Source organism: Triticum urartu, chromosome 5 (genome assembly GCF_003073215.2).
Source record: "Triticum urartu cultivar G1812 chromosome 5, Tu2.1, whole genome shotgun sequence".
NCBI lineage: Eukaryota > Viridiplantae > Streptophyta > Magnoliopsida > Poales > Poaceae > Triticum > Triticum urartu.
The window spans coordinates 202,330,194-202,402,282 of NC_053026.1; the positions used below are offsets into that span (position 1 = coordinate 202,330,194).

At 45.7% G+C, this 72,089-nt stretch overlaps 2 protein-coding genes across 3 annotated transcripts; one reads left to right on the forward strand and one right to left on the reverse strand.

The window, feature by feature from the left end:
- Positions 1-16,539: 16,539 nt before the first annotated feature.
- Positions 16,540-19,304, forward strand: LOC125508402 (monothiol glutaredoxin-S4, mitochondrial-like). Its single transcript, XM_048673108.1, has 7 exons — positions 16,540-16,700; positions 16,824-16,898; positions 17,761-17,937; positions 18,086-18,185; positions 18,261-18,327; positions 18,764-18,842; positions 18,936-19,304. Exons 2-7 carry the CDS (start codon positions 16,830-16,832, stop codon positions 18,999-19,001), a joined length of 558 nt encoding a protein of 185 aa, XP_048529065.1. The 5' UTR covers positions 16,540-16,700; positions 16,824-16,829; the 3' UTR covers positions 19,002-19,304.
- Positions 19,305-21,221: 1,917 nt separating this feature from the next.
- Positions 21,222-24,928, reverse strand: LOC125508400 (acyl-protein thioesterase 1 homolog 1-like). 2 transcript variants are annotated; one of them, XM_048673106.1, is made up of 10 exons: positions 24,680-24,928; positions 24,202-24,316; positions 23,984-24,089; positions 23,415-23,451; positions 23,263-23,332; positions 23,032-23,136; positions 22,629-22,779; positions 22,460-22,542; positions 21,656-21,749; positions 21,222-21,584 (listed from the first exon to the last, which is right to left on the reverse strand). In XM_048673106.1, exons 1-10 carry the CDS (start codon positions 24,911-24,913, stop codon positions 21,494-21,496), a joined length of 1,086 nt encoding a protein of 361 aa, XP_048529063.1. In that variant the 5' UTR covers positions 24,914-24,928; the 3' UTR covers positions 21,222-21,493. The 2 variants fall into 2 exon arrangements, with proteins under 2 accessions (XP_048529063.1, XP_048529064.1); XM_048673107.1 differs by lacking the exon at positions 24,680-24,928 and adding an exon at positions 24,467-24,665.
- Positions 24,929-72,089: the final 47,161 nt, after the last annotated feature.

Here is a 72,089-nt window from a genome sequence, read left to right on the forward strand (position 1 = left end):
GAGTGTCCTCACTGCCACACAGAAGGCTTACGTCTTTGATGCACCGCTCAATGTGCAAACCCCTACAACGTCGTCTGTGGATGTTGTGAACACCTGACAGACACATCCTGATGACTACTTGATAGTTCAGTGCACCATACTTTACGGCTTAGAATCAGGATTCCAATGACGTTTTGAACGTCATAAGACATATGAGATGTTCCAAGAGCTGAAATTGGGATTTCAGGCTCATGCCCGTGTTGAGAGGTATGAGACCTCTGACAAGTTCTTTTGCCAACAAGATGGAGGAGAATAGCTCAGCTAGTGGGCATGTGCTCAGAATGTCTGGGTGCTACAATCACTTAAATAAAGTGGGAATTAAACTTCCAGATAAGATAGTGATTGATAGAGTTCTCTAGCCACTATCACTAAGCTACTAGATCTTCGTGATGAACTATGACATGCAAGGGATGGAGTTGATCCCGAAGCTGTTCGCGGTGCTTAAGACCGCAAAAGGTAGAAATCAAGAAGGAGCATCAAGTGTTGATGGTTTAACAAGACCAATGGTTTCAAGAAGGGCAAGGGCTAGAAGGGAAACTTCATGGATGGCAAACCAGTTGCCGCTCCAGTGAAGGAACCCAAGGTTGAACCTAAACCCGAGACTAAGTGCTTCTATTGTAAAGGGAACGGTCACTGGTAGCGGAATTACCCCAAATGCATGGTAGATAAGAAGGCTGGCAACTTCAACAAAGTATATACGTGTTATTAATGTGTACCTCACTAGTACTCCTGGTAGCACCTGGGTATTGGATACCAATTCAGTTGCTATTATTGGTGACTTGAAGCAAAAGCTACGGACTAAACGGAGACTGGCTAAGGGCGAGGTGACGATGTGTGTTGGAAGTGTTTCCAAAGTTGATGAGATCACCATCGCATGCTCCAACTGCCTTCGGGATTAGTATTGAACCTAGATAAATGTTATCAGGTGTCTACGTTGAGCATGAATATGATTAGTTCATGTTCATTGCAATACGGTTATTCATTTAAGTTAGAGAATAATGGTTATTCTGTTTACATGAATAATACCTTTCATGGTCATGGACCCTATGTGAATGGTTCATTTAATCTCGGTCGTGGTAATACACATGTTCACGCCAAAAGATGTAGAGTTAATAATGATAGTACCACTTTCTTGTGGCACTGCCACTTAGGTCATATTGGCGTAAGATGCATGAAGAAACTCCATATCGATGGATGTTTGGAGTCACTTGATTTTGAATCGCTTGACACATGCGAGCCATGCCTCATGGGCAGGATGACTAAGACCCCGTTTTCAGGTACAATGAAACAGGCAAGTGACTTGTTGGAAATCATGCATGCTGATGCGTGTGATCCAATGAGAATTGAAGCGTGCGGTGGATATCGCTATTTTCTCGTCTTCACTGACGATTTGGGTAGATATAGGTATATTTACTTAATGAAGCACAAGTCTGAAACGTTTGAAAAGTTCAAGCGATTTCAGAGTGAAGTTAAGAATCATCATAACAAGAAGATCATGTTCCTACGATCTGATCAAAAGGGATTTTCTGAGTTATGAGTTTCGTAATCACTTAAGACATTGTGGAATTGTTTTGCAGTTGAAGCCACCTGGAACACCACAGCGTAATGGTGTGTCCGGACGTCATAATCGAACCTTATGAGATATGGTGCGATCTATGATGTCTCTTACCGATCTACCGCTATTATTTTGAGGTTATGCATTAGAGACAGCTGCATTCACTTTAGATAGGACACCATATAAGTCCGTTGAGACGATGTCATATGAACATTGGTTTGGCAAGAAACCAAAGTTGTCGTTTCTTAATGTTTGGGGCTGCGATGCTTAAGGCTTCAGCCGGAGAAGCACGAACCCAAAAGCGGACAAACACATCTTCATAGGCTACCCAAAGGTGACAGTTGGGTATACCTTCTATCTCAGATCCGAGGGCAAATTGTTTGTCGCTAAGAACGGGTCCTTTCTCGAGAAGGAGTTTCTCTCGAAAGAATTGAGTGGGAGGAAGATAGAACTTGATGAGGTTGTCGAACCTTTATTTTAACCTGAGAGTGATGCAACACAGAAAGATGTTCTCTGTGGCGCCTACGTTTGTTGAAGAGGAAGTTAATGATAGTGATCATGAAGCTTCCGGTCAAGTTTCTATCAAACCTCGTAGGTCGACAAGGATATGTACTACTCCTGAGTGGTACGGTAATCCTGTCTTAGATATCATGTTGTTAGACAACAATGAACCTACGAGCTATGGAGAAGCGATGGTGGGCCCGTATTCCGACAAATGGTTAGAAGCCATGAAATCCGAGATAGGATCCATGTATCAGAACAAAGTATGGACTTTGGTGGACTTGCCCGATGATCGGCAAGCCATTGAGAACAAATGGATCTTTAAGAAGAAGACGAACGCGGACAGTAATGTCACTGTCTATGAAGCTCGACTTGTGGGAAAGAGTCTTTTCACAAGTTCAAGGAGTTGACTACGATGAGAATTTCTCACCCGTAGCGATGCTTAAGTTCGTCGGAATCATGTTAGCATTAGCTGTATTTTTCGATTATGAAATCTGACAAATGGATGTTAAAACAAGTTTTCTTACCAGTTTTCGTAAGAAAAAGTTGTATGTGATACAATAAAAGGTTTTGTCGATCCTAATGATGCTAAAAGGTATGCTGGCTCTAGCGATCCTTCTATGGACTAGAGCAAGCATCTCGGAGTCAGAATATATGCTTTGATGGAGTGATCAAAGCTTTTAGGTTTATACAATGTTTGCTAGAAACTTATATTTACAAGAAAGTGAGTGGGAGCACTACAACATTTCTGATAAGTATGTGTGGATGACATATTATTGATCCGAAATAATGTAGAATTTTTGGAAAGCATAAACGGTTGTTTGAAGAGTGTTTTTCAAAGGAAGACCTGGATAAAGCTGCTTACATATTGGGCATCAAGATCTATAGAGATAGATCAAGACGCCTGATGATACTTTCAAAGAACGCACACCTTGACATGTTTTTGAAGGAGTTCAAAATAGATCAGTCAAAGAAGGGGTTCTTACCTGAGTTGTAAGGTGTGAAGTTGAGTAAGACTCGAAGATTGACCACTGCAGAAGAAAGAGGAAGGACGAAGGTCGTCCCCTATGCTTTTGTCATAGGCTCTATACGGTATGACATGCTGAGTACCGCACCTGATGTGTGCCTTGCCACGTGTTTGGCAAGAGGGTACAAAGGTGATCTAGGAGTGGATCACCAGATAGCGGTCAAAATTATCCTTAGAGGAATAAGGAAATGTTTCTCGGTTATGGAGGTGATAAAGAGTTCGACGTAAAGAGTTACATCGATGCAAGCTTAACACCTATACGGATAGCTCTGAGTAGAGACACCGAATACGTATAATGGAGCAACAATTTGGAATAGCTCCAAGTGGAACGTGGTAGCAGCATCTACGATATGACATAAAGTTTTGCGAAATACATAGGGATCTGAATATGGCAGACCCGTTGACTACAACCTCTCTCACAAGCATAACATGATCAAACCCAGAACTCATTGAATGTTAATCACATAGTGATGTGAACTAGATTATTGAGTCTAGTAAACTCTTTGGATGTTGGTCACATGGCGATGTGACCTGTGAGTGTTAATCACATGGCGATGTGAACTACATTATTGACTCTAGTGCAAGTGGGAGACTATTGGAAATATGCCCTAGAGGCAATAATAAATTAGTTATTATTATATCATATTTCATTGTTCAAGATAATCGTTTACTATCCATGCTAGAATTGTATTGATAGGAAACTCAGATACATGTGTGGATACATAGACAACACCATGTCCCTAGTAAGCCTCTAGTTGACTAGCTCGTTGATCAATAGATGGTTACGGTTTCCTAACCATGGACATTGGATGTCGTTGATAACGGGATCACATCATTAGGAGAATGATGTGATGGACAAGACCCAATCCTAAGCCTAGCACAAAGATCGTGTAGTTCGTATGCTAAAGCTTTTCTAATGTCAAGTATCATTTCCTTAGACCATGAGATTGTGCAACTCCCGGATACCGTAGGAATACTTTGGGTGTGCCAAACGTCACAACGTAACTGGGTGGCTATAAAGGTACACTACAGGTATCTCCGAAAGTGTCTGTTGGGTTGGCACGAATCGAGACTGGGATTTGTCACTCCGTGTAAACGGAGAGGTATCTCTGGGCCCACTCGGTAGGACATCATCATAATGTGCACAATGTGACCAAGGAGTTGATCACGGGATGATGTGTTACGGAACGAGTAAAGAGACTTGCCGGTAACGAGATTGAACAAGGTATCGGGATACCGACGATCGAATCTCGGGCAAGTATCGTACCGATAGACAAAGGGAATTGTATACGGGATTGATTGAATCCTTGACATCGTGGTTCATCCAATGAGATCATCGTGGAGCATGTGGGAGCCAACATGGGTATCCAGATCCCGTTGTTGGTTATTGACCGGAGAGTTGTCTCGGCCATGTCTGCATGACTCCCGAACCCGTAGGGTCTACACACTTAAGGTTCGATGATGCTAGGGTTATAGGGAAAGTATGTACGCGGTTACCGAATGTTGTTCGGAGTCCCGGATGAGATCCCGGACATCACGAGGAGTTCCATAATGGTCCGGAGGTAAAGATTGATATATAGGAAGTATGGTTTTGGCCACCGGAAGTGTTCCGGGCATCACCGGTAATGTACCGGGACCACCGGAGGGGTTCGGGGGTCCACCGGGAGGGGCCACGGGCCCCGGAGGCATACATGGGCCAAGTGTGAGAAGGGACCAGCCCCTAGGTGGGATGGGGCGCCTCCCCACCAAGGCCCATGCGCCTAGAGAGAAGAGGGGGCAAACCCTAAGGGCAGATGGGCCCTAAGGCCCATGCCTGGTGCGCCTCCCTCTCCCCCCCCCACTTGGCCGCCACCCCAGATGGGGATTGGGGCTGCCGCCACCCCTAGGGTGGAAACCCTAGGTGGGGGCGCAGCCCTCCCTCTCCCTCTATATATAGTGGAGGCAAAGGGGCAGCCCAACACACGAAGTTCTTCCCCTGTTGGCGCAGCCCTACCCCTCTCCCTCCTCGTCTCTCATAGTGCTTGGCGAAGCCCTGCTGGAGTCCCGCGCTCCTCCACCACCACCACGCCATCGTGCGGCTGCTGGACGGAGTCTTCCCCAACCTCTCCTTCTCCCCTTGCTGGATCAAGGCGTAGGAGACGTCACCGAGCTGCACGTGTGTTGAACGCGGAGGCGCCGTTGTTCGGCGCTTAGATCGGAATCAACCGCGATCTGAGTCGCTACGAGTATGACTCCTTCATCCGCGTTCTTTCAATGCTTCCGCTTAGCGATCTAAAAGGGTATGTAGATGCACTCCCCTTCCCCTCGTTGCTAGATTACTCCATAGATTGATCTTGGTGATGCGTAGAAAATTTTAAATTTCTGCTACGATCCCCAACAAAAACCACATCTAAGAAGAGGCTAGATGAATTATTTATTACTAAACAGGAACAGAAAGCAAGGGACAAAAATAAAATTTGGTTGCCTCCCAACAAGCGCTATCGTTTAACGCCCCTAGCTAGGCATGATGATTTCAATGATGCTCACATAAAGGATAAGAATTGAAACATAAGGGGAGCATCATGAAGAATATGACTAGCAAATTTAAGTCTAACCCACTTCCTATGCATAGGAATTTTGTAAGCAAACTACTTGGGGAACAAGAATCAACTTGCATAGGAAGGTAAAACAAGCATAACTTCAAAATTTTAAGCACATAGAGAGGAAACTTGATATTATTACAATTCCTACAAGCATATGTTCCTCCCTCATAATAATTTTCAGTAGCATCATGAATGAATTCAACAATATAACTAGCACCTAAAGCATTCTTTTCATGATCTATAAGCATAGAAATTTTATTACTCTCCACATAAGCAAAATTCTTCTCATTCGGGATAGTGGGAGTATCATAAGAGACTTGGATACTATAAATTGGTTCCACATTAAAAGAGTAATGTTCAGAGAAGGGGTAACCATAATCATGACAAGTTTTATAAATATAATCACTACTTTTTATAGCATAAGTATCATCACAATAATTATCATAAGTAGGAGGCATGTTATTATCATTATAAATTTGCATATCAAAACTTGGGATACTAAAAATATCATCTTCATTAAGCGTAGCATCCCCAAGCTTGGGACAAACATTAATTGCAGCAAATATATTCTCAAAAACATCATCTTCATCAAACATAGCATCCCCAAGCTTGGGCCTTTTCATATTATAAGCATAATCACTCTCATCATTAATAGTATGGATAGCACCAATAGTATAGCAATTATCATATTCTTCCAAGCAAGTGCCAAAAAGATTTTTAAGATCATAAGAAGTATCATTATCTTCCCAATCATAATCATCACAACAAGCAATAGGCATAACGAGATCATCATCAAGTGTATCACATTCATTTTCATGAGGCACAACAATAATAGGAGCAACCTTATTTGGGAGAGATACCTTTTTACCTCTCTTCCTTTTTCTTTTCTTCTTCTTCACCACATCATGTGTGGGTTCAATCCTCTTTTTGGAGCTCCTTATTAATGAGATTGGTTGAATAGGAGGCTCCTCCTCGTTACTTGATTCATCATAAGAAATAATAGGAGGGTATTGGGAAGCCTCTTCCCATTCATTAGTATTATCTTCATCTTCTATTTGTTTTGTTTTCTTTATGTAATTGGCAATATAAGGATTTTCAATGCAATTCACTGCACAATACATATGAATTTCTTCTAGATTAAAATTAAGAACTTTTTCAAGGACAAATTTTGGAATATCCTTAGTTCTATGTTTAATTTCTTCATAACCCAAGAGCAAACTAAGTTCATTATGATGTGCAAGGGAAATCAAGTCATCACAATTTTTGGACACGATACACTCATGAAACAATTTGCATAGAGTACTAAAATGATCACGTTCATTGCAAAGTTCACAAGTAGGGCTAAGAAAAGATAAATTTTCAGCACATTCATCTAGCTCTTCTTGCAACAATTTGGTTTCTAAGTACTTATGCCTCTTACAATATCTATCTTCCCTATTTGGTGTGTACTTGCAAACCCAATCTACTCCACAAAAATTGACATGTTTATAGGAGGCATTTTCATCATAACTAGTGCAATCATCATTAGCATCATGGATATTCAAAGAATTCATACTAACAACATTGCAATCATGCTCATCATTCAAAGATTGAGTGCCAAACATTTTAATGCATTCTTCTTCTAACACTTTGGCACAATTTTCCTTTCCATCATACTCACGAAAGATATTAAAAAGATGAAGCGTATGAGACAAACTCAATTCCATTTTTTGGTAGTTTTCTTTTATAGATTAACTAGTGCTAAAACAAGAAACTAAAAGACTCAATTGCAAGATCTAAAGATATACCTTCAATCACTCACCTCCCCGGCAACGGCGCCAGAAAAGAACTTGATGTCTACTACACAACCTTCTTCTTGTAGACGTTGTTGGGCTTCCAAGTGCAGAGGTTTGTAGGAAAGTAGCAAATTTCCCTCAAGTGGATGACCTAAGGTTTATCAATCCGTAGGAGGTGTAGGATGAAGATGGTCTCTCTCAAGCAACCCTGCAACCAAATAACAAAGAGTCTCTTGTGTCCCCAACACACCAAATACAATGGTAAATTGTATAGGTGCACTAGTTCGGCGAAGATATGGTGATACAAGTGGTATATGGATAGTAGATAAAGGTATTTGTAATATGAAATTATAAAAACAGCAAGGTAACAAGTGATAAAAGTGAGCGTAAACGGTATTGCAATGCTAGGAAACAAGGCCTAGGGTTCATACTTACACTAGTGTAAGTCCTCTCAACAATAATAACATAATTGGATCACATAACTATCCCTCAACATGCAACAAAGAGTCACTCCAAAGTCACTAATAGCGAAGAACAAACGAAGAGATTATGGTAGGGTACGAAACCACCTCAAAGTTATTCTTTCCAATCAATCCGTTGGGCTATTCCTATAAGTGTCACAAACAGCCCTAGAGTTCGTACTAGAATAACACCGCAAGACACAAATCAATCAAAACCCTAATGTCACCTAGATACTCCAATGTCACCTCAAGTATCCGTGGGTATGATTATACGATATGCATCACACAATCTCAGATTCATCTATTCAACCAACACAAAGGACCTCAAAGAGTGCCCCAAAGTTCTACCAGAGAATCATGACGAAAACGTGTGCCAACCCCTATGCATAGGTTCATGGGCGGAACCCGCAAGTTGATCACCAAAACATACATGAAGTGAATCACGTGATATCCCATTGTCACCACAGATACGCACGGCAAGACATACATCAAGTGTTATCAAATCTTTAAAGACTCAATCCGATAAGATTACTTCAAAGGGGAAACTCAATTCATTACAAGAGAGAAGAGGGGGAGGAGAAACATAAGATCTAACTATAATAGCAAAGCTCGCGATACATCAAGATCATGCCAAATCAAGAACACGAGAGAGAGAGAGAGAGATCAAACACATAGCTACTGGTACATACCCTCAGCCCCGAGGGAGAACTACTCCCTCCTCGTCATGGAGAGCACCGGGATGATAAAGATGGCCACCGGAGAGGGATTTCCCCCTCCCGTAGGGTGCCGAAATGGGTCTGGATTGGCTTTCGGTGGCTACGGAGGCTTCTGGCGGCGGAACTCCCGATCTATTGTGCCCTCGAATGTTTTTATGGTATGTGGAGATATATAGGTGGAAGAAGTACGTCAGGGGGGAGGGTGGAGGGCGCGCCTAGGGGGTGGACGCGCCCCCTGCCTCGTGGCCTCCTCGCAGGTCCCCCGACATGCACGCCAAGTCTTCTGGGCTTCTTTCCTTCCAAAAATGAGTTTCGTGAAGTTTCAGGTCAATTGGACCCCGTTTGATTTTCCTTTTCTTCGAAACCCTAAAACAGGGTAAAAACAGAAACTGGCACTGGGCTCTGGGTTAATAGGTTAGTCCCAAAAATGATATAAAAGTGTATAATAAAGCCCATAAACATTCAAAACAGTTGATAATATAGCATGGAGCAATCAAAAATTATAGATACGTTGGAGACGTATCAGCATCCCCAAGCTTAATTCCTGCTCGTCCTCGAGTAGGTAAATGATAAAATAAAGAATTTTTGATGTGGAATGCTAGTTGGCATAATTTCAACGTAATTCTTCTTAATTGTGGCAATCAAAAATTATAGATACGTTGGAGACGTATCACCGCTCTTCTTTCCCTTCCCTGTCTTGTCATCATGAGACTCGGGGTCCTTGGTACTATCGGAGTTGGCATACTTCACCAGAGCCGCCATAAGTGCTCCCATGTCATTACAATGGCGTTTGAGCCGTCCTAATTTCAGCTTCAAAGGTGCAAACCAGCAATTGCCTTCTAATGTTAAAACGGCTGTGTCAGCATTGATTCGGTCTGATGAATGCAAAATCTCCGAAACCCGGCGTACCTAGCGGGTTGTTGATTCTCCTTCCTCCTGGACACAGGCAACTAAATCCACGATTGACATGGGTTGCTTGCACGTATCCTTGAAATTCTGGATAAACCAGGCCCTTAACTCGGCCCACGACCCAATAGAGTTGGCCGGCAGATTTTTCAACCATGTGCGAGTTGTTCCCTCCAACATCATGGTAAAGTATTTGGCAGACGCCGCTTTGTCCACATCCAGCGTTTCCATTGCCATCTCATAGCTTTCCACCCATGACTCGGGGGATAAATCGGCGGTGTAATTCGGCACCTTGCGCGGGCCTTTGAAATCCTTGGGTAGTCGTACATTGCGCAATGCTGGGACGAGACATCGTACCCCCAACGAACTGGAGGTAACCCCTGGTTCCACCGACGTTGTTGGACGAACCGGAGTGAGTTGGCGGGCCTCATGCTGCGCCGCTAACTCGGCCTCTCGACGTGCCCTAGCGCGATCCACTACATCCTGAGCATTGCCACCGCCGCTCGTCGGGTTATGGCCACGGGGCGGATTACAATTCCGCGCGCTGCTTGATACAGCCGGTTCATCGATATGCCTGTTGTAGCTCCGACTCGGGCGGGGAGTACAATGAATCCTTTCGCGGCTATATGAATAAGACTGCTGCTGAGTCAAGGCCGTCTGAAGGAGCTCCCTAGCCCGTCGTGTCTCAACTGCTACCGGGGACTCGCCATCGATCGGGAGGGCCGCCAATCATGAAGCGGCAGCAACGATGTTATCCAACGGGTTAGAGTAATGACCCGGAGGCATTGAGACGTGTCGTGATGGGACATCGTTCTGACGAGGCTGAGGCGGCGGATCCATCACGCGCGGCTGAACCGGTCCCCCGGTCCTAGGTGCCTCCGCCCGGTTTACCACTGGCTGGTTGCTGGTGCCTGCTCCTCGCATGTTAAAGAGATTTCTTGCCTCAAAAACCGACGAAAGGTGCGACCGGTATCTTCTCCTCATGACATCATCTGATGCACTCTAATCCAGCATAAGCCGGTAAGCATGAGCCTCTAACTCGGCACGCTCTGTAGCCATCATGGTGTTCTCCGCCGCCAGGTCCGCTTTAGCCTGAGTTATCTGATCCTTCACCTTTGCAATCTCGGCGTTGTGCTGATCCCGGTTTGCCGCGTCCACCTCTGCTGCCAGCAACATTGCCAAAGCGTCGAACAAATCGGACAAAACCTGAACCGGAGGCGGCGCAGAGCCCCTGCTCCCGCTGGTGTTGCTGCTGTTGAACCGGAGATCATTACTGCGGCGGTAGAAGAGTGCTGCGCTGATTGTGTACCGGCCATGAAGACCGCGACCCGACTCGACGGATCAAGGGGGTCCGGAATACTGTCGCCATCGGAACCACCACTAATCCGGCCATCCTGCAGCTGATACAGTGATTCGGTCTCTCCGGCTGAAGACTCGTCATCAAAATAGACAACGGTTTCGCCACCAGATGCCGATCTATCCTCATATTCCGCTCCATGGATGACACCTACGAAGGCATGCTTTACGGCGGGCTGAACCTGGGCAGACCTTGCACGCTGAGCCGTCTCGATGATGTCGGTGCAGATGTCCGGCTCAGGGCCCGGTTCGCCGATGAAGACGTGAATTCCACCAAAGGGGACCCGGTACCCATACTCAATTGAGCTGGCCTCGGGACTCCATCCAGCATCGTCGATGTAGAGCTTGCCGCGACGACTTTTAGTCATCCGGCCCACAACGTATCCCTTGAGTCCTTCGAAGTTGCCCTTCAAGAACTCGAAACCATCGTGCGATAGCCCCATGATGGGCGCTAACTGGCGTGTTTTTGTCACGGCAGATGTCCTCGTGGAAGGGCTTAGTCGTGCAGCCATCGCGACGGGTTAGCTTAAAGGGGTTAAAGCGGACAAGGGACGCAAGAGTTATACTGGTTCGGCCCCTTTCGATGAAGGTAAAAGCCTACGTCCAGTTGTGATGGAATCGCTTGGGTTTCGATGACCAGGGAGCGAATCCGCTTTGCCTGGCTCTTGAGTTATTATGTGTTGTTCCTAAACCGCCGTCGGGTCGCCCCTTTATATACATAGGTCGACGCCCGTCGGTTTACAGAATCCCGAGGCCGGATCATAAACGTGTCCGGCTCGATCTCTATTCCTTCTATCTTACAGTACAAGTTACATATCAATGTCGGTTTATGTCTACAGGCCTTAACACGCCTTTTAGCCTTGGGCCTTCATGAAGCGCCACCATCTTTTGTCTTCTTGGGCTTCAAATAAAGTAATCATCATAGGGATGACCCGGCCTCTCCTAGCCGGTTTATGTCCAGTAGTAATATCCCCAACAGAGGGAGTATCATATTTTTTTTCATTCAATCTTGCACTTATACTGTTAGAGCCTTGTGGAACACTTAACTCAAGGGAACTAGAGAAAGACACTCCAGACAGGAAAAAGAAAAAGAAATGACATGGCTTAAGGGAACGTTAGGAAAAACAAGGCAGTGGGAGTCACTTATTTAGGTATAGAATATTTTAGTCATCACACACTTTAATATTCATGCGAGATTTAGGGTGTTTATGTGAAATATGCGAGATTTGGTTGTAACTGAGATACCAGGATAAAACACTATTATTGTCTTTCTCTAGATGCATGTGGAACACATAGGAGAATAATGCTTCCCCTACCACTATACATGCCCTAATTTGTTGTGAGAGCAATTTTTTTTTAGGAAAATGGTAATATGTGATGCTAGTTGAAGAAACAATATTATCATAATGCAATGTAATGCCAAATCAGCCTAAAAATTATAGAGTTAGTATTATACATGTCTTGCCAAGCTGGATTATTTCTTTAGTAATAATGAGACCCTTGCCATGATTTCATCGATCTTCAAGCCTAACATATATTGTATTCTATAAAATTGGAGGAGTGCATATGTGTGGTGTTGTGAATTGCTTGCATACATGTTGTAACCGGTGTTTCTAGAAAAATGACACGAGGAAAGAATTCGTGGATAGACCACTTCTTGACAACTCATACAGTCGAGAACTCTCTATCTGAAAGCACCTAAGGAATACAATCGTCCCTTACATATCTCTACGAGGATAGTTACTAAACTCGTAGTCATTAGGATATATCTCTAGTTATTATAAAAGTATGCGCATATGTGCGCACACATAAAGACACACTATCGCATTTCTATTTCACCTGGTTTAATTTGTTGACAATATTGTGGTTCTGGTTTTTTCCATTTCCTTTTCTAAGAAGGGAAGTTTTGAACTTCGAAGATAAACTTGATACTAATACAACGCTCATCCCAAAAATACAACTCTACTCGCATGATTGTAAAACTTGTATTTAAATTATAGATGACAGAATTGTATGATAATATTTAACAACAAATTTGAGAGCAGTTCATAACCGGTTTTAGAAACTCAATGGTAAAGCTAAAGCAAGGTCATAGTACATGGTGTAATATGCACTTATCTTGCACAACTGTACATGACACAAAAGGAATAATAGTTTCTAGAAGAGTTTTCTTTTATTGTGAAAATTCGGACATGAAATCAATTGAATAAATATAGTAAAAAGCTCGTGAAAAATACACCAGGAGTTGGAAATCTGTGTGAGAACCAAAATAAGAAAAATACCTAAACTAAATTGGTAGCCAAGGAAAGTGTATGAAACAACTACTATGTGCTCGGAACTATCGACCAGGGGCTAGTTTGTGTGGTGTGAGATTAGACATAAAGAAGGCATGTCAAAAGGATTGAAATGACGACTAGGGTTTATAATTTTTTCACTGTGAATATCAAAAGGTGGTGGCTTAGCTATTTTTTGATTAGTACTTGGCTATTTTTACTAGTACTAGTGCACATGCAAGACACATCTTTGATTAAATATAATCAATTAAAATTTGTTGCAAGCATAAAAAATGCATATTTTTTTAAAAATACATGTAATGAAAAAATTATTGGAAGACTCTATTTACTCCATGTAGGTGTTGTCAAAGATCTTCTTCACTCCTTTCTTGGTTCTCTTTGACCCACGGTGTTTGGTTTGCGTTTAGTGATGGAGTCAAGTTTTGGTTAGGGGTTGGTCACGTTCATCGATGTATTTTTTGCATGATTGTCCCATAGTTAACCTTGCCACTGCGTGATTTTTGACCTGTTTTTTTATAAATCAGGCCAGCTATCTGTCTATAATGAAATCATAAGAGCAACCTGCCCTCTTGATGAGGTCCCATAAAATAAGCTACCAATGGATTGGGGCAATTCAACATAATTAAGTTATGCCACACATGTAGTTAACACAAATATGAACAAAAACAAGCCCACTACCCAAGTGCAAATCTAGTAGCAAAGAAACAATCCACATCTTTCTAAACCAACGACAACAACCCCTAGATCCCTAATAGTTCAAAAATAAAAAAAAAACCTAACGACTTATTGATATTATAGTAAGCATGAACCATATACTAGAGTCTACCTTTTGGATTTGTTAACTTAACTTCTAGATTTATTTTTGTCCAGGTAGATCAGATTTTTCTGGAGTATTCTTTAATTTGTCGATCACTCGAGTGCATGTGAGCTCGAGAGCAGAATTGCATATTCGAGTCTTTTGATATTCTTATCCGATCGACTGGCAGAAGAGTTGACATATGCTACCCCCACGTTGTTTCATTGAATCGACCTTGGATTTTTTTTATAAATTAACATGCACAACTAGTCAGAACCCCCACAAAAAGAATCCTATATACCTATAAATAAATATTTCACCCCCACTAACTCAATAATTTTGACATGCAATTATGCCAACTCATCATGCCACTATACATGCCCCACTAAATTTAATACTTTATTCATGCAACTATGCGAACTCATCATGCCACCATGCATGAAGAAACCCACCTAACATGCATCATGCATGCTACTTATATTAAATAAATGTTCTGCAAATGTATAATCAAATATAGTATATTATATGTACTTTAATTCCAATTCTGCTATTGCTAATCGGAATACTAAAAGTTCATACCATAAAATCTCATAAAAATAACCACATCCAATTCCAGCTGCAACTTGCGGGGCGTCATCTCTACTTATAACTACAACTTAGGCCCTCTTTGGTTCAAAGGAAAAATGGAGGAAACACATAGGAATAGAAATTTTCTATGGTGACACTATTGAAGCCTTTGGTTCAAAGGAATGTAGCAAAGGAAAAAATGGAAGAAATTTTCTTTTGATGTCAATTTGAGGAAAAAATGTAGGAACTTTACAATATACTTGGATCTCCTTCTCAAATTCCTACGCAAGAATAATGAGATTAAGATCCTTAGTGGCATAATAACATGCTAATTGTGCCTTTCTGAGTGGTTTGAATTTGATTTGAGTTTGTATATTAGAATTTTTGTGTTTTTCTATTCCCGTGAACCAAACATCTAAGTCTATAAAATTCATGCGTTAACTAGTCTTCTATTTTACATATATGAACCAAAGGAAATTATTGGTGTTACTGTAAGTAGAAAGCATATACTACTAAAATGTACTCCCTCTATCTCAAAATGTAAGATCATTTTTGACATTATCATAATGGTCTTACATTTTGAGACGGAGGAAGTATCTTTTAGATTGGTTATCTTATTTTTTGAAATTTTATACGTTGTTGATGGGTAGGTTAATCCAATCACCCTTTTTTACATCTACCAATAGTGATGGAGCAGCATGGCTGATTTGAAATAAAGAAGAAGATATTTCTATGCAATTTCGTTTCTTTTCTTTTTAAGGTTGCACGGCCTGTATAACTGACGTCTTCGTAATCAATGGGAACATCTTCTCTCACTGAATGCACACCGTTGGAAGTCTTCAAATAAAAACTCAAAAAATGCGACCACTAGCGTCATGTTTAGAACTTGACCTTGTTGGGTTGGGTTTCACAAGAATCTAACCATCTGAGCTACTCTCGATTCGCATTTTGTTTTTGAAAACAAATAATGGATCATATATCGGTCGGTTGTACTCCGTTTAATTTGCTTCAGTGCGAGCTTGGCCGGGCCGTGGATCACCAAGTCATCATCCTGATGCGAGCTTGGCCGGGCCGTGGATCACCATGGAGGATAGAGTGCGGATTTTGTACTTCTGGTGGGAGTAGTGGAATGAGAGAAACCGGGTCAAGAAGAACGAAGGCAGAACTCGGCCAGAGGAGATAGTGCACGGGACTAAGCTAGCCACCATGGAATACTGAGAAATTGTGGGGAAGCAAGAGCAACATATTCCAAAGGAGAAGACAAAATGGCAGGCGCGTGAAGCGGACGTACTGAAGTTTAACATTGATGGTGCCCACATGTCAGGAAGCTCTCAATTTGCGTGGGAGTGATTGCACGTGACCTCAATGAAGATGCAGTAGCTTGCATGGCAGGGAGGAATGAGCATGTCCATGATGCTTTCGCAGCAGAACTACGAGCGGCTGAGGGCGAGATGGAGCTGGCCGCCCATCTTGGAGCGATCCGGATCTGCGTCAAGACTGACTCACAGCTTCTCCAGCGGCCCTCACGCGGAAGGAGCCAAACTTCTCAGCAAATGCCTTGGCCCTGGACGTCCTGAAGATTCAAATGAGGCTATGGTTCTCAAAGTGTGATGTTATTGTATGCAGGCGGGAAGCCAACGATGCTGTGCACGAACTCGCTAAGTTAGGATACGAATATAATGTGAATGAACCCACCATATGGGATATCAGTGTTCCGCCATCTGTGGCCGAACTTGTTTTAGGCGACATGCCTAGCCTGGTTGCGTAATAAAGCGTTTTTGCTTTGACCCTAAAAAAAAAGTCATCATCCTGATGTCCCGTTAAAAAAAAAATCACCATCCTGATGAAGAGCTCGCGCGTGGCCGCGTGGCGATCGGACGGCGCGGAGCACGTCGCGCCGTAAGGAGTTGCACCGCACGTTCGTGCGGTATATTCACCGAACAGCACATCCTGGTAGATTGGAGTCGAACCGTCCGAGAAGGCAGTGCCCGCCGCCGCCGCCGCCCCCGCCCCCTCAATCCCCCTGCCCCGCCGCCCAACTCCCTCCGCCTCTCGCGCGCGTCGCCGCCCACCGCGCCCCTGCCGTCTCGACCCCGTCCGCAATCTCTCTCCACTGGGTTTCGAGGTATGAGCTTTCGTTCATCCACCGATTAGTTAAACCCTACCGATCTCCCCAATTTCTGGGCGCATCTAGATCCGTCCCTGTTGCTAAATCGCGGTTGCCTGTCTGTTTTACCCGTCGATGCAGGGGAACATGGCGAGGCTGGTGTCGTCTTCCCTACTCAGGGGGCTCGCGCGGTCGTGCCGCGCGCCCAGCACGGCGGTAAGTGCCGGCACCTTCATCAGTTCATAGTTCTGAGCTTTTCCCGATTTATTTTCGCTCAACTGGTCCGAGCTCTGATCGAGCCCCAAAATCCCCAAATTGCTGTCAGGTTCATTGGGACCTAGTAAGCTAATCGGTTCACTCGTTTACAGTTGCATAAATTTAATGTTACATTCATCTGTACCATCTCTCTATCACGAGATTGTTTGATAAGAGCTATCATGATGACCCTGGTTTTCACCTTTTTTTAAAGCATATCATGTCTAGAGATGAGACTCCGGTGGCCCCATATATTTTAACCAAAAATCCACATGTGTAGAGTTGAGCTCATTTCAGCATTTGCCATGACCATTTGTGCTATAAGGCAGCCATTATTATGTCTGAATGGATGTTATGGATGCTATAGTTCTCTACCAAGTGGTTTCCTGTAAACGTGTTCCATTTAAATGGGATGTTTATGCAACCTGTTTAATGCTGTACGCCTGCATGGAGAGTGCTTCGGTGAGGCTGGAGCCACCTCCCGGCTCTGAGCCTTATAATGCTATAAACTGGTGGTTGTTTGGTTTCATTTTAAATGGAACAGTGTCTATGAGCTTTAAAGAAGGTTACATGGTTAGTTTCAGCTTAGACTTGCAATGTTATCGCAGTTGAGGTTTTCTCGTTAGCTTCTGGGCATCAATTGTCCTTTTTGCTCTGTGCTTACACTATAGTATTTTCAAGCTTTATTTTGCTTCCAGTTTATCAAAGAACCAACCAATGTTGCACTATCAGCTTTTGTCAAGCAAAATCAGATTGTTTCTGTTTTGATTTTGATCTCATGTTTGCACAATGACCTTGTTTTGCATGATAACTGGAAAAGCAGACCGTGTCACGACCAGCTTTCCAACAGTTCATGAACTACTCATCAGGAATCAGTGGTGATTCTAACGTGAATGGCGGCACAAGTGCAACACGAGTAACCGCTGATACTGATACACATCAAGATTTCCAGCCTACAAGCAAAGGTTCTGACATGTCTTTGCAAGACATCGTTGCTCAGGTATTTATATGCACACATGAGCTTCAGAACATTTATATTCAATCTCTTGAAATGTAACAAAAATACGCATGGCATGAAAATTGTAAAGCTTAATGTTGTGTCATATTCTTCTGCTGTTAATTAATTTCCTTGATGAAATCTTTGCCAGGATATCAAGGAGAATCCAGTCGTTATCTTCATGAAGGGTTATCCTGAAGCTCCCAGGTGTGGATTTAGTGCACTGGCAGTTAAGGTCCTCCAGCAATATGGTAAGCTATATCTCAGAACCAGCTCTCAGTCAATTGTGCCCCTGAAATCCCTAAATCATATCTTGTCTATTGCAGGCGTCTCTATCACTGCCAGAGATATTCTGAGTAATATGAAGCTCAAGGAGAGTGTCAAAGCTTACTCGTAAGTTGCTCGTCATAACCTCCCTGATGTTGTACTTTCAGTTTTAGATGGAAGACAATTGTCTCAAAAAGGAAAAAAAAAGGAACTAGCCATGGGAATAGGGTATGGGATGATGTGGTAAAGAAAATATTTTACTATGGGTTAAGATTTAGCTTCAACAACAGATGATAAAACATACAGAATATGATTTTGATTTAGCTGGAGGCTTTACTTGGAACAGATTCGTCGAAAACATGTTGTGTGCCCTTGATTACAACATTGGAGAGTTCTACTTAATGTTCAACTTTCAGAGTTCCAATTTTATTCAGTTTCATTCATATGCATCATGGCGGAAATGACAAATGGATAATTTAACACCTGTTGCTAAGCTGCCGGGGTTTACAAATTATGTATCTCCTGATGGTATCATTATTAAAGCTACTGTTTATTTGTGCAGTAACTGGCCTACCTTTCCGCAAATATTTATCAACGGGGAGTTCGTTGGGGGCTCTGACATCATATTAAGCATGCACCAGGCAAGTGAACGGATCATCACTATTTCATTCAGCATGTGTATCCAGCTGGTATCTTTCACTTGGTGGTTGACTTATTCTCTAAATTTTCTTCAGAAAGGGGAACTTAAGGATTTACTTGGTGATTCCGCACAAAAGGGCGAGCAAGACAGTGCCCAGTGAAACAAGCTACAGTTGTTAGCATTTGCATGGAGATGGATGCTTCCTCTCTGAGTACTCTTTTACTCGACGCTCTTCCTGCGGTGTTCTGTTGTTTTGACGCAGGATTTTCATCGTCGTGTTGCCAGCCATGATGGAAATCTCTCGGTTCCAAGAGCATCCAAGTTTTCGCTTCATGACAAATAAATGCCACTTTTTCAATACTCTGTTTTTTGTACGTTGTAATAGTCAGGTGATTTCGTTTGGATTCTGTACTTTGGGCTCCGTTTGCGTTGCAGTAATAAATGGTTAGGCTGTTACTTTGTACTTTTTTTTTAAACAAGTTACTTTGTACTTTAGGCTGCTTTTCTATTCTGCGAAGTTAATTTTGTTTGTGTAATCACCTGTTTCCACCGCGAGCGCACCATCGATTCAAAGGCTTGTGGGGTAGTTATTTATGCTGCTTTTCTATTCTGCAAAGTTAATTTTGTTTGTATAATCATCCGTTTCCACCGTGAGCGTACCATCGATTCAAGGCTTGTGGTGTTGCATTGTCTGAATACAGAACTTACCTGTGTAATGCATCTTGCTTGTATAAACTTACAGCATAAGGCCCTGCTTGGAATCGATGTATTTTTATACACATGTATTTGTTTTACAAGTGTATTTTACCGGCCGTGTGTAAATCTCACCTGAGAATCAAAACGACGGATGATGGTCTGTATATTTTACAGGTGTAAACGCGCTGGAAACGACAATCCAATTAAGACCTAAGCCTGCCCAAATCGAAGAGCAAGGTAGTGACAACTATGTCAAGGGCGGATTTTGGGTTGTTTGGAATAATCAAAACAGCCAGGTGATAATTTTTAAAAATTCTAAAAGCAATTTAATTTTTGTAAAAAGGCCCCTAGATCCATTATAAAGGATCATCAACAATACAAAGGACCCAAACAAACTAGAAATTATATTCCAGTCCATAGAGCACCAAACAAATTTATCCACCAAAACGAGCCGCCGCCACCGCGTCGCACTTGAAGCCGGCCACTCCGATCTACGGCCCTGAAGGACCAGCGCACAGGTAGAGCCGCCGCCATTGTCGTCGTCGCCGTTGAATAAACCAGGATCACGAACCACGCCTACGCCTAGATCCAGCGATACGAAGACCGGCGCCCACACAACGCCTTGCGCTCCTCAACGTCGATGATAAAACCTCCTCCGGGGAGGGCGAGGTGGACAAGGAGCCAGGGGAAACTTATTCTTCTCGGCACCGCCGTCGTCGTCGCTGTTGAAGAAACCTGCACATGATCACGAACCACTCCTACGCCTAGATCCACCGTTGAAGAAACCTGCACAGGATCACGAACCACTCCTACGCCTAGATCCACCAATCCGAAGACCGGCGACCACACAATGCCTTGCGCTCCTCAGCGCCGACGATGAAACCGCCTTCGGCGAGGTGGACAAGGAGCCAGGGGAAACTTATTCTTCTCAACACCGGCATCGCCATCACCGCGCCGCCGCAAGAATGCTAAACCTAACCCTACGACCCTATCCACATCACCGACACGGCCAACTGAGGAGGAGGGGACACACGAACCTGTCGACGGGGAGCGGGCGGGTTGGAGGAACTACCCTGCCGCCTCTCTTTTCGCGAGAGAAGAAAGGAAAACTGGCAAATGTTAAATCCTGAAAACAATTTATGGGTACATATTGTTGGATCTAGTATAACACTCAAAATCTGTGCCAAAAATATATAAGGTTGTATCATCCACAAAAGAATCTAAATAGACTGTAAGAAAAAGAGAAGCATCTCCAACAACTGAGTCTCAAAAAGATAACGAAACAGCATGTAAATGCAATTTGTTCTGCAAATGTCATCCACAAAATATTTAGAGAAAAAAGTTGAAACTTGAAATGTGAAAACTGAACCAGGACCCTCCTTTTCCAATGGCCCCAAACAACTCCTTATGAAGCTCGAAGGACATAGTAGTGTTTCTTGTTGCACTGTAACTTCGACTCTCTGCTATGTAGCCCTCCTTCTGGGTTTGCTATCAACAATGCAACTTGTCTATCTTATGAATGTTTGTTTTTCTCTAACAACAATGCAAACTGTCATATCTTGTGAATGAAACTTCCCTTTACAATACATATATATGTCTCATTAAGCACGTGTGAGATCTCGGTGCTGTTTTGGTTCGTTCACAAGTAAAATAATCAGTTCAGTAGGAAAAAGGATAGAACACATTGAAACAAAAATATCACTGGTAACCAAAACCAAACTGATCACAATGTCTCCGACTATGGATGGAAACACATACCAAATATATGGAAATCTCAATAGTAAGAAGATTCAGCGAGGCATGTCTGCATATGAAACGCCAAGCTAAGACATAACCGTATACCCAAAGCCCAAGTTGGCAACCCAGCCATTTTATCACTCAATTCGGCACAACCACAGGTACTTATTATTTAGATGCCGCCACACCGAGCCTTTCTCAAGGCATCTCTTCATTCGATCAAGTTGACGAGGAACTGCCGAGTTCCAAGCTTGCCGTAAGCCACTTGACGACTTCGTCCATCTCCTCTGGAACGGTATAGTGCCCGAGTCTTCCAAGGAGAGGAGATCAATCAGCACAAGGAAATCACAACATTCAATGGGAGTAAAGAAGGTAGCAAACCTGCTGTAGGACTTGAATTCCACATTTGCAAACCCGGTTGACTTAAGTGCATCAGCAGATCTCTCTCCATGTTTGTAGAGGACCACATCATCAGCTGCAAAAAGATGATAAAAGTCGCAATTTACAGATGGCCTCTGCATAACTAAACATAAATAGAGGACTCAGAACAAGTAATGCAGTGCTGATGCATCATGAAAGCAGATGACCGTTATCAAGACACCTGGTCCAAAGACCTATATGTTCTGCTAATTCGTGTTCTGTTCATGCCCATAAAAACTTGAGGCATGCATCAATTTATTATATAACAAATTTGCTTATCACAGTTTTCCATCAAAATTTGCAATTAGCATAGCTGATCATCGTAACTAACCTTGTGAGGAATGCCACATGGAAATTACATCAACTTGGTTACTAAGAGCCAGACACTATCAAGCTGAGCTGCTTAGGCAACGAAAAAACAGAGCAAAAATCCTTTCTGGTGAAACTATTGTTTGAATCCAGGTTGAAAGGGGAAAGGAACTGCCCATATACTTGATAAGCAACTCAGTTCTGTTATATATGCTGCGAAGAAGCAACTTCAGGTAATACAAGTGTGTAGCTACAAGCCTACAACCGTTCTAAATGTTTCATAAACATAAGAAAGATGTTTCTGGTTTGAAGCACACAGGTCACTAGCTCCAGAAGAAGGACGGACTGTTACATGCGCATCTTGGGGAAATACAGTGTGCTGAATGCCATCATTAATGATAAGGTGCTTATTTCAGTATTACGCAAAAAACTGAAAATCATGCTAAAGATATGCACCTTTTCCATGACAAAGCATAAGGGGTAATGATGAAGCCTTCTGTGCAGCCTCCTGTGAGCTCTCAATTTTGTTCTTCAATGACCTGAGGTGACCACACAGCACAAAGTGGATCAGCCGCAAGGAAGCAGCTTCAGTGAAACTTGTGCACATAAACATACTAGCACAAACCTGGCACATGGGAGCCAGCCACTGAGACCAACAGCCACACTTAGGTTCACAGGGTATGGATTGCCATTTCCATATTTTCCATGAGCAAAGCAAGTACCAGAGTAAAGCGCAGTAGCAGCACCCATACTAAAGCCACCAACGCCAAGCTTGACTGCGATGATTAATGTAACGAGGTCAAAACTTTTAGTGATGAACAAGACCCAGCGGAGTCCATTCTACTGGATTATCAATATATGAGACCAAAATAGCTTGGTTCTTGGCTAGAAATGTAAAAAATAAAAAATTGCCCGCAACACAATAGAGAAACAGATAATAACAAGGAATGCCATTCCATATCTGTTGTGCGCTTGATAAGAATGGGTTTGAAGAAAGTAGACAAACGGAAACTGGCATGAAATCATACTGTCTGCAGGTTCGGTAGACAATAAATTTGCAACATGTGCAGCTGAGGAATCCAGCCCCTCAACATCATCAGGAGAATCTTCTGAAAGATCAGCAACATCAAACCCTGTGATCCCGGAAAAAGGCAAAACCATATCAGCACACACCTATCAAAACAAATAGCTATTACAAAAGGAGTTAGCACAATACATCCAAGACATAAATAAGAAAATCCACATGTTTCAGAACATACATGCAGTAGATGGGAATCCACCAAAAATTGCCACAGGCCTCGTAGGTGCAGTTGGGCAAATCCATTTTATCTGAAGCAGTAGCAAATCAGAGAATCAGAAAGACTTCTGACAGGACACATACTTGAAAGTTAAAATCTAGTTCCTAACTTACATTAGGAAGGGGAAGAGTTTCCAACAGTTGAGACCAGCTGCAAATATAATATAAAACCCATTATGTCTATCGGTCTCCAAAAATAACTTCTAGTTTTGCATTACGTTGAATAATTTTGAGCATAATGCAATTTCCTTAAAACCATGATAGCACAGAAATACCTTTCTTGCCAATAATAATGCAACGATTTTTTATGTGCAAAGAAGCGTATGTAATGAACGTATTATAGCACGGATCATAAAAAATGTCGCAAAAAATGTCTATTCGCCCAATCAGATGACTCAGGAGGTCGGTATCATCCGCACACATGCTTATTGGGCAGGAAATTAATTTCAACAAAGCGCTATCATATAAACAGTACGAGAGTGAGATGTCTCACGTACAGCGTTCTACAGTACAGTTGGCTGAGAGACATGGAAAATATACAGGAGATCCTACGACTACGATTCATCAAGAATGCAGGACGAACAGACAGGTCGTCCGTCCATCATCGTTGAATCCGTGAACGCATCAATCCCAACAAGCGGAGCTGCGACCCGGAAGGGCCAAAAGAAGGGTTTGTTGCGTACCTGGCTCCATTGTCGCCGAGGCCGTGGAGCCAGACGATGGTGGCCTTGTGCGCGCCCTTGGGCCTCACCACATGCGTCCTCCCGTACTCGAACGGCCGCTTCCCACCTGCAACCCGCCCACCATTCCGTCACATCCCGACAGAAGCACATCAAAGCCGGCGCATCGGCGCCGAATCAAACGAACGAGGGGCACAATCAGTCACAGGCATAGTACGTACCGGCCGCGACGGAGCTGGCGCCGCCGAAGCTCATCCCGCGAACAGTCGCCGCCGCCGCCGCCGCCGCCCCTCCTCTCCTTGCGACCACGCTCGCCAACGCCACGAATCCAATGGCCTGGGCAGCAAAGGGGTTAATAAAGGCGACGGGCGCGCGCGTGCGTGCGTACGAGGGAGAGGGCTGGGGAAGAGAAAGGGGGAAGATTTGGACGGCGGAAAGGGGAGCGCCTTTCTCTTATGGGAGTGAGTGCGGGGGGAAGGAATCTACGGGGGAGATTGGCTGCCGGTGGCAGGGCACCACACGGCCCGCGCTTGTCTCCCAGTCCCAGTGCTCCACCACCACCACTGCGCCAACTGAGCGCGCGTGATGGGTGTGGCAGGCACGCCCACGAATGTAACAGTGGCTTGCTACAGGACCTGCGGGTGGCGGTGGCGGTGGCGGTGGCAGGGAGGAGAGAGGAGGTGGATCGGGGCTGCGAACCTCTCGGCCGGCGGCGATTCGGGAGAGCTGAGGACGAGGGAAGCAGCGGGCGGGTGTCGCCGGGGCGATGCGATGCGATGCGACGGGAGCTGCTGAGCTCGTATCGTCCGGATCTTTCTCCTCGGTTCTCCTTCGCAGCGGCAGCGGTGTGGGGTTTCCGCTTTCTTGTTTCTGTGGTGGGGAACGTGCCTTGTTCGGTTCGCCGATGGACTCGGTGGTGTCTCGACACATCATGGAGCACTTTTTTTCAGGTAACAATTATATCGGTGTTCATAGAGATAGGATATGCCTGTGTGCGTTTATAGGAATGAGTGTATGCGTGTATGTGTGAGCGCTTGTGTCTGTACTGATGTTTAAAAAATTACATCGCGCTCATTTATGGCTAAGAGCATCGGCGCCCAAACCGCCTCAAACGTCCGGCCAGATGGCCAGGTCACCGACCGGTCACGAAAATTCGACCTAAACGGGCTTGTTAAACAAGATTCAAACGCCAGGGCGGACCGACACCCCTCATATCTAACCCAAATATAAGGCGGATATGAGGCTTCTAGATGCGTCCGGACGCGTCCGTCACGTCGGACCAACAACCCTACCCCATCACAATTTGCACCAAATCCATCAAACCCTTCCTCCTCATCCCGCCTTCCTCCTACCTTTCTCGCACCGGAGCCCCTCGCTCCCTTGCTCCCCATCCTCACCATCAGTCCCGATCCGCCGTCGTAGATGTCGTCCAGCCCGCCCCGACCACCACGATGGAGACTGCATCCGCCTCGTCCGTCGGCTCCCCTTCCTCGGCTCAGTCGTGCAAGCCGGAGAATGTCGCCTGGAAGATGCGACAACGCTAGCAGTGAGAGAGGAAAGCGGCGGTGGCGTCGCAGGGAGGTGCGGACATGGATGAGCAGCTGTCTCGCCACCGCGCCCAGAACCCCGCACCCCATCCATCTGTCCGCCGACACGGATTGCGCCGTCGGACCACGTTGGGACAAAGGAGGATCCGACGACCGATTTGGGCATTCTGGAAAGCTTTCCGCCCATGCAAATGTCGGCGATGAACGCATGTCACTTGCCGCGGCTCGTTCGGGCACGAATGAGCACAGGAACCGGTGGCGCCCGGGCTTCCCACGACCTGTTCGACAGAATGACACGACTAGAGTCGATATGTTTTTTTGCTCTAGCCCAATCAAATTAGCACATAGCATGTTCAATGTTATGCATAGACCGCTAATTCATTTCAGACATGATGAATGCTTACAAACCATGCCCATTTAGGAGGTGTGCCTATCGGACATGATCAATGACAATCAAGGCCCGACCCAAAATGGAGTATTAATTGGGGGGGCACTGCATTTGAAGTTGGGACAACATACGATCCCAATCCGAGCAAGAAGAAGATGAAGACGGCGAAGGCAAGAGGTCCGGCATTCTCAACTTTTGAGGACATATTGTTGGTCAAAGCTTGGTTGGCCACAACAATGGATCCAATTTGCGGCACCGAGCAAAAGGGGGAACAAGTGTTGGGAGAAGATTTGGAAGGAGTATCACGAACAAAAGGAATATGCTGAGTCGCACCCTATCGTGACCAACCGTAGTGTGCATCTCTCCAACATCGATGGGGGATCATTCAAGGGGAAGTGAACAAGTATGTCAGCTACTACTCACAAGTGACCAAACACCCTCAAAGTGGGATGGGAGTGGCAACTCACGCAAGCTCAATTGCTTTATCTTGTCATCATTTGCATATGCTTCTTGTGTTTGCATTCACGTGCTCATACATATGTTGTTTGCTAGACGGCGGTGACGTCCACTTTGTATCACGAAACGGAGAAGAAGTCATGTGCTTTTAGCCATTGTTGGATCATATTGAATGGAGTGCTAAAGTGGACATAACTTGTGGCCGATCTCAAGGCCGACAAGAAGAGGAATGATGGCTCAAGCTCCCACCAATCAATTGGGGTTGGACGATGAAGAGGACGATATTGTCGTCGATAATGGAAGAGCCACCGTGCCAAAGGATAACCGCCAAGTCATGGGAAACAAGTGGGAGAAGACAAAGGGTCTCCCGTGATGTCGCGTCTACAAAAATGTCCTCCACATGGACGAGCATTTTTTCGGTGAGGGAAGGTACAAGCTCATGTTAGATGCGCAAAAGGAGAGGATAGATTGGGACCAGAAGAGGGCGGAGAAGAAGCTGGAAAATGAGAGGGAGAAGATCGAGTTGGAGAAGCAATAGGTGGCAATCAAATGGGAGCTTGAGAAGGCCAAGACATTTGGAGAGACTGAGCTTGAGAAGGAGAGGTTGCAACTCGCACGAGACAAGGAGGATGCGAAGATCATGCTGGCGGACGAAACCCTCTTGGGTGAGCATGCAAAGAAGTGGCTTGCGGAGAAGAAGAAGGAGATCAACGAGCGTAGGGAGTACGAGGCGACAAGGGCGGTTGTGGCAGCAGCGGAGCATGCCACAAGGCAGGTGGAGCATGCAGCCCGGATTCAGGCGGAGTAGGACACAAGGATGGCCTCAGAGCAGGCGGCATGGATGGCGTCCGGCGAGTGATCCGGCCAACAAGCGAGGCATCTGCCACGCTCGGACATTGATTTCATTTTGGCATGTACAGATTGTTGAACTATGATTTGCTTTGCTTTGTTTCGAACTATTGAATTCAGACAATTTGTATCATAAGGTCGACGTGCATGGATTTGAGGCTCTGCATTTGAGGTATGTGGATGTGCGGCAGCCCATATGAGGGGCCGGCGGGGGTTGTTCACGGACGCACACGCGGGCGTATGGGGGGGCAGATTTGCCAAGTCTGGCAGTAGATGTTCTAAGTAATAAGGAAGGTTGGGGAGGGGGCTCGTTGACCCGTTACAAGTAGATTTATTCAAATAACTGGTCCTACCAATCTCCTGCGTTGAAAATCCAAGCCCCTTTCCCATCGCCCCTGAGAGGCGACGCGGAGGGCGACTTGGATCTCCGTCGCTACCCCCCTCCTCCTGCCTTGCCACTGTCAGAGGGCATGGCTGGGCGAAGCCGATCGACAACAACGGTAGCGGGGCTCTAGCATTCTCTTGCGTTGTGCGGATGGTGAGGACATGTGCGCAAAGCGCGTGTTGGGCATCGTGGAGTGGCAGGCAGTGTGGTCGGTCGTGCGTGCCTGGGCTACGGCGGCTGGATCTAGCCAGCATGCAACGCGGGCTGCGGCACCACGGATCAGAGCCCACTGCCCTGCTGATATGTCTTCGATGTATCCATATATTTTTATTATTTCATGTTAATTATTATCAATCTTTTATGCTTCATATGCAATTTTATATCATTTTTGGGAACTAGCATATTAACCTAGTTGTCGGTGTCAAAACCGGCGGATCTCGGGTAGGGGATCCCGAACTGTGCGTCTAAGGTCGATGGTAACAGGAGACAGGGGACACGATGTTTACCTAGGTTCGGGCCCTCTTTATGGAGGTAATGCCCTACGTCCTGCTTGATTGATCTTGATGAATATGAGTATTACAAGAGTTGATCTACCACGAGATCGTAATGGCTAAACCCTAGAGGTCTAGCTTGTATGGCTATGGTAATGAATATTCCTCCCTCCGAACTAAGTCCTCCGGTTTATATAGACACCGGGAGGATTTAGGGTTGCATAAGGTCGGTTACAAAGAAAGGAATCTACATATTTGTTCCCCAAGCTTGCCTTCCACGTCAAGGAGAGTCACATCCAGACACGGGTGTAGTCTTCGGTCTTCGTATCTTCATAGCCCATCAGTCCGGCCCATAGTTAACAGGCCGGACGCCTAAGGACCCCTTAGTCCAGGACTCCCTCAGTAGCCCCCGGACCAGTCTTCAATGGCGAGGTGTTCGGCGCATAGATTGTCTTCGGCATTGCAAGGCGGGTTCCTCCACCAATGACCTCCAAGTAGTGTATTCGGCCTTCCATTTAATGTTGTACCCCTCGGCTTATGTGTATCAACAACTTCAGCTTCCACGTGTCAAGTGAATGCGAGAGGCCAGGGCATTTTTGCACACAACATCCCAGCCACGCGAGGGACAGCGTTTATTTAACGAGATTGGATCCCAGGTCCATTCAATCATCTCGTGGAGAAAATCCTCAAAGGTCGCTAGGAAAGAACACTCCAACATATCTAGCATCACCAACCCCTCCTCCCGTCCCTGCGGCCCAGAAAGAGGCGAATGGGAGAAGTGCTCCATATCCCACCGTCAGCTGGTGGAGCTGCAAATGCAGGGGTTTCTCCCCTCTGCGGATCTGGTCCCTTTTCGCGCAGGGTTGGCCTCCTTTGACGGCAAAACCCAGGCAGAGGATTTCCCCAATCCATCCGAGGGGAACGAGTGTGTTTCGTCCCCTATCTGCTAAGGGGCGTAGGATTTCCAATTCATCCATTCCTCCGAGGGCTTCTGGAATATTATGGCCTCCAGCTGCATAACTTTACTCCAACCTCCATCCTGCACATTACGGGTTATGTCGCTTTATGCGAACTATTCCTGGGTTGTGAGGCCCATTTTGAACTGTGGAGAAAGTTATTCTGCCTTGTCCCGCGTAACCATGAAGGATCGATATTTGAAGTGGGCGGAGCCGAAATATGGCGCATTGCCGAGACCGGATACCTATCTGGCACGCCGAAGAAGGCGTCTGAAGAGTGGACTTTCGAGTGGTTCTACATCGAGGACGTCGTACTTCCAGACCCAGCCTGGAGGGGTCTTCCTGAGTTCACAAGTGTTCCCTTGAAGAAACGTCACAGCAGGCGCCCTCGGAGCCTCGAAGAGGAAGATAGTGCGGAGGTTCGCCAACTCTTGAGCAAGATAAGGATGCTCGCCCAGTCCAGATATATGATGGTCGAAGTAATGGTGACCTCCATAGTGCGGGGGGTCCAGCCACTCCAATACAAAGGACTTCCCATGTGGCACTATAATGGGGAAGATGACGCCTCCCGCTACGGCAGGAAGGGTCCAGACACCCCTACCGCCCTGGCCAAAATATTGGCCGAACTGTTCAAAGGGGAGGAAGAGGAGTTCCTGCGCATCAAGCACATGGAAGGATATTCCATGTATAGTCCTCCTAGCTGGGTAAGTTCCCAACTCCTCTGCTCTACTCATTCTACTCCCCGAGCTATGTTCAACGAACATTAACCCATCCATTTACAACAGCACTGGCGAAAAGATTTCCGAGGGGCTTTACAACCCTGCCCCATAGCCGAAGGGCCACAACCGGGACCTCAACCCCGGGTTCGAAGAGGATCCGGATATATTCGTGGTGCTCGTGAATGGGGTGTTTTACCAAACGAACTATGACGGCACAGAAGTGGCCATCATCACCGATTATCCCAGTCTTCTCCCTGCTCCACACGTAAGTAATCCGGAGATATTTCATCCGAAAAAGTTTTCTCATACTGCCTCACCCACCGCACTGTCCTGTGCTCAAAAGGGGAGGTGCTCGGTGCGTCATGCTGCCCAGGGGCATCTTCGAAGAGAGTGGCCCCCACGCCGGGCAAGCCTTCGAAGAGGAAGGCAAACAAAGATACAGCCGAGCCTTCATCAAAGAGGTATGGATTTGCAAATATGCACCTTGGCAGTCACATCCAACTGTGACCTTTATGTTTATCCTGTATTAGGAAAAAAGTGTGCCGGACTATATCTGGGGGTCCGGCTGGTCATACTTCCCACAGCCAGGATCCAGATCCTGCCGTAAAGACGGGGGCTGATGCGGGGGTAACGCCGGACTGTCCTCCAGCCGAGGATTCGGAGGATGTATCCGTCACTAACTCGGAAGTGGAGAGCGCCATGAATCATCGGCGCCGCAGGGCCATTTTACAAGACCCCGGCTTTTCAGAAGAAGCATTTAACACCTTCGGCTCGGCTGATGCATACATCCGAGCTGCTTGAGATGGGCTTAACAGAGCCACAAGCAGCATTTAAAAGATGTGCGGGTAAGTTTACTTTGTCTGACTATGATAACCATATGCCAGTAGCCCCCGAGACTTGAAGCAGTTGATACAACTAATTTAAGTATCGTTGTATAACCAGGTTCTTACGGAGAAGAACAACCTGTTAGCCCAAGAGCTAGAAAAGTGCCAGACGCAGCTAACTACTGCCCGTGCCGAACTGGAGAAATCCAAGAAGGTGTCTCCTAGTAATGTTCCCCTCCATCGATAAAACAGAATGGTATACCGATAATGTTAAACACGATTGCTCACCTCCTATCAGGATCACTAGGTCAACTGCAAGAACAACTGAAAACTGCCCAAGACGGAGAACGAGAAGCCAAGAAGCTGCTAGCTGCGGGCGAGCGTGTGCTCACAAAAGTCATACTGGAGAAGAACAAGCTCCAGGATTTGAATACCCGATTGGGCGAGGATCTGAAAGATGTATGGGCCCAACTGGCCGACTCTGTGAAGGAGAATAAAAGGCTGCGCGGCGGCATGTTCAGTATGTGGCCGAATTTGCCTTACAATAGTTCGGAGATATCAGGAACTAACAAAGTTATATCTGTAGGTATGCTGACCGGCCATCCCGAAGATGAGATGTCCGGATTCTCAGGCGATCTGCTACAAGAGCTGTCGCGTATTCATAAGCAAGCTCGGCAGGCGATGCAAAGCGTTGCCAAAGCCTTGTGGCCAGCTGCCTCCCCTCCAGGAAAGATGGAGGAGCTCCTATAGCTATTCAAGGGGGCGCGGCGGCGCTTTCGATTGTGGAAAATATCGGCCTACCGGGAAGGGGCTCGAGAAGTCTGGGCCATGGTGAAGACACGGTACACCAAGCTTGACCCGAATCATATGGCTCGGGTCGGACCTCTAGGGTCAGACGGGAAGGAAGTTCCTGTTAATTTGGTGTATGACCAAGTAGCAGTAGCTACCAAATATTCCCAGCCGGATTGTAAGTTAGATAGCCTGCTGGAGGGTATAGAGGAGGAAATTTTTGAGTTGAAATGGCTGTGTATTTTTCCGTCTAGCTGAATTGTAAAACGATTGTCATGGCAGACCTTTTCGCTTTGCCCTCTGGACCCGAAGGCGCGGATTGTTTCCGAATACCCGTGCGGCCAAATAGACCGGGGTATGCATGGAAACCAGGCGTGGGGGTCATAGTTGCTTGAACAGACAAGTTGTATCCGGCTAGTTATGTTATATTACATTATGTAAGAAACATCTTCCAGAGAGAATAGTTCCGTTAAGGGTTCCTTTCCCTGGGTTTTGATGCCGCTCATATATAGACCATTGGCTGTTCGACTTGACCGTTTGTCTATGGATGATAGACAGAGGCGTAATCGAGCTTGATGCCCAGATTAGCAGCACCAGGTTTTCACTTCATCGGCTGTGAAGTTGGAGCCATTATCAGTGATGTTGTGTGGAACACCATAACGGTGTACGACGCCGGATATGAATTCTATCACCGGCCCGGACTCGGCCGTTTTAACTGGTTTGGCCTCTATCCACTTAGTGAATTTATCCACCATGACCAGCAGATATTTTTTCTTATGGCTTCCTCCTTTAAGGGGTCCAACCATGTCCAGTCCCCAGACCGCAAAAGGCCAAGTGATGGGGATTGTTTGTAGGGCAGTGGGGGGCATATGGCTTTGGATTGGCGAAGAGTTGGCATCCGACGCAATGTTGGACAAGGTCCTGTGCATCTGCTCGGGCCGTCGGCCAAAACCTGTACGGAAGGCCTTGCTACAAGGGCCCGAGTTGCGGCGTGGTGACCGCCGAGACCGGCATGAATTCAGCAGGAGCTGCCCCTCCTCCTCGGAGATACATCTTTGAAGACTCCGGTAGCGCTTTTCTTGTAGAGTTCTCCGTCGTGACCTTTATAGCGCTTCGAACACCGGACAATGTGGCGGGCCTCATTCTGATCCTCAGGAAGTTCCTTCCTATTAAGGTAGGCCAAGAAGGGTTCGGTCCATGGGGCAATGACTGCCATAATGAGATGGGCCGACGGTGTTATTTCGGTGGCTGAGCCTCCGATGATATCGTGTGTTCGGAATCTGGGTTGTGTTCGGATCCGGACTAGTGTTGCCGTTTCCCCCTGCCACACCACGGATGGCTTGAAAAGCCTTTCCAGAAAGATGTTAGGTGGGACTGGGTCGCGCTTGGCCGATACGAGCAAGAACGTCCGCCTGCCGCTTGATTACTTTCTCGAGCCACGTGATGAACTCGAGTCCCTCGAACGAAGCCGACATTTTTATGACGACATTATGATAAGCGCCATCTTTGGATCTTTGGCATCGAAGTCTCCATTTATTTGAGATATTGCAAGGTTTGAGTCCCCGCCACTTCCAGGCGCTGTATGCCCATGGAGACAGCCATCCGGAGACCATGCAATAAGGCCTCGTATTCGGCTGCATTATTGGAGTCTGTGTATAGTATTTGGAGTAGTACTGACGACGTCTCCATGGGGGACGTCAAAATGACGCCCGCTCCTAGCCCTGCCAGCATTTTGGAGCCATCGAAATACATAACCCAATTGGAATATGTGACGTACTCTTTAGGGAGTTCGGCCTCTGTCCATTCGGCGACGAAGTCAGCCAGTACTTGGGATTTAATAGCTCGACGTGGTTTGTATGTAATATCAAATGGAAGGAGCTCAATGGCCCATTTGGCAATCCGGCCTGGCATCGCGGTTGTTTATTATGTCATTGAGTGGTACTTCGGAAGCCACCGTGATCGAACACTCCTGGAAGTAGTGTAGCTTTCGGGATGCCATGAAGACCGCGTATGCTATCTTTTGATATATGGGGGTACCAGATTTGCATGGTGTAAGGACAGTGGATACGTAGTATACTGGCTTCTGAAGCGGGAATTTGTGTCCGTCCTGTTCTCGTTCAACGACGAGCACGGCACTCACCACTTGATGTGTTGCCGATATGTATAGCAGCATGGGTTCGCCGATGTTTGGTGCGCCAGGATTGGGTTGCTCGCTAGGAGTGTTTTTATTTCTTCCAGTCCGGCTGTTGCCGCGTCCGTCCACTCGAAGTGATCGGTTCGCCGTAGAAGGCGATAGAGTGGCAGTGCCTTTTCTCCCAATCTGGAGATAAAGCGGCTTAGAGCTGCCACGCAACCCGCGAGTTTTTGGACTTGTTTAAGGTCTGTTGGCGTAGCCAACTGTGACAGAGCTCGGATTTTGGCTGGATTTGCTTCAATTCCTCTATTGGAGATGATGAAGCCCAGCAGCTTTCCTGCGGGGATGCCAAAAACACACTTTTCCGGATTGAGCTTAATGTCATATGCGCGGAGGTTGTCAAATGTGAGGCGTAGGTCATCTATTAGTTTCGACGTGCCTTGTCTTGATTACGACGTCGTCCACATAGGCTTCAACTGTCTTTCCGATCTGTTTCTCCAGGCATGTTTGGATCATGCGTTGGTAGGTGGCGCCGGCGTTCTTGAGCCCGAAGGGCATGGTGTTGAAGCAGAATGGCCCATATGGGGTGATGAATGCTGTTGCAGCTTGGTCGGACTCCTTCATTTTGATTTGATGGTATCCGGAATATGCGTCGAAGGAAACACAGTGAGTTCGTGTCTGGTAGCATCAATGATTTGATCAATGCGGGGGAGGGGGAAGGGATCCTTAGGGCAAGCCTTATTGAGGTCTTTAAAATCGACGCACAGGCGCCAGGATTTATCCTTCTTTGGTACCATCACCAGGTTTGCCAGCCAGTCCCGGATGTTTTATTTCTCTAATGAATCCGGCCTCGATTAGCTTGGCTAGCTCCTCTCCCATGGCTTGACGTTTGGGTTCGAAAAGCCGCAGTGTTTGTTTGACCGGTTTGTATCCCTTTAATATGTTGAGGCTGTGTTCGGCCAGCTTGCGTGGGATTCCTGGCATGTCAGAAGGGTGCCAGGCAAATATATCCCAATTTTGCAAGAAATCCTGTAGCGCGGCGTCAACCGTTGGGTCTAGCTGTGCCCCAATAGATGCTGTCTTCTTGGGGTCCGTTGGATGGACCTGGAATTTGACTATTTCTTCCGCTGGCTTGAAGGAGGTGGATTTGGGGTTTGTCTAAGATCACATCGTCCCTGTCCACCGTGGAGCGCAGTGCGGTTAATTCTTCGGCGCGAGGGCTTCAGATAATGCCTCAAGGGCCAGGGATGCGGTTTTATTTTCGGCGCGGAGTGCTATGTCCGGATCACTGGCGAGAGTGATTATGCCTTTGGGCCCGGGCATCTTAAGCTTCATGTACCCGTAATGAGGTACACTTGGAAGCGTGTAAATGCCTCCCGCCCCAAGAGGTGATATCCGCTGTTGAAAGGGGCCACTTGGAAGGTTATTTCTTCGGACCGATAATTCTCCGGCGTGCCGAATACCACGTCGTGTGTTATTTTTCCGCACACCGCGCCTCCCGACTGGGAATAATTCCTCGGAAGGTCGTGCTGCTTTGCTCAATGCGGCTCCTGTCTATTTCCATTTTGTGGAGTGTATCTTCGTAGATGAGGTTTAGTCCGCTGCCGCCGTCCATGAGGACCTTGGTGAGCCGAAAGCCGTCCACGATTGGACTGAGACCAAGGCGGCTGTGCTCGGACTGTCCTGTATTTTGGTTCGTGCGCCATTAAAAGTTATAGCCTGTGTCATTCCAAGGGTTTATTGCTGCTATTTGACAGACTTCGGAAGTCCGCGTAGTGCTCTTTTGCGCCTATTGTTGAGGCGAATGTCTCGAAGACCGTCAGTACTTTGGGGTCGTTGTCTTCTGGGGGTGTTCTGGGTTATTCTTGGTGAGGATATCCTCGCCGCTCTTGGCCACTTGCCGGAGTATCCAACATGCTCTAAGGCTATGTGTTGGTATGTTATCCGGTGTTGCGTGTATTTTGCATGGCCCATCGAGCCATCTTCCAGAACGGTTCCGCCCATACTGGACTTATATTCTTTACTATTGAACCGGGCGTGTTACAAGAGTGCTCCTGATGACCCACAAGTATAGGGGATCTATCGTAGTCCTTTCGATAAGTAAGAGTGTCGAACCCAACGAGGAGCAGAAGGAAATGATAAGCGGTTTTCAGCAAGGTATTCTCTACAAGTAGTGAAATAAGTGGTAACAGATAGTTTTGTGATAAGATAAATTGTAACGAGCAACAAGTAACAAAAGTAAATAAAGTGCAGCAAGGTGGCCCAATCCCTTTGTAGCAAAGGACAAGCCGGAACAAACTCTAATAATAGGAAAAGCGCTCCTGAGGACACATGGGAATATCGTCAAGCTAGTTTTCATCACGTTCATATGATTCGCGTTCGATACTTTGATAATTTGATATGTGGGTGTACCGGTGCTTGGGTGTTGTTCTTACTTGAACAAGCATCCCACTTATGATTAACCTCTATTGCAAGCATTCGCAACTACAACAAAAGTATTAAGGTAAACCTAACCATAGCATGAAACAAGCGGATCCAAATCAGCCCCTTACGAAGCAACGCATAAACTAGGGTTTAACCTTCTGTCACTCTAGCAACCCATCATCTACTTATTACTTCCCAATGCCTTCCTCTAGGCCCAAATAATGGTGAAGTGTTATGTAGTCGACGTTCACATAACACCACTAGAGGCTAGACAACATACATCTTATCAAAATATCAAACGAATACCAAATTCACATGACTACTCATAGCAAGACTTCTCCCTTGTCCTTAGGAACGAACATAATTACTCACAAAGCATATTCATGTTCATAATCATAGGGGTAATAATATGCATATAGGATCTGAACATATGATCTTCCACCAAATAAACCAACTAGCATCAACTACAAGGAGTAATCAACACTACTAGCAACCTACTAGCACCAATCCCGGACTTTGAGACAAGAATTGGATACAAGAGATGAACTAGGGTTTGGAGATGAGATGGTGCTGGTGAAGATGTTGATGGAGATTGCCCTCTCCCGATGAGAGGAGTGTTGGTGATGACGATGGTGATGATTTCCCCCTCCCGGAGGGAAGTATCCCCGGCAGAACAGCTCCGCCGGAGCTCTAGATTGGTTCTGCCAAGTCCGCCTCGTGGCGGCGGAGTCTCGTCCCGAAAAGTTCCTTCTTATTTTTTTCTCATCGGAAGACCTCATATAGGAGAAGATGGACGTCAGAGAGCCACTAGGGGGCCCACGAGGTAGGGGGGCGCGCCCTGGGGGGGGGTGGCGCCCCCACCCTCGTGAGCAGGGTGTGGGCCCCCTGGCCTTCATCTTTGGCGAGGATTTTTCTTTATTTATTTTAGGATGTTCCGTGGAGTTTCAGGACTTTTGGAGTTGCGCAGAATAGGTCTCTAATATTTGCTCCTTTTCCAGCCCAGAATTCCATCTGTCGGCATTCCCCCTCCTTATGTCAACCTTGTAAAATAAGAGAGAATAGCCATAAGTATTGTGACATAAAGTGAAATAACAATCCATAATGCAATAAATATCGATATAAAAGCATGATGCAAAATGGACGTACCAACTCCCCCAAGCTTAGACCTCGCTTGTCCTCAAGCGAAAAGCCGATAACAATAAATATGTCCTCATGTTTAGAGGTAGAGGCGTCGATAAAAATAAAATACGGACATGAAGGCATCATGATTATTCTCATAACAACAAAATATATAGATTTTGTCATATGATTACTTATGTTCAAGTGATGATCTATTCACAATGCAAAAGTATGAATCACAAACCTTATTGGGCTCCGACAAACTATAATCTCAGTCATTGAAGCAATTGCAATTTATCATAACATCGGAAAGAGTCTATGTCAGAGCTAAAAAGCAAGTCCACATACTCAACTATCATTTAGTCCTCCATAATTGCTAACACTCACGCAATACTTGTGGTTACGGAGTTTTAATCTGACACAGAGAAAGATAGGGGCTTATGGTTTTGCCCCACAACCTTTTACCTCATGGGTAATGTCAACAATAATGGTTCATGCTCCCCTACATCCAATTATATATATATCATGTTCTTTCCAACATGCTGAGCTTGCCAAAGGATAAAATGAAAAAGAAAAAGTGAAGATCACCATGACTCTTGCATAAGGTAGAAGATAATAATAAAATATAGGCCCTTCGCAGAGGGAAGCAGAGGTTGCCATGCGCTTTTATGGTTGGATGCACAAAATCTCAATGCGAAAGAACGTCACTTTATATTGCCCCTTGTGATATGAACCTTTATTATGCAGTCCGTCGCTTTTATTACTTCCACATCACAAGATCGTATAAAGCTTATTTCTCCCACACCAATCAATCATACATATTTAGAGCAATTTTTATTGCTTTGCACCGATGACAACTTACTTGAAGGATCTTACTCAATCCATAGGTAGATATGGTGGACTCTCATGGCAAAGCTGGTTTAAGGATTTTGGAAGCACAAGTAGTATTTCTACTTGGTGCTGGGAATTTGGCTAGCATGAGGGGGAAAGGCAAGCTCAACAAGTTAGAGGATCCATGACAACATACTTTATCTCAGATATAAGAAAGACATAACTCATTACGTTGTCTTCCTTGTCCAACATCAACTCTTTAGCATGTCATATTTTAATGAGTGCTCCCAATCATAAAAGATGTCAATGATAATATATCTATATGTGAAAACCTCTCTTTCCTTATTACTTCCTATTAATTGAAACAATGACCAAAGCTATGTCTGCCAACTCCCAACAACTTTTAATCATCATACTCTTTCTATGTGAAGTCATTACTCTCAATAAGATCAATATGAACTTTTTCTTTCTTTTTATTCTTTTTCTCTTTTCTTTTATTCACCCAAGATCATGGAAAAATAATCAAGCCCTTGACTCAACACTAATCTTTATTATATATAGCTCACGGACTCGATTACATAGAGAGATCATAAAGCAAACTCAAAACTAGATCATGCCATAAACTTTATTCTACTAGATCAAGATACTACTAATAGGACCGAACTAAGAAAACAGTAAAGATAGGAGTTGTGATTGTGATACGATATCCGGGCACCTCCCCCAAGTTTGGCAGTTGCCAAGGGGAGTGCCCATACCCATGTGATTATATCTCCTTGGTTGGTGAAGAAGGTGAAGGTGTTGTTGATGATGCGGGCTTGTCATCCATCTTCCAAGGCATAGGTTCACCATTATAGAAGGATGATCGAGTCTCCAGAATCCTCGAATTTGCAGCCAAACTCATTATTTTGAATCTATATTCATACTCATAGTTTTGGTTTTGCAGGTCATAGATTTGGGCTTGGAGGTGCTCGATCTTGTCATATAGCTTGAAGATGGCCTCCTCGGTGTTCTTGGCATCTGGCTTGTAGTTGTTAGTGAACTTTGCGAGCATCGTGTGGCTAGCGTTGATTCCACGCTCCACCATCCCCTGGCACTTGAAAAGTTGTTGCTCCATTGCTTCGAGCCTCGTCTCCACGCATCCGGTTCCCTTTGGTCCCTCAACATCGCGGATGTGCAACAACCCATCACGCATCTCAATGGTTTGAGGGTGTCGCAGCACCTCCGCGAGGTAAGGGTTGATGACCTTCTCGAAGAACTTGTCCTTGGAAGCGCTTGGGGGCGTCATGATAATCTAGATCTGTCAGAAAAACAGCTCGAAACAAGAACAGACAATAATTTGCGTGATACGGGAGTCAAAACCTTCGGGAGGTTATATAATGAATTTTTACCGACCAAAATACGTATGGTGCAAGAAAACAGAGTCCGGAAGGCACACGAGGTGCTCACGAGGTAGGGGGCGCGCCCAGGGGGTAGGGCGCGCCCACCACCCTCGTGTCCTTCCCGGACTGCTACTTATTTTTCTATTTTTCTAAATATTCCAAAACGGAGAAATATTGCCTTAAAAATTGTTTTGGAGTCGGTTTACTTACCGTACCACATACCTATTCCTTTTCGGAGTCTGAAACGTTCCGAAAAGTGTCCCTTATGTATTCCTCCGGGGTTACGGTTTCAATGATATTGGTTTCAACATTTATGGGATTACCTGAGATATAATGTTTAATTCTTTGACCGTTTACCACCTTCGGATTTGTGCCCTCGAAGTTGTTGATTTTTATGGCACCAGAACGATAGACCTCTTCGATAACATAGGGGCCTTCCCATTTAGAGAGAAGTTTTCCTGCAAAAAATCTTAAACGAGAGTTGTATAGCAATACATAATCACCTACATTAAACTCACGCTTTTGTATCCTTTTGTCATGCCATCTTTTTACTTTTTCTTTAAACAACTTGGCATTTTCATAAGCTGGGTTCTCCATTCATCAAGTGAGCTAATATCAAATAACCTCTTTTCACTGGCAAGTTTGAAATCATAGTTGAGCTCTGTAATAGCCCAATATGCCTTATGTTCTAGTTCGAGAGGTAAGTGACATGCTTTTCCATAAACCATTTTATACGGAGACATACCCATAGGATTTTTGTATGCAGTTCTATAAGCCCATAATGCATCATCAAGTTTCTTAGACCAATTCTTTCTAGACCTATTAACAGTCTTTTGCAAAATTAATTTGAGCTCTCTATTGCTCAATTCTACTTGACCACTAGACTGTGGGTGATAAGGAGATGCAATTCTATGATTAACATCATACTTAGCAAGCATTTTACGGAAAGCACCATGAATAAAGTGTGAACCACCATCAGTCATTAAATATCTAGGGACTCCAAACCTCGGAAAAATAACTTCCTTAGGCATTTTAATAGAAGTGTTATGATCAGCACTACTAGTTGGAATAGCTTCTACCCACTTAGTAACGTAATCAACAGCAACTAGAATATGTGTGTATCCATTAGAGGCAGGAAAAGGTCCCATATAATCAAAGCCCCAAACATCAAACGGTTCAATAACAAGTGAATAATTCATAGGCATTTCTTGACGTCTACTAATATTACCAATTCTTTGACATTCATCACAAGACAAGACAAACTTACGGGCATCCTTGAAGAGAGTAGGCCAATAAAAACCAGATTGCAATACCTTATGTGCAGTTCTATCTCCAGCGTGGTGTCCTCCATAAGCCTCGGAATGACACTTGCGTAGGATCTGTTCCTGTTCATGCTCAGGTACACAATGTCTAATAACACCATCTACTCCTTCTTTATAAAGATGTGGGTCATCCCAAAACTAATGTCTTAAATCATAGAAAAACTTTTTCTTTTGCTGGTATGTGAAACTAGGTGGTATAAACTTAGCAACAATATAATTAGCATAATCAGCATACCATGGAGTACTACGAGAAGTACTTATAACATTTAATTGTTCATCAGGAAAGCTATCATTAATAGGTAGTGGGTCATCAAGAACATTCTCTAACCTAGACAAGTTGTCTGCAACGGGGTTCTCCGCTCCCTTTCTATCAACAATATGCAAATCAAATTCTTGTAGCAAGAGAACCCATCTAATAAGTCTAGGTTTAGCATCTTTCTTTTCCATAAGGTATTTAATAGCGGCATGATCAGTTTGAATAGTTACTTTAGAATCAACAATATAAGGTTTGAACTTATCACAAGAAAATACAACTGCTAAAAGCTTCTTTTTCAGTAGTAGCATAATTTCTCTAAGCATTGTCTAGAGTTTTACTAGCATATTGAATAACATTTAATTTCTTATCAACTCTTTGCCCTAGAACAGCACCTACAGCATAATCACTGTCATCACACATAATTTCAAAAGGTAAATTCCAATCAGGTGGCCGAACAGAGATCAATGCTTTCTTAAGTATTTCAAATGCTTCTACACAATCATCATCAAAAACAAACGGTATATCTTTTTGTAATAAATTAGTTAGAGGCCGAGAAATTTTTGAGAAGTCCTTAATGAACCTCCTATAGAAACCGGCATCACCAAGGGAACTTCTTATACTTTGATGTCAGCATCAACCTTGGCTTTATCAACCTCAATACCTCTTTCAGAAACTTTATGCCCTAAGACAATACCTTCATTAACCATAAAGTGGCACTTCTCCCAATTCAAGACAAGGTTAGTTTCTTCACATCTCTGCAAAACTCGATCAAGGTTGCTTAGGCAATCATCAAAAGAGGATCCATATACGGAGAAATCGTCCATGAAAACCTCACAAATCTTTTCACAAAAGTCAGAGAATATAGCCATCATGCATCTTTGAAAGGTAGCAGGTGCATTACATAAACCAAAAGGCATACGTCTATAAGCAAAAGTACCAAAAGTGCAAGTAAAAGTAGTCTTTGATTGATCATTGGCTGACACAGGTATTTGAGAGGAACCAAAATAACCATCTAGAAAGCAAAAATGTGTATGTTTGGATAACCTTTCTAGCATTTGATCGATAAAAGGTAAGGGGTAATGATCTTTTTTAGTAGCTTTATTTAATTTGCGGAAATAAATTACCATCCTATAACCTGTAATAATTCTTTGTGAGATCAACTCATCTTTATCATTAGGAACGACAGTAATACCTCCCTTCTTAGGGAGACAATGGACAGGACTTACCCACTGACTATCAGCAACGGGATAAATTATACCTGCCTCAAGAAGCTTTAGTATTTCCTTTCTTACCACTTCCTTCATCTTAGGATTCAGCCGTCGTTGATGATCACGAACTGGTTTGGCATCTTCCTCCAAATTTATTTTGTGTTGACACAGAGTGGGACTAATGCCCTTAAGATCATCAAGAGTATATCCAATAGCAGCACGGTGCTTCTTCAGAGTTTTCAGTAATCTCTCTTCTTCATGCTCTGAAAGGTTAGCACTAATAATAACAGGATATATATTTTTCTCATCAAGATAAGCATATTTAAGAGTTTCAGGTAATGGTTTAAGCTCAAACACGGGATCACCCTTGGGTGGAGGAGGATCCCCTAGGATTTCAACAGGCAATTATGTTTCAAGATGGGTTCCTGTTTAAAGAATACTTCATATATTTCCCTCCTTTCATTCATAAACATATCATTTTCATGGTCTAGCAAATATTGTTCTAAAGGATCACTAGGAGGCACGTCAATAGAAGCAAGACCAATAATTTCATCCTTACGAGGCAATTCCTCTTCATGGTGTTGTCTACTAAATTTAGAGAAATTAAATTCATGAGACATATCACCTAAACCAATAGTAACAACATCCTTTTTGCAATCTATCTTAGCATTAACCATGTTCAAGTAGGGTCTACCAAATATAATGGGACAAAAGCTATCTTGTGGGGAACCAAGAACAAGAAAATCAGCAGGATATTTAGTCTTCCCACACAAGACTTCAACATCTCTAACAGTTCCCATTGGTGAAATAGTATCTCTATTGGCAAGTTTAATTGTGACATCAATATCTTCTAACTCAGCAGGTGCAATATCATGCATAATTTCTCTGTATAAGTCAATGGGTATTGCACTAGCACTAGCACCCATATCACATAAGCCATGATAACAATGATCTCCTATTTTAACAGAAATAACAGGCATGCCTACCACATGTCTAGGTTTATCTTTAGCACAAGGTTTAGCAATTCTAGCACTTTCATCATAGAAATAAATAACATGCCCATCAATATTATCAGATAAGAGATCTTTAACAATAGCAATATTAGGTTCAACTTTAACTTTCTCGGGAGGTGTATAAGTTCTAATATTGCTTTTACGAACCACAGTTGAAGCTTTAGCATGATCCTTTATCCTAACAGGGAAAGGTGGTTTCTCAACATAAGAAGTAGGAACAATAGGATCATTGTAAGTGATAGTCTTTTCTACAACTTTAATAGGTGAAGTTACTTTTACTTCTATGGGAGGATGATATTTAAACCACTCCTCCCTAGGGAGATCAACATGAGTAGCAAAAGATTCACAGAAAGAAGCTACTATCTCAGAGTCAAGTCCATATTTAGTGCTAAATTTACGGAAAACATCGGTATCCATAAAATATTTAACACAATCAAACTTAGGTGTCATACCTGACTCCTTACCTTCGTCCAGGTCCCAATCTTCAGAGTTGCATTTAATTCTTTCCAATAAATCCCATTTGAATTCAATAGTCTTCATCATAAAAGAGACAGTACAAGAAGTATCGAGCATGGTGCGATTGTTATCAGAAAGCCGAGCATAAATTTTTTGAATAATCATTTCTCTTGAGAGCTCATGATTGGGGCATGAATATAACATTGATTTAAGCCTCCCCCAAGCTTGAGCGATGCTTTCTCCTTCGCGAGGCCAGAAATATATATATAATTGCGATCACGATGAACATAAATGCATAGGATAAAACTTCCGATGAAATTCCAATTTCAATCGTTTGTAGTTCCATGACCCTGTCTCATCACATAGCCTATACCATTTCAATGCATCTCCCTTCAAAGATAAAGGGAAGACCTTCTTCTTAATAACATCTCCGGGCACACCTGCAAGCTTAAATAATCCACAAACTTCATCCACATATATTAGGTGCTCATCAGGATGCATTGTTCCATCTCCTGCAAAAGGATTAGCTAGCAGTATTTCTATCATACCTGAAGGAATTTCAAAGCAGACATTTTCATTTTCATTTTCATTTTCATTTTTAGTAGGTTCAGTAGGTTGAGGAGCAACTCTTTGCTCTACTGGTCAGGGTGAAGATACCCTGAACAAGCCCCTCAGGGGATTACTTTCCATAGTAACAAGTGACAGTAAATTTCAGCACACTATATAAATTTTTCCTTACCAAAGGCGCTTCACTCCCCGGCAACGGCGCCAGAAAAGAGTGTTGATGACCCACAAGTATAGGGGATCTATCGTAGTCCTTTCGATAAGTAAGAGTGTCGAACCCAACCAGGAGCAAAAGGAAATGATAAGTGGTTTTCAGCAAGGTATTCTCGGCAAAGCACTGAAATAATAGGTAACAGATAGTTTTGTGATAGGATAATTTGTAACGAGTAACAAGTAATAAAAGTAAATAAAGTGCAGCAAGGTGGCCCAATCCTTTTTGTAGCAAAGGACAAGCCTGGACAAACTCTTATATAGAGAAAAGCGCTCCCAAGGACACATGGGAATATCGTCAAGCTAGGTTTCATCATGATCATATGATTCGCGTTCGGTACTTTGATAATTTGGTATGTGGGTGGACCGGTTCTTGGGTGCTGTCCTTACTTGGACAAGCATCCCACTTATGATTAACCTCTATTGCAAGCATCCGCAACTACAACAAAAGTATTAAGGTAAACCTAACCATAGCATGAAACATATGGATCCAAATCAGCCCCTTACGAAGCAACGCATAAACTAGGGTTTAAGCTTCTGTCACTCTAGCAACCCATCATCTACTTATTACTTCCCAATGCCTTCCTCTAGGCCGAAATAATGCTGAAGTGTTATGTAGTCGACGTTCACATAACACCACTAGAGGAGAGACAACATACATCTCATCAAAATATCGAACGAATACCAAATTCACATGACTACTAATAGCAATACTTCTCCCATGTCCTCAGGAACAAACGTAACTACTCACAAAGCATATTCACGTTCATAATCAGAGGGGTATTAATGTGCATATAGGATATGAACATATGATCTTCCACCAAATAAACCAACTAGCATCAACTACAAAGAGTAATTAACACTACTAGCAACCCACAGGTACCAATCCCGGACTTGGAGACAAGAATTGGATACAAGAGATGAACTAGGGTTTTGAGAGGAGATGGTGCTGGTGAAGATGTTGATGGAGATTGCCCTCTCCCGATGAGAGGAGCATTGGTGATGACGATGGCGATGATTTCCCCCTCTCGGAGGGAAGTGTCCCCGGCAGAACAGCTCCGCCAGAGCCCTAGATTGGTTCCGCCAAGGTTCCGCCTCGTGGCGGCGGAGTCTCGTCCGGAAATATGGCTTATGATTTTTTCCTCATCGAAATACTTCATATAGCAGAAGATGGACATCGGAGGGCCACCAGGGGCGCACCAGGGGGTAGGGCGTGCCCCCCACCCTCGTGGGAAGGGTGTGGCCCCCCTAGTGAACTTCTTGCACTCAGTATTATTTATATATTCTAAAAATGACTTCTGTGAAGTTTTAGGACTTTTGGAGCTGTGCAGAATAGGTCTCTAATATTTGCTCCTTTTCCAGCCCAGAATCCCAGCTGCTGGCATTCTCCCTCTTTATGTACACCTTGTAAAATAAGAGAGAATAGGCATAAGTATTGTGACATAATGTGTAATAACAGCCCATAATGCAATAAATATCGATATAAAAGCATGATGCAAAATGGACGTATCACCTCCCATCGCCTCCTTTTTGCCATTCGAAATCCCAGGCCGCCATAACCTCTCCGCTCCAGCCGTGAAACCCCACCCTCCTCCTTCCGCCACCTCACCGCTACCCAGCCGGAGCCTCTTCCCCGACGACGTCGTCCACCACAACAGCTCGACGTCCCTCGTCCACCTCCCCGGATGAGGATCCCTCGTCCATCTCGTAGTCCCACCGGTTCAGCTGCCCCATCCTCCACCTCCAAGGAGCTGCTCCGACGATCGCGTCGTCTATCGCGGTTGCTCCATCCCCACAGCGTCGCCTTAACCTACTCCATCGGAACCGCAGCATACTCATCGACTCCTCGGACGAAGTCGAGGCCTACTCGGCCCCACCAAAGAGGTTGTACACTCATCGCATCTCACCAATGGTGCTCCATTCCAAACCCCCATGGAGCGGCTACCTTGAAGCCGGCGCTACGGGCGACATCTCCATGGCGGCTCTCCCCCAGTGCGAGGCCCCTTCAGCGGCGGCGGCTATACCAGCCGGATCTGCTGCTGCTGCTGCTCCGGCTCTCGCTCGCGTTGCTGCTGCTGCTCCGGCTCTCGCTCGCTCGCCCAGCCGCTGCTGCTCCGGCTCTCGCTCGCTCGCTCGCGCTACTGCTGCTGCTCTCCCCCTCACTCGTGCTGCTGCTCTGCTCCGATTTAGCTACACTTCAGTCGACTGAATCGACTTTTGGGTCAGTCGATTTTCAGGGGGTGGGGGGCTCGCCGGAGTTAAGGAAGAACCACCCGCACCGGGGACGGGGGCTCGCCCGAGAGGTACCCCACTATCTATCTTAGGGTTCAGGGTGGGGGCGAGGGCCTATAGGGCTGGCCGGGGGCGGCGGACCGGCGGTGGGGAGTTGTTTCGGGGCGGCGAGGCGGCGCTGGGGCCGGCGGTACGGCCGGTGGTGGCTGGCGGCTCAGGGGGGTGCAGGTTGAAGATGAACCGCAGGCCCTCCCTAAACTACATGTCAAGTGCCTCTCTGCTACCATTGCGTTCAGTTTCGACAGTAGCATTCAGATTCCACAGTAAATTTCAGTTTCGATAGTTAAGTTCAGAGTCAGCAGTTTTTACATCATCTGTTGTAGTCAGGTGGTTTTTGGTGATGTAAATTTTACATCTATTTTACTTCATCTATTGGAGATGCTATTAGAATCCCACTTGAGATTGACGATGTCTGTCTTGTGTTGCTTCAGCCTTGACGTCTTACGGCTCACCGGGGCTGCTCCGACGACAGAACGATCCATCACAACAGAGCAGTGCCATGGACGCCGTCTCCAGATTCCTCAGATCTTCCTCCACACCTCTGACAGCCACCTCTGCCTCCACTGCTTCAGCGACCAGCCCAATGATGCTAAGGTCGACACGGCTACGGCAAAGAGGTTGTACACTTGTCGCATCACTTATTACTATACATTCATGTTGATCCATTAGGGCTATTTTGGTTCGACAGAAAAACATAGCAATAGGGAATTTTCCAATGGCACTCTACTATTCAATTATTCATGCATTTTGTTGAAAGGAATGAAGCAAAACATCCACCTGGACCTACTTTTCAAAATCATATGCATGAAAACAAGACCAAGTGGCAGAATAACATTCTAATTGTACACGCTTTCATATGGTTTCACTTTATTTTGGCCATGTTTCTTTGCATTCCTCTGCTCTTCTAATTCCTGTAAACCAAACACTCAAGTTGACAGAAATCCTGTGTTTACAAATGCTCTGTTTACCATGTGCATTCCTATCCTATTCTGGTGTTTTTCCTATCCCTGCGTTTTTAGAATCATGCAAGCCAAATGAGCCCTTACAGAATTACTTCAGTTACAGGTAGGTGTCGAAGGGAACTTTGTGTGGTTTGTCCTGCTCCTGCCGCGACGTCGTCCACCTCAACTAAGTTGCTCCATCGACAGAAACATCCACCAAACCAGACATCACGACTCCTGACCGTATTTCGCCGCCTCAGATCTCCTTCCCTGCCGCTGGCACCCACTGCAACGGCATCACCATCATCGACTCAGCAAATGAACCCGAGGAGTACACGGGTCCACAAGAGAGGTCGCACTCTTTTGTTTCTGCTTATGTTATGCATTGCTTAAAATTACCTGCTACTTTATCGTCCTGTTCACCTCTCGGACTCCAAGTCAGGTCCAAATTAATGTTCAAACTTGAGTTCTAAATTAGTTGTGGGGCACATATCGAGGAAGCAATGAATAGTATATATGTCTAATATCTGGTTCACCTAGGGTATGCATATGTTGTTCATCTTGGGTGGGAAACAAATAGTAAAGCAATCATCATCTGTCTTTTTATTAAATTAAAGCAATCATCAGCCTGCTATCATTATTTTTGGATCCATCCACTGGTTGTTACCATCGCTCTAAATTTCTGCATGCTCTCACCATATTTTTTTCGTATGCATGTTAGATATTGTACACAGTCATGCTGAACATGTAGAGAAAAAGAGAAGAGTTTTGCGTGGCAATACAATGTCATGCAGACATTGCTCCATGGTGGGTTCAATGGAAAACCCTCCCCACCCCTCTCCAGATTGTAATCCAGAGGAAGATATCTGTTCTGAGGCGGATTCAGACGCCGCTGACCACTCCTATTTACCCCCAAGGTGTTTGCTCTACCTTGGCATGATGATGTTAGTCATATCATGCATATGTTGCCTTGTAGTGCCTACTTTTGACATCATATATGTCATCCGCTTAGTTTAGACATGTTCTATAATGCCACCTGTTTAGTTTCTATATCATATATATGGGAATTATGCAGTGTCATGTATTTTAGCCAGCCATAATATACGTGAAATGTGCAATGCCATCCTGTTTAACCAGGCATCATATATTTGAATGATATCTTTCCCATCCTTTTCTTCATTACATTTCCATTTGTCGACAATGTTTGTACATTAAACTACTCTTCCTGTGAATCAGCCATTTGGGTGGGAGATTGAAAAATCTGGAGTGAAAACAAGGCCTTCAGAGCAGACAGTGCTACCTGTCGAAGCAAATCTCTTGTTGGGTCCCGATAGCTCCTAAGAAATGGATTCAGAGACAGATGACCAGTCCTATTCCCCCACCGAGGTGTATGCTCTAACTTGGCACGGTTGTACTGCTCATATCATGCATATGGTGTCTTGCATTGCATAGTTTAGACATCATATACACAATATTCAACACCATGTTCTTAGTTCAGACATCATATCTAATGCCATATGTTTAGCATATAAATCACATATGTGAATTAAATGATGCGATACTGATTACTTAGATAACATGTAGGTGAATTATGTCATGCGATCCTGTTTAGTTATTCATCATATCTTTGAATTATGTTATGCTATGCTATCCAGTTTAGATAGACATCATATATGTGAAATTATGTCATGCTATCCGTTTTAGTTAAACAATATACATGTCAACTATTTCATGCCCTCTTTTTTCCACACTATCTATTGCATCTGTCTCTCATACAATGTCTATACATTCAACTATGTTTCCTCTTTATCAGCCATTTGAATTGGAGCAGGTGATGCCAGCATCTAGCAGACTAAAAACACAGTCTTCAAATAAAACAGTGCTACCTCTTGGTGGAGATAGCACCCCAGTTGTACATGCACGAGAACCAGCCCTACCACACATAACCCAAACTCTCGCAGATTGTAACCCTACTGCGATGGACAAAGAACCAACTAAAACAGGGCTACCTCTTGGTGGAGATAGCACCCCGGTTGTACATGCACGAGAACCAGCCCTACCACACATAACCCAAACTCTCGCAGATTGTACCCCAACTGCGATGGACAGAGAACCAGCTTCACCCAATCTAACCCCAACCCCAACAGATAGTAACCCAGTTCCTGTTGACACAGCACCATCTCCACCACAGAGCTCCCAAACAAGAGCAGTTAGTAAGGCAGCTCCAGTGCCCAAAGGGCCGGTACTACCATGGCGAACCCCAACTCCACCAGTTAGTATGCCTATTCCTATGGAGGAAGCACAACCAGCTAGTCGTAGTTTAGCATCTATCGCATTTGATGTTGTTAAATCGTATGTGCGTATCTTCCCATCTTGGAAATATTATACTGAAGATGAAGGAAAATGCCAATTGCAGGTGTTTGTCCAGGAGTTATGTGTAAGTAATGTTATTCATGGCAATTACTTTGCTTTGTCCTATACATCCTACCTCCATGATGGTTATAATACAGCAAATTTTCCCATTTTCTCTATAGAGAAGGACCGATTTGGACACTCAGGATGAGGTAACCTATGCTAATACCTCTGCTATCTTCAAGAATGCTTGGTGGCAGTATTGGAATTACCTGAAGAAAACGTACTTCACCAGCAAAGAAACTCATCAAATTCCCTTACGTTCTCCTGAGACACATTTAATGGATGATGACTGGGAACGCCTTGTTCTGTACTGGTCCCGAACCAAGAATGTGGTAAGGTCTGTGAGCTCATTTTCTATTTTAAGTACTATATTCTTGCGTCTTACTATACTCTGCTCATGTAGAACAAGTGCCTAAACCTGAAGAAAAATTGTTCTAATTTAAGATTCCATTGCTATCATAGTTCCAAAAAGCGCTAGGCATTAATTGTGTGTTTTGCCACCGCCTTGCGCTTTACTGACCAAAGCGCATGCTTATGCGTAGTTATGCACATATTAAGTGTAGTTATGCGCAATGTGTTTTGCCAACGCCTAGAGCCTAGGCGCGCTTAAGCGCTCGCTTAGGCGCGCCTTTTTTAACTATGATTGCTATCGTGCATACTACTTTGCTCTTGTATCACTGTATTTACTCATACAAACTTATTTTTAAATTGAAGGATCCAATTGAAACTCCAATGGCACAGCAGGTATGTCCACACATGTTTCTTTAACAGGCTTGCTCTTATCAATAGCTCTGTTGATTTCAATTTCAATTGTGTATATAGTTGACTTCTCATATCATGCACATTACAGCATCACAACAGAGCCAATAGTCTTGTTGTACATGTAGACCCGTGGTACCCATCTGAAATCTTGTTGTGCCATGTAGTTTCCCACGCTTTGTATTATTTCACTGCTGCTTTGTCTTGAATTGATATGATTTGAACCGTGTCTCTATTTTGATTTGGCAAGACAATGCAGTGACCATAGGACATAGATATATGTTTGTTTGATGCTTTTATTATGTACTAGTACTTGGCAATAGAAGACTTGGTAGTTTAATCATGTCCACCTTACTAATGAACTGGTTCACCGAAATGAGTTTCATATACTAGTACATGCTAAACCTATTATGTGTCTGCTTGTTTCTTCTTTTAGAATGCTGACAGAATATTGGGGAAGAGTGCCTTATTAAGCAATGGTAAAGGAAGTAATGCAAATAAGGTTCAGGATAGTGACACATCCTTGTTGGTCTCCAACAAAACTGATAAAACAGCTAAGGAAGACTATCTCGAAGACTGTGAGACAACCCCAAAGTCCTGTCTTGGTTTAGTGTTCGAGTTACTGGCCACTACCGCTTGCACAAGCTATTCAAACTCACTGTCTGAATCAGTTCAGTTTCTTGAGTCTCAACTACAAGCTAAAAGACATTGATCAGCCGTGCTACGACAAGAAGCGGAAGGACTGCGGAAGTCCCTAGAGCATTCAGATGCATACTTCTGGTGCAACAGCAAGCGTTGGAGGATTTTAGCGCCAAACAGGACAATGCTAATAAGCTTGCTAAGATTATTGCCAGCATGGTGGATACCATGTTTCTTGAGCTCTTCTGAAGTTGTTTCAGTTATGCTCTTGTTTTGCTGCCGGGTTTATTTGCACTGGTGGCCAATTTTGACGGCCAGTGTATGTAATATGCTGCTTTGTTCCCTATATTTGCACTGGTGGCGAACTTTGATGCCCAGTGGATGTAATATGTGTAATAGCAGTAATAGGCTAGCATTAATTGCTTGCTTATTTATTTCCTTATTGTCTTGTTTAGTTGTTTGCTTGTAGTCACTGCAGTTCTTTTTCTGTGTTTTTGTAGTGGCCACAATAACCTGTTTTTGGAAACTAGGCCAAAATAATCATGGAAACACACGGACTATTGTAACCATGGGCCTCCTGCGGGCCGTATGATCCATGGGCCTTCTACGGGCCGTAGGAACCATTGGCCTTCTATACGGGCCGTAGGATCCATGGGCCTTCTACGGGCCGTACGATCCGTGGGCCTTTTACGGGCCGTAGGATCCATGGGCCTTCTACAGGGCGTATCATCATTTCGCCAATCATGGACCGTACAATTCATGGACAATAATAGGCCGTTAATAGGTTGTATTTGATAACTCTATGAAAACAGCCCAACGGGTTTTTTTCGACATGAAAACGGCCCAACGTATTAACGGGCCACAAACGGGCCGACTGTAACCACGGGCTGAATTTGGCCCACAAGAAGAAAATGATAGTAACGGGCCATAAGTAACCGAATGCTGGAAATGAGCCCAAGAATAAATGGGCCCTGAGAAGGCCGAAAGATAACATGGGCTGGAAACGACCCAACGGAATAATGGGCCGTTGATGGGTATAAAGTGATACACTGTTCATTACGGGCCAGTTTTACCACGGGTCGTTAAGAGGTCGAGGGTTACTAAGGCCTCATATGGGCCGAAAGACGTCATGGGCTGGAAGTTAAAACGGGCTAGAATTATATTGGACGGCCCAGATAACGCTACTGGGCCTAATTCGGATAGGCTGTAAACGGGCCCTGGGATAGCGGGCTGTAAATGGGTTATATGTGAACAGGCTGTTAACAGGCTTGCCGTGGGCCAGCCCGCCACCTTTGGACCAAGTCAAACGGGCCGGTCTTTTCACAAGAATGGGCCTCTGTTGGGGCCGTGCCATGTGTCGACGTATCATAGGCGCTTTGGGTCCAATGATTGGATGACATCTGTCCCAACGGTGAGCCGACATGTGTTTCCTCTAGCCAATGATGATTTTACACGTGGAAAATCCCCATTGGTCGGGGCTGTTAACGGGTTATCGGATCCATCTTAGCGGCGTTCCATTACGGTGGATGCCACGTGTCAGTCACCCTTGACTAAAGCACTTCTATGACGCGCGATTTATCGTCATGGAAGTGGACACTTCCGTGATGATAACTTTGGTAATGTCATGGAACACTTCTACGACGACACATGTATGACTATCTTGATTTTGTCATAAATTTTTCATGGATGTACATGCATGACAGAAAATGTGACCTACTGTGACAAACACGTATCGTCACAGAAGTGTATTTTTTGTAGTGATGGAGTGCTCCACCCAGACCGGGTCATTGGTGTAGACCACCGAGAGGTCCATGAACCTTCTGTGGGTGTCCACCACGGCACGCATGGTGAACTTCTGCTCATCATCGGCAGCCGCTCGAAGCGCCATTGGAGCCGCGCAGGATACCCTCTAAGAATTTCTCATGGTGGGTGTGCTTCTTGCAATGGTGGGGCGTGATCGAAAGGTTGAAGAGACACGGGTTAAATGGACGTGTAATAAATGGGGGCCGGCCGGCCTGTAATCATCACATCTTGTCATGGCGTTCATAGCGGGGGATTCCAGTGCACGCTTGACAACACCGCCCCGCACACGTGGGCTCGAAGAGGCACCAAATGTATCGTCGGTGAGCCTGTTCCCGTGCTACCGCGTTGTTTACCGCGCAAGCTTCCCGCCCGGCTTGTTGGCCACGTGTTGGCTAGAAGAGGGACAAATCGTGGGCGTTTATTAGCAAAAATCTTTGTAAAAACGAAGTGTGTGGAATGACTTCGATCATAAGTTTACCCGTGGGTGATGAGGTCAAAGTCACACAGAAGGGTGATGATGGGCACTCGAGTGCGATAAGTAATTCTGGGCTCTACAGTGCACACGATGGAAGACACCAACTGTGTGCAATAATGTCGAGGATCGCAGTCGAGTTAGCTATACAGATCATGTGCTATGAGATCGACAAGCTAAACTAATTCAAGAATGGTTAATAATATCTAAGACCATTGCATAATAAGGTCAAAATAGTGTTAGCAATATACAAGTCTCATACGATGCCATTTCAACGATTGTACCACAAAAGCTCGAAATGTTACAAGGTTGAAATTCCAGAGTTATATGGCTCAAATTCGAAGATTACAAGGTTCAAACTGATATTAGAAATGAAATTCAGCTCATCAGCTACAAACGCTTGCCTTGATCCGCTGAACATGGATATCAAAGAGGTTCAAACTAATATCACCGCTTCTAAGTCTGGTTTCGAAACCTCACAATATTTGCAAAGGGGCCAGCCACTGAGAAGTCATGTATGGGGTTGACACGATGACTTCCGATTACTCTGTCATCTGAAGTTCCAAAATGAAATTCAGCATTTTGGGAGCCTACTCCATTCTGCCGCAGGCGCCGGCACTGATCAATAAACCAATCATTTTTGCAAAATAAATGTAGGGCAAACCTCATTTCCTTCAGCACCCTTACTCTGAGAACAAAGAACCTGGCGAATATAATCTCCGGTAAGGTCCATCGGTAGGAGTTCAAAGTAATTTCTGAGAGATGCAAATCTAGGCATTCGACGTGATTGTTATATTGTATCACATTATCCACCACTAGTCCTAATATTATCTGCAAAAGAAGAAAACTTGTTAGTGCCTACATGCAGTTTTGAACATTACTACAGGCCTATTTGGTTTGCAGGATTTGTATAATGCACTAACATGCCATCTTCGATCTGACATGATTAACATGGGCATTTGATTACATTCTAGAAAAATGTAGCCTTCTTTACAAGAGGTTGGAGTGGATGAAAAGTTCCCTAAGAAAACTTGAACTCCCTTATGGTTAACATTTAACAAGAAAGGAACATCACCTCGATATATAGCTTCTCCAGGCATGAAAAGCATCTCAGGAAACTGACAGCTTGCTCCAGGTTGGGGCCAATAGATTCTAGTGCCAAGACCTTCACTGTGCACAATTTCGGGGTCAAGCTTGTCGGAATCATTTTCTGAATGACAGATGAACAAACATCTTCAAAATTAGAAATAATGTTAATTTGTAGAAGGAGAGGTAGAAGGCGGCTATTGTACCTGAACAGGTGTGGATCCAATAACAAGTTCGAAGTATTTGTGAGACGAGTAGCCCACCACTGTCAATTTCGGCGCAGAAATGACACTGGTTCTTGTTGGACCTTCTTGATCAACTACAAGTAATCTCTCAAGTGCAGGTGTGTCCTCAATGACCATACCATGGTACACATCTTGTGTTGCCTTCCTGCCGCACCAGCAACACACATAAATAGTCCAGAGAGTCATGGAGGTGATTTGGAAGGTACTCAACCCATTGATCGCCTAAAGACGAAGGTACTCGAGTGTAGTACAGCCACGGAGAAGGCGCTCCATGTCACCGTTTGAGAGGAAAACGGCGACGAGCTCGAGGTGCTTCAGTCGTGGTAGAATAAGAGCGGGCGTGTCATTAAGGGGGATGGCAGTTCCTGAACATGGCGACGCGCAGCGTGGGCGCGAGGCGGAGGGCGAACGTTGGCAGTGACCACATATGACCATCATCAAAAGTGAGCTCCTCGAGCTGATCTAGGGCGCGAGATCGGAACCAGTCGTCAAGCTTGGCTCGGTCCTTGCCGTTGGAACAGAACTTGCCCATTCTAAGGCCTTTGGTTGGGCCAAGGTGACTGCCAAGGATCATGGAGAACGCATCCAAGCTTTTGCGATAGCCATGGCAGATCTCGTGGGTGTCGATGAGGTCGAGAGGGTTGGAGTTCCATAGGGGGCGCCACTGCCGAGAAAGGACGGTTGTCCGCACCCCATATTTGATTGGGAGGAGGGAGATGATGACTCTCAACATAACATCGGGGAGGCTGCTGATGAAGTCTAGGCCTGCTGGAGTCGCTTGCGGTTCTAGCTCGCCACACCTCCGCTTGTTGGCAGCCCCGTTCTCCACCTCCGGAGTCTCCTTATCAGCGGCGCTTTCTAATAGAAATGGGAGTACAGGGAATATTTAGGTAAAACAGGGCAATAGAAAAGTGTGTTGGTAACTAGAAGTTATTAGGTAGGAATATAGTAAGAAAAGGGAATAACAATTGGTTGCTTAAATACTACACAATTCATTTGACATTGCTGGGTAAGTTAACATGCAGATAGTTGAAAAGAAAGCTTACTTCGAACAAAGTTTGGACGGATGATTTTGTCGGGGAAGTTAGCATATATCTCATGACCAGGCCCTTTTATGCGTAGTGCAATTTTAGTGCCAGCTTTCAGTAGATAAAACTTTGCAATTTATTTCCAAAAGCCAGTGCCAAAATAGGAGTCACCATGTTCATCAAGTCTTACAGTAGCAACGATTGTAAATCCATGGTTTGTGTGCAGTATGACATCCGTGGAGCCTTCATCTATGTAAAGGGAAAAATTGTGCACTACATAATCTGTTGCATGGCAAGGGATGTTCTGTAGAAAATGGTAGGATTGTTAAAGAAAATATGGTAACATGCAAATATGGGCCCAAATTGAAAGAATTGTACAGCAGTCGAAATCAAAGGACAAAAATCTATAATTAAATAGATAGGGTAAACATGATGTCATGGAAATATGAGAGTAATTGAAAGAACAATACATCATTAATTTTTCCTAATATAGAAAGAAGAGGGGGGAATCCCCTTTAAGGTATATGGTGCATGTGGCACCTTTTATCCAAATGCAGCAATATTTAGAATATGTTCAGGAAAGTAGGCCATGCCAACCGATTTAGGGTAAGATTGAACATACCGCGTGCGTCCTCAAGTTATCTGGTATGATGAGATGGAATCTCTGGCGGAGGTCGCAAAGTCCTGAAGTGTCGGCGCACTGTACATTATATGAATGAAAGAAAGCCCTCAAACCAGCTCAAATAAAAATGAATTCACGGTGATTTCCGCCGGGTGATTAAAGGAGGCAAATGAACTGGGATAAGAAATGAGATAATATCTCGTTAAGTTAGTTACGTTGCCATCCATGAGAAAGAACCCTTAGTACGGCAGATTCCCCAACCGAGCGGAGCTGGGTCGACCGCGAGCAGCGTCGAGAAAGTCGATGGTGATAGGCGGCGGCAAGCGGAAGTGGAAAAATGTGGTGGGCTTTGCCGGTAGCCTGGCGGCGGTGGCAGGCGTCGAGCTAAGTGTTTACCGCTGCGATAGGCGGTGCCATGGCATAGACGCGGAGGAGCTTATGCAGGTGTGAATGGGGAACATACCTGAGGGCCGACGGGTGACGGGCGGGGTGAGGGTTTTTGTGACATGGGGATGGTGAGGGTTTACTTTTTTTCTTTTTTGAGTTGGGTGGTGAGGGTTTTCTATCCCACAAAGAATTTTGGGGGCGACAGTTTGCTAGAGCGAACCGTGTGCGATTGACGCAGTAGGAAAAATGAAAGTCTGCACATGGTTCCAATTTTGGGAACCGTGTGTGATTGACGTACTACCTCCATCCTAGTTTATTGGCCCCCAGTTGTAATTTTTACCAAAATTTGGCGAAATATTTAACATACTCAGACATAGATAATAAGCGTACATGTACATAACCATAGTTCAACCATAAGTAGTACATAGTTCAACCGCATTAAGCATACTCAAGCGTACATATATAGTTCGATCCATCCCACATCTCATCTCACAGGCCAGCATGATCCTGAAGCATCTCCAGGTACTCAGCGTACGCGTCGTGCGCCACCCTGCGAGAGTACTTCTGGTTGAAGGAGCCAATAGTCTGTCCTCTTGCATGCGCCAGAACACTTAGATGCGCACCATGAAGCTTCTGGTTGCAAAATGGGTATCCATATCCGTCATTCCAGGTCCTAATACGCTTGTTATGCATTCCCACATAAAGCTCCCTCGGGATTTGCCTATTGTACCTCCTCTAGATAACTTCATCCTCACTGTCCACATCGTCAGATAGCACCTATATAAATAGTAAAACAAATTTGGCATCAAATCAATGATTACATGCCGTGAAGTAGGATTAGGAATTTATGGCTATTTATTTATACATATCCAGAGATTATGGTTCGATTTTTAAGCACAGTCGTCTATGTACAGACAAATCTTGAAGAAAATAATGGCACAAACATATGTAGGTCATTGAAAATCAATTGTCAAGCCCTGGCTAGGAATTATTAGCACGAACACTAATCCTAGTCAGATTACTAGCAGAAATCATTTGCAGAGATGAAACAACTAACCACTTATCACCTGTACCATTCAAACAATCAATACACTACACGGATCTAACGAAACTTACTCAGATTTCATGGATTGGGAGAACATAACCATAGGATTTATATTCCAAAAAGGGGGAGGTAGAAGTAACCAGAGAAACCTTACGATCTATTTGACACATAAATGGGTATAGATGACTAACCAGCTGCCCGTCATTGTCGAAGTCGTCGCCGGAGTGGTCGTCGGAGTCGGTGTGGAACTCCGCCTACGGCTGTGGAAGCTCGACGCCGTCGACGACGTCAGGGTGCAGCAATAACTCGCCGGTGGTGATGGCAACCTCTGTCTCCATCTCCACACCGTGCTTCAGTGCTTTAGCAGCCCCAGCGTTACCACTCCCTCCGACGGGGAGTTTCGGCGGCATCCTCATACACTGACAGCTTTGAGGACTGAGAGCGGCGTCGAGGATGCAAGCGGAGAGAGAGGATTGTGTGTGCGTAGCGAGGATGGGGGGTGCGGCCGCTCGGGCGCACCATTAATATGGAGTAGTGGGAGTTGTAGGAGAGAGGCGGGCGGCGGTCAAACCGATGGCTCGCCTCCTGGTGAGCCTATGCACCGGACTGCTGGCATGCCTACCAAAGTTTCACACAGCTACTCGCACGCCTCCCGATGACACTGCGCAGCGAGCACGCCTCCGTCAATTCACACACCTGCACGCACGCCTCCCCATCTGCTTGCGTGGCGGACGCGTCCTGTCAACTCACGCCTGCTCGCACGACACACGGGTCTCGCGGCGGCACGTATATTGTTTTTCTATTTGGATGATTAATGCTGCCGCTTTATTGCTTAACCGAAGCATGGCAGATATCCATTGTTGGTCTAACGCTCACGTTCGATTAAATAATCCATTTGGGATATTGGTTCCCAATTATTAATAATCTCCCATATGTAATTAGATAAAGATTACATCAAAACTGGTCTCAAATTTGACAAAAAAGTACAATGCCACTTTGTATTGGTGTCCATATGACAGCACAATAAGTTTCATGAACTTCAAATAAGTTTTGGATGTACTAGAATTTAAAAATCAAGATTCTCAATGTTTGAAATTTGTTGCATGGGGAGTAAACATGCACCCAGTGAGACACATGTGTTTTTGCAATCCATTTAGGTGCACTGTCACATGTGCATGTAGCTCCAATTTGATTTTTGCACATTATACCTGTAGAAAATCAATCAATCAACGTACTAAAACGTCTTAATGATCTATGTGATTTTTTTGAAATTGAATAGTCCCTCCTTTAGTAACATGTATGTTCACCGCGGGATAATTAATTTAACATGCATCGTAGTTGCGGTAGATTCACGATGTGTGTGTGGGTGTGTGCGTCTGGGGGTGGCGAGTGGCTCGCAGTACACTATGAGTTGTGAGCCACCGTGTGGGTTGGCCGTTTTGTTAGATAGGCCGGTGCCACATCAAAGTCGTGAAATCAGTATTTAAAACATTACAAAACCCTTTCATACATAAATTTTTTGGCCACATGCAGTAAATGATTGTCCTACACGACACTCGATACTCGCGTGTGACACTTTCTATGTGCCCGCGAGGTCATCGTCCATCACTTTGACGAACAGCCGGCAGTGAGGTTAATTTGACCGGCAAGGTAGAATCTTTTTTGTTTGTGTTATGGTGGTATATAGTACGCGTCGAAGAGGTGGGAGGGGACTAGCATATATACTATACGTACGCGTCCGTGAACAAGTACACTTCACTCAGTGTCGGGACTTTTTGGTTTCCGAGGCACGTGCCACATTGAAATTGTGAAATTGGTTATTCAAACATCACACAACACCTTTTTGGGCCACAGGCATATCCTAGCTAGGACACTCACGTGTGACGCTTCCATCTGTGGGGCCACGAGGCCATCGTTGATGCATGCATGCATCACTTTGACCTACATTGGGAGAGGTTAATTAATTTCACCATCTATGAGGATTCTTTTGGGTTGTACATATATTACGGCAGGAGCATATAGTAGCGATGAAGAGGGGGGAAGGGGACCATCATACATAGTACGCTTGATATGAACCTCGCTCTGTGTGGGTGCATGGTTTACGATTTTTGAGGCATGTGGCACGTCAAAGTTGTGCATTTTGGGTATTCAACATATATATGTTTGGCCCACATGCAAAGTGGTGGTGGTTGTCCTCTCGCACCCACTTAAGCGGTTATTAGCGATATCGATGCTTTCCATTTGTGGGCGCGCTTGGTCCATCAGTACTTTTTGCCTGACAACAAGAGAGGTTAATTTGACTTAGGAGGGGACTATTATTTTTGCTCTGGGATGACATGCATGATACAGCTTGAGCACACACACATGCATGTGTACGCATGAATCCCTCCCATCGAGTCGAAGTGGCTAGTACAACAACACATCATGAACCGATCTCGCTCTGTGTGGGGAGCTAATGTACGATTTTTGACACACGTGCCACATCAACGTTGTGTATTCGAACATGCATGCATGCATCACCTCCAGACATATGCATGTAGTGGTTACCTTCGAACGGTACACTCCCTCACGTGGTTATCGGCGACAAGCCTATATATTCGTGGGCCCGCGTGGACATCCATGATCACCTGACCAACAACAAGATAGGTTACCATGGTGGATTATTCATTTGGTTCATGTTATTGTAGTATAGGTCATGGTGAGATTCAGACGTAATTAAATTTGAGCGCATATACTATGCACGCATGCATGCATGAATCCCCGTCGTTGGCTTGAAGCATGGTGTAACATACATATGCACTGTCAACCTAACCCTCACTCGGTCTGTGGATTTCTAGCTCGAAATCACTGTGCCACATCAAAGTTGCTCCATTGTTACTCAAAACACACCTCTCCATACATATGTTTGGGCCACACGCATGCAGTGGTTGTCTTCGGGGACTAGCTACTTGTGTGATTATTGGCGAGCTAGCCCATCTCCGGGGTCGCATGGACGGCCATCACTTTGACCAACAACAAGAGATAGGTTGTATGACCAAGGTGGATTATTCTTGGTACGTTTTATGATCCATCAAGGTGAGATATATGCCTCTCTGGCCCGCCGACTGAAAGTGTGTGTGTGGGGGGTTGCTACTTCGCACTTTGCTAGGTGAACCTCGGTTGGGGGTCATGCATTCATAGCCTAGGATTCCCTTCGTGGCGACATGAGGGTGGGTGGGGAGCTGCTAGCTAATTCGCACTTTGCTAGGTGAACCTCGGTTGGGGGGGAGGGGCATGCATTCATAGCTTAGGATTCCCTTCGTGCCGACACGAGGGGGGGCTGCTAGCTACTTCGCACTTTGCTAGGTGAACCTCGGTCGGGGGGCATGCATTCATAGCTTAGGGTTCCCTTCATGCCGACACGAGGGAGGGGTGGCTGCTAGCTACTTTGCACTTTGCTAGGGTGAACCTCGGTTGGGGCGAGGGGGAGGGCGTGCATTCATAGCTTAGGATTCCCTTCGTGCCGACACAAGGGAGGGGGGCTGCTAGCTACTTCGCACTTTGCTAGGTGAACCTCGGTTGGGGGCTGCATTCATAGCTTAGGGTTCCCTTCACGCTGACATGAGGGAGGGGGGCTGCTAGCTACTTCACACTTTGCTAGGTGAACCTCGGTTGGGGGGCATGCATTCATAGCTTAGGATTCCCTTCGTGCTCACACGAGAGAGGGGGGCTACTAGCTACTTCGCACTTTGCTAGGGTGAACCTCGGTTGGGGGGCATGCATTCATAGCTTAGGATTCCCTTCGTGCCGACACGGGGGAGGGGGACTGCTAGCTACTACGCACTTTGCTAGGGTGAACCTCGGTTGGGGGGCATGCATTCATAGCTTAGGTTTCCCTTCGTGCTGACACAAGGGAGGGGGGCTTCTAGCTACTTCGCACTTTGCTAGGGTGAACCTCGGTTGGGGGGCATGCATTCATAGGTTAGGATTCCCTTCGTGCCGACACGAGGGAGGGGGGAGGGGGGCTGCTAGCTACTTCGCACTTTGCTAGGTGAATGAACCTCGGTTGGGGGGCATGCATTCATAGCTTAGGATTCCCTTCGTGCCAACACGAGGGAGGGGGACTGCTAGCTACTTTGCACTTTGCTAGGTGAATGAACCTTGGTTGGGGGGCATGCATTCATAGCTTAGGATTCCCTTCGTGCCGACACGAGGGAGGAGGGGGGCTGCTAGAGCTACTTCACACTTTGCTGGGTGAACCTCGGTTGGGGGGAGGGGCATGCATTCATAGCTTAGGATTCCCTTTGTGCCGACACGAGGGGGTGGGGGCAAGCAATACAGTGCGCTTTGCGAGAGAGGTTCCACATCGAATTTGCATTTGGTATTTGAAAATCAAACCACCCTTTTGATACATAAATTTGGTCCACATGCAAGTGTGTTTGTGTTCTGAACCTCTCCCGCGTCATTTTTCGCCAAATTTACGAACATTAGATAAGTCGAATGACGCAACAGACACGGTTCACTCAAACTAACCGTGTGCCATGCCGGTGCACCTATCACGCACACATCCGCACAGTACATTGGGATCCACGAGGCTCCCCCTCTCAAAAATATCTGCCCGCCTTGAGGGTTTTTCTGTTTCATAACACACGGTTGTTATCTCCGGACCGTGTGCGATGTTTCTTGTTCCAAATCCCGCCTGCATCCCTAGAAAATATCAGCCCGCCTCGAGGGTTTTTCTGTTTCATAACACACAGTTGTTATCTATGGACTGTGTGCGATGCACTATCATCAAAAATTTCAATAGCCCGGCATTTCAATCCCGCGTAGTAAAATTTTTAGTACCCGCGTCATTTCCTCACACACCCCGCACCCCCCCTCCACACACAGACACCAAAACCTCCTCGGGCGTGCGCACGCACACACACACCCTCCCTCGCTCAAAACCCTAGCAAGGTCCCCACCGCCGCTGCCGCCGCCGCAAGGCCTCCATTGTCAACATCTGCCAGTTTGCCCGTGCAGCTTACCCACCGATCTCCATACCCAGGCTGCCCTGAGTTTCTTAGATGACACCTGCCAAACGCCCCCTTTCCCATAGATCCTCATCCCCCACTCTAGAGCGTCCCAACCTAAGCCTGGCTACGCTTCCCATGGAGCTCGAGGAGTGACTGGCCCAAAAGAGGTGTATACTGGTCTCTTCGCCCGACGTCACCGAGGAAGCTGACGACCATTACTTGCGGCAGGCACTCAAGCAGCGGGCTAGAGTATGCTGGCATGTCTCAGCCACCCGCTATGACATCGAGGTCATCGACAGCGACGGCCTGAGGCGGGCTGTGTCACAGGTTAAGTGGCACACCCCCAACCCCTCGGGTTCAACCGCCATCGATCTCATCCATGGCCCTACCGCTGATCTCCTCTGGCTCGCTGTCAACAATTTTCCATTCTACATCACCATCGAGCCCCTTTTGTCATTTCTGAAGGACATGTTCTACAACGCTGGCTTGGGATCCACAGCTTCCAAGTCAGACCTCATCAACGGCGACCACGAGGAGGGCACCCTCTATGGCTCTTCCAAGGGGAAAGAACCCATCCGCCCTTCCAAGGGGAAAGGGCCCATCTGCGACATCAGGGAGGGCACCCTACAGCCATGATCTTCCAAGGGGAAGGAGCCCATCTGCGACAACATGGAGCGCATCCAGGGTCCGTGCTCTTCCCACGGGAATGAGCCCATCTGTGACAAGTGAGGAAACCCATGATTTGTTTTGCCGTGCCTCTTCACAGGGGAAACCCATGATTTGTTTTGTCTAGTCCCTTTTGTAGTGTAGTGAGAATATGTCCAGTTTTAATTGCTATATCTGGTTGTTTGCAGTATGCCTTGTTTATTTCAGTTGTTCACAATGTGATGCTCTATATGTGCAATTATTTACTATGCAGTACATTTCATCAATCCAGTTTTAAACATACCGATAGGAATGCATATATTTGCTTGTTGTTAAGCCTGTTATAGCTAGCATATGCCTCTTTTAAAGTTTTTTGATTGTTTGGTTGTTTGTAGTTAGCATATGTCTAGTTTTGTTGGGGATATTACTACTGGACGTAAACCGGCCAGGAGTAGCCGGATTAACTTTATGAAGATTAGAAACCCATGAAAATATAAGGATGATGGCGCTTTACAAAGGCCCAAGGCCCAAAGGCGGGTTAAAGCCTGTAGATGTAAACCGACTCTTGCATGTAACTTGTATTGTAAGGAATAGAGACCGAGCCGGATACGTTTATGATCCGGCCTCGAGACTCTGTAAACCGGCGGGCGTCAACCTATGTATATAAAGGGATGACCCGGCAGCGGTTTAGGGACAACACACAACAACTCGAGAGCCAGGCAAAGCGGATTCGCTCCCTGGTCATCAAAACCCTAGCAATACAAACACAACTAGACGTAGGCTTTTACCTTCATCGAAGGGGCCGAACTAGTATAAAAACCCTCGTGTCCCTTGTCCGGTTTAACCCCTTTAAGCTAACCCGTAGCGATGGCTCCACGACTAAGTCCTTTCACGAGGACATCTGCCGTGACAAACCCACGACAGTTGGTGCCCACCGTGGGGCTATCGCACGATGGTTTCGAGTTCTTGAAGGGCAGCTTCGAAGGACTCAAGGGACACGCTGTGGGCGGATGATGAAGAGTCATCGCGGCAAGCTCTACATCGACGACGCGGGATGGGGTCCCGAGGCCGGTTCAATTGAATACGGGTACCGGGTCCCCTTTGGTGGGATTCACGTCTTAATCGGCAAGATCGGTGAACTGGGCCCTGAGCCGGACACCTGCACCGACATCATCGAGACGGCTCAGCGTGCAAGCCCTGCCCAGGTTCAGCCCGCAGCAAGGCATGTTTTCATAGGTGTCATCCAAGGAACGGAATATGAGGATGGATCGGCATCCGATGGGGAAACCGTTGTCTGTTCTGATGACGAGTCTTCAACCGGAGAGACTGAGTCGATGTATCAGCTGCAGGACGGCCGGATTGGTGGAGGTTCCGATGGTAACAGTATTCCGGCCCCCCTCGATCTGCCAAGTCGGGTCGCGGTCTTCATGGCCGGTACACAACCAGCGCATCACTCTTCTATCGCCGCGGCAATGCTCTCCAGTTCAGCAACAACAACGCTAGCGGGAGCAGGGGGCTCTATGCCGCCTCCGGCTTAGGTTTTGTCTGATTTGTTCGACGCTTTGGCAACATTGATGGCAGTCGAAGTGGACGCCGCAACCCAAGATCAGCACAATGCAGAGATTGCAAAGGTGAAGGATCAGATAAGTCAGGCTAAAGCAGACCTGGTGGCAGAGAACGCCAGGATGGCTACAGAACGGGTCGAGTTGGAAGCTCAGGCCTACCGGCTTAGGCTGGATCAGAGTGCCTCGGATGATGTCATGAGGAGGAGATACCGGTCGCACCTCCCGTCGGGTTATGAGCCAAGAAATCTCTTCAACACACCAGGAGCAGGAACCAGTAACCAGCCGGTGGGAAACCGGACTGAGGCACCGGGAACAGGAGCGCCAGTTCAGCCACGCACGATGAACCCCCCTCGTCAGAACAACATTGTGCCATAGTACGTTCCGACGCCTCCGGGGCATTACTCCAACCCGTTGGATAACATTGTGGCCGCCGCTTCACGATTGGCAGCCCTCCCAATGGACGGCGAGTGACCAGTGGCGATTGAGACACGACGGGCCAGAGAGCTCCTTCAAACAGCTTTAAACCTGCAGCAGGCTTATTCGCATAGTCGCGAGAGGATTCATTCCACCCCCTGCCCGAGTCGGAGCTACAGCAGGCACGTTGAGGATGAACCGGCCATGTCAAGCAGTGCACGTCACCGTAACTCACCGCGAGGGCATAACCCGGTAGGTGGTGGTGCTAATGCGCAGGATGTGGTGGATCATGGTCGTGCACGTCAAGAAGCCGAGTTAGCAGCTCAGCACGCAGCTCGTCAACCTACTCCGGTTCATCCTACTGCTTCAGTGGAGCCAGGCGTGGTCTTCAGTTCTTTAGGGGTGCCGTGTCTTACCCCCGCGTTGCGTAATGTACGACTGCCCGAGGATTTTAAAGGCCCTCGTAAGGTGCCCAATTACACCGCCGATTTGCAACCAGAGTCATGGGTTGAGAGTTATGAGATGGCAATGGAGATGCTGGATGTGGATGAAGCGGTATGTGCTAAATACTTCACCATGATGTTGGAGGGGATAGCTCGTACTTGGTTAAAGAGCTTACTTGCTAACTCTGTTGGGTCATGGGCTGAGTTAAAACACCGGTTTATCTAGAATTTTAAAGATACTTGTAAGCAGCCCATGTCGATTGTGGACCTGGCCGCTTGTGTTCAAGAAGATGGGGAGTCTACAACTCATTGGGTGAAGCGAGTCTCAGCAATTCTGCATTCGTCGGACCGCATCAATGCGGACACAGCGGTTTTGACGTTGGAGGGCAATTGCCGGTTTATGCCATTAAAACTAAAGCTAGGGAGGCTCAAACGTCACTACAATGACATGTCAACCCTTATGGCTGCTTTGGTGAAATATGCCGATTCAGATAGTACCAAAGACCCTGAGTCTGAGGATGACAAACCGGGGAAGGATAAAAAGAACGGCAATACCAAGGGGCGGCAGCACAATCCGGCAGGTCATGTGAATAATGGTAAGCGCAAGGCAGACAATAGTTTGGACTTTATGGCTAACACCAATGCTTAGGACAATGGTCAGCATCGTAAGGGTAAACAGCCCCAGAGGGGCGGAGGGTCAGGCCCCAATCTGGAGCGTCTGCTAAATCAACCTTGTCCAAAGCACGGATCAAAGGAAAGGCCAGCTTCACATCTTTGGAAGGATTGTTTCATCATGCGGGAGTTCAAGAATTCCAATATGTTTCAATATGATAATGGCCCGCCCGGCGGTTCAAGAGGTGGTTTTCATGGGCCGGGTTATGGAGGTGGCAGATCCGGTTCAGGATTCCAAGGCAATCAGACCGGACATGGTAATCAAGGTAATCAGGGCAATCAGGGAGGTTACAACCATGAGGGGAATCAGAGCAGCAGTAGTCGGGTTATCAGAGCAATCCGAAGCAGTTGAATAGTGGGCAGTATCATGTCTTCACCACTAGCTTGTGCAAGCGTGATCAGAAGCTTCACAAGAGGGGCATGAACTTTGTTGAACCGACAGTGCCTCAGTATTTGCGCTGGTATGAGCAACCAATTTTATGGAGTCGTGAGGATCACCCACCCCGGGTTGATAATCCGGGTCATCTGGCCTTAGTGGTGGCACCTCAAGTTGGGGGGTATAAGTTCACCAAGGTGCTTATGGATGGTGGAAGTAGTATCAACATCCTTTACTATGATACCTTCCGCCGTATGGGATTGACAGATAAGAATCTTAAACCGTCGAACACCGTTTTTCACGGTGTGGTGCCTGGTAAGTCTGCATATCCAGTGGGCAAGATAGCCCTAGAGGTGGCTTTGGAGATGATCATGACTCAAGGTCAGAAACGTTGACTTTTGAGGTGGTGAAAATCAAGAGTCTGTATCACGCCCTGTTTGGACGACCGGCTTATGCCAAGTTCATGGCAAGGCCGTGTTATGTTTATCTACAGCTTAAGATGCCGGGTCATAAAGGGACCATCATAGTACATGGGAGCAGGAAGATTTCTTTGGAATGTGAAGAGGGTGATGCGGCTTATGCTGAGTCAGTTTGTACCACAGAGGAGTGGAAGTTTTATAAAGACAAGGTTGATCCGGCCGACATGACTTCTTTGAAAAAACCAACTACAGAGCATGATCCGGTGTTGAAGTTTAAATCGGCTACAGACACTAAGATGGTTGATTTTGTTCCTAGCGATTCATCCAAGCAGTTCAGCATCAGTGCTAACCTGGATCCCAAATAGGAAAGCGCGCTCATCGAGTTCATCCGTGAGAACCGGGATATCTTTGCATGGAAGCCTTCTGACATGCCAGGTGTACCGAAGGAACTCACTGAGCACACACTTAATATAGATCCTAAGTTTAAACCGGTCAGGCAAGAAAGGTGTAAGGCTATTGGTGAGGAGGTAGCTCGGCTGTTGGCCGCAGGGTTTATCGTGGAGGTCTTTCACCCAGAGTGGCTGGCTAATCCAGTGCTGGTCCTTAAGAAAAACGGCACTTGGCGTATGTGTGTGGACTACACAGACTTGAACAAGGCTTGTCCAGCTGATCCCTTTGCCCTCCCTCGTATTGATTAGATTATTGATGCTATGGCAGGTTGTGACCATTTGTGTTTTCTGGATGCTTATTCTGGTTATCATCAGATCAAAATGGCAGTTAAGGACCAGGAGAAGACAGCTTTTATAACTCCCTTTGGAGCCTTCTGCTATGTCTCTATGCCCTTTGGGCTCAAGAGTGACCAGGCGACTTATCAGCGATGTGTTCAGAATTGTCTTCCTAAGCAGATGGGGCGCAATGTTCATGCATATGTGGATGATATTGTGGTGAAGTCCAGGAAGGAGGAAACATTGACAGATGACTTGAGGGAGACTTTTGACAACCTCCAGGTTTATAAGATGATGCTTAATCCGGACAAATGTGTCTTTGGTGTTCCGACAGGCAAGCTCTTGTTTTTTCTGGTGTCTAACAGGGGCATTGAGGCTAATCCGGAAAAAAATTCAGCTATCACGTCCCTGGCTAAACCGACGTGCATCAATGACGTTCAACGTTTAGCAGGACGGATTGCAGCTTTGAGCCGGTTTATCAGTCGTCTTGGAGAGAAAGCTATCCCTTTATATCAGATGTTAAAAAGAACGGATGACTTTGTCTGGAGTGACGCAGCTGATAAAGCGTTTGAGGATTTGAAGAGACAGTTAGCTGAACCGCCTGTCCTTGCGGCTCCGGTCGATAAAGAGCCTTTGCTGCTATATGTGGCTGCTAATGCCCGGGCTGTCAGTGTGGCTATTGTTGTGGAGCGCAAGGAGGATGTAAAGGAGTATCCGGTTCAACGGGCGGTTTATTATATCAGTGAGGTGCTTATAGAATCAAAGCAGAGGTATCCGCATTGGCACAAGCTGGTGTATGGAGTTTTTATGGCAAGCCGGAAGCTCAAGCACTATTTTCAGGGTCATCCTGTCACAGTGGTTAGTTCAGCCCCTTTGGGAGATATCATCCAAAACAGAGAGGTGACTGGCCAGATTGCCAAGTGGGCTATTGAGCTTGGACCTCACGGGCTCAAGTATACACCTCGCACAGCGATCAAATCTCAAGCACTCGTGGACTTCATCAATGATTGGACAGAGTTGCAGGCACCAGAGGAAAAGCCAGACAACACTTATTGGACTATTCACTTTGATGGGTCCAGGCAATTGGAGGGCTCGGGGGCTGGAGTCATATTAACTTCCCCACGAGGTGACAAGTTTTGTTATGTTCTTCGCTTAATGTTCCCTTGCACTAACAATGTAGTTGAGTATGAGGCCTTACTCCATGGTCTTTGGATGGCTAAGGAGATGAACTTAAGCCGGGTTAAGTGCTTCGGTGACTCGGACCTGGTGGCTCAATAGGTATCTGTCACTTGGGATTCTAAGGACCCACTTATGGCTGCATATCGACGAGAGGTGGACATAGTGGCTGGTCATTTCAAGGGCTATCAAGTTGACCATATAGACCAGCAGTAGAATGAAGCAGAGGACGCTTTAAGTTGTCTAGGCTCTCAGCGTAAACCGGTGCCACCTAATGTCTTCCTCGACGTACTTCATAATTAGTCGGTCAAGATACCCACAGAGGAGGAGTTGGCTATTCCTGACCCAGAGGCCCAGTTGGTGGCGGCTTTGCATGTCATACCGGATTGGACAATCCTGTACTTGGTTTACATTAACCGGGGCAAGTTACCGGATGATGAAACCTTGGCCCAGCAGATAATCCGGCGATCCAAGTCAATGACCATTGTCAATGGGGAGTTACATCATTACAGCGTCACAGGAGCAATTCAGCATTGTGTATCTCCTCAAGAGGGTTGTGAGATTTTGCGAGAAATCCACGAAGGAGATTGTGGTCACCACGCGGGTTCAAAATCCTTGGTGGCTAAGGCTTTTCATCACGGTTTCTATTGGTTTACGGCTCATGATGATGCTGAGGATTTAGTAAAGAGGTGTGACGGTTGTCAGAAGTTTGCACGCCGCGCCCATGTTCCGGCCCAGGAGCTGAGAATGATTCCAATCACTTGGCCGTTTGCAACTTGGGGGCTCGATATGGTTGGACCCTTTAAGAGATCCAAGGACAAAAGACCCACCTGTTAGTGACAGTTGACAGGTTTACCAACTGGGTAGAAGCATAGCCAATCAGTAAGTGTGATGCAGCGACGGTGGTTCAATTCATCAAGAAGGTGATATTCCGGTTTGGTTTTCCACACAGTATTATAGCTGATAATGGTACTAATCTGTCCAAGGGTGATATGGAGGAATTTTGTCAACGTGAGCACATCCGGCTCAATGTAGCGTCAGTAGCTCACCCCCAGTCTAATGGTCAAGCAGAGAGGGCAAATCAAGAAATTTTGAGAGGTATCAAACCCCGGCTTATGGTTCCTTCAAAGCGGACGTCGGGTTGTTGGGTGGAGGAGTTACCTTCTTTTCTATGGAGTATCAACACCACACCAAACAGATCTACGGGTTACACGCCTTTCTTCATGGTTTACGGAGCAGAGGCGGTTCTCCCTAGTGACATCCATCATGATTCGCCCCGTGTGGCGGCTTATGTTGAAGCTGACAATGAGAAGGCATGTTAGGACTCACGGGACCTGTTAGATGAGGAGCGTGATCTAGCAGCAGCGCGGTCGGCAATTTATCAACAAGATCTCCAACGTTATCATAGCCGCCGGGTTAAGATCAGAACTTTTCAAGAAGGCGATCTGGTGCTCCGGCTCATCCAGGATCAGACTGACATGCACAAGTTATCCCCGCCTTGGGAAGGACCTCTTGTGGTCAGCAAAAACCTGCACAACAGGTCATACTACCTTATCGATGTTCGGGAGCACAAAGACTCACGCAAATCAGAGGAGGAGACTCGGCAGCCATGGAATATAGCTCTTCTTCGTCCTTACTATACTTGAGCCACAGGCTCTTCTTATGTACATACTTATGACAATGTATATATTATATAATAAACCGGAGCCTCAGCTAAAGCGGGGTCTCTGTTCTTTTTTACATCATGTGTGGTTCCATAAGGGCTTCTACTTTTGAAGAGGAGTTCTATTAAACCAGCCTATAAAGCCACATAGATATAAAGGAAGTCACCAGGGGGCTTGGTCGTATTCGAATCATAGCTACACCTCTTGATCGGTTTAAAACCAAAAAGGGAGATCACTAGGGGGCTTGGTTGTATTTACACCATAGCTACACCTTTTGATAGGCTTAAAGCCAAAAGGAAATTATGTGGAACCAAAGAGAGTCTGTTGCATAAAGCGCAACTCAAACATAGGTAACCACTGAGCATAGCTCAAATATTACTTGGGGGCTCCTTACTTCTCAAAGAACAACAAGCTTGCATCCTTGTAATAGGCTATCAAGCCAGGCTTGGAAGCCAGGTGTATTCACCTAAAACCCCGGGTTATCCTGCCTCTTTAAGTAAGCCACTCAGTCCAGGTAAACCTGGTATGACCCATCGAACGTTTGACAAGTCAATCTCATAGACCCTGAACTTGTCAAAGTTAAAACGGTGATTGGTTAAAGATTGAGGTCCGTCTTAAAAGGCTTTGCAAAATGGTTTAACTCAGCGGTCTGGCAGCCCATGAAAAGCCTCGATTTAGGGCCTGGCAGCCCATGAAAAGCCTTGCATATTTCTTTCATATTTGTTGTTTTACAATCTTTGGATAAGGGATTTATGAATATTTTCTGATAAACCGGTGTTTATTACAACCCGGCATGGCTTTCAACGCTCAGTTGTCAGTACATGATCAATTTTAAACCGGTAGTAAGTTGCTCCGGTCTAGTTTTGACTAGATGTCACCAGCATTATACGAACAAATCGGTGGCTATTATAGGCCGGTATGGTCTTTATATGAACCGGCAAGAGGGCAAGGAGTCATCAACA

What these genes read in the sequence shown, in the direction of transcription:
- LOC125508402 (XM_048673108.1), top strand. Translation starts at nt 16,830, where the DNA reads ATGGCGAGGCTGGTGTCGTCTTCCCTACTCAGGGGGCTCGCGCGGTCG. An exon ending in TGCAAGACATCGTTGCTCAG is followed by an intron (nt 17,938 to 18,085) that starts GTATTTATATGC and finishes AATCTTTGCCAG; the next exon opens with GATATCAAGGAGAATCCAGT. An exon ending in TCATATTAAGCATGCACCAG is followed by an intron (nt 18,843 to 18,935) that starts GCAAGTGAACGG and finishes AATTTTCTTCAG; the next exon opens with AAAGGGGAACTTAAGGATTT.
- LOC125508400 (XM_048673106.1), bottom strand. Translation starts at nt 24,913, where the DNA reads ATGATGTGTCGAGACACCACCGAGTCCATCGGCGAACCGAACAAGGCA. An exon ending in GTCTACCGAACCTGCAGACA is followed by an intron (nt 22,780 to 23,031) that starts GTATGATTTCAT and finishes TAATCATCGCAG; the next exon opens with TCAAGCTTGGCGTTGGTGGC. An exon ending in TATGCTTTGTCATGGAAAAG is followed by an intron (nt 21,750 to 22,459) that starts GTGCATATCTTT and finishes ATCTTTTTGCAG; the next exon opens with CTGATGATGTGGTCCTCTAC.